Below are 72089 nucleotides of genomic sequence, written 5' to 3'. Positions count from 1 at the left end.
TAGAGCAACCATTATTCTCGGATTTAAATGAGTAGCCATCTCGTATTAAACGAGATCCATATACAATGTTCATGCTCAAACTTGGCACTAAATAACAATTATTGAGGTTTAAAACTAATCCCGTGGGTAAACGTAGAGGTAGCGTGCCGACGGCGATCACATCGACCTTGGAACCATTCCCGACGCGCATCGTCACCTCGTCCTTCCCCAGTCTCCGCTTATTCCACAGCTCCAGCTGTGAGTTACAAATATGAGCAACGGCACCGGTATCAAATACCCAGGAGTTACTACGAGTACTGGTAAGGTACACATCAATTACATGTATATCACATATACCTTTAGTGTTGCCGGCCTTCTTGTCCGCTAAGTATTTGGGGCAATTCCGCTTCTAGTGACCCTTCCCTTTGCAATAAAAGCACTTAGTCTCAGGCTTGGGTCCATTCTTTGACTTCTTCCCGGCAACTGGCTTACCGGGCACGGCAACATCCTTGCCATCCTTCTTGAAGTTCTTCTTACCCTTGCCCTTCTTGAATTTGGTGGTTTTATTGACCATCAACACTTGATGTTCTTTCTTGATTTCTACCTCTGCCGACTTCAGCATTGAAAATACTTCAGGAATAGTTTTCACCGTCCCCTGCATATTGTAGTTCATCACAAAGCTCTTGTAGCTCCACGGGAGCGACTGAAGGATTCTGTCAATGACCGCCTCGTCCGGGAGGTTAATGTCCAGCTGGGACAGGCGGTTGTGCAACCCAGACATTTTGAGTATGTGCTCACTGACAGAACTATTTTCCTCCATCTTACAACTATAGAACTTGTCGGAGACATCATATCTCTCGACCCGGGCATGAGCTTGGAAAACCATTTTCAGCTCCTCGAACATCTCATATGCTCCGTGTTGCTCAAAACACTTTTGGAGCCCCGGTTCTAAGCTGTAAAGCATGCCGCACTGAACGAGGGACTAATCATCAGCACGTGACTGCCAAGCGTTCATAACGTCTTGGTTATCTGGGATGGGTGCTTCACCTAGCGGTCCTTCTAGGACATATGCTTTCTTGGCAGCTATGAGGATGATCCTCAGGTTCCGGACCCAGTCCGTATAGTTGCTGCCATCATCTTTCAGCTTGGTTTTCTCTAGGAACACGTTGAAGTTCATGTTGACATGAGCGTTGGCCATTTGATCTACAAGACATATTTTGCAAAGATTTTAGACTAAGTTCATGATAATTAAGTTCATCTAATCAAATTATTTAATGAACTCCCACTCAGATTAGACATCCCTCTAGTCATCTAAGTGTTACACGATCCGAGTCGACTAGGCCGTGTCCGATCATCACGTGAGACAGACTAGTCATCATCAGTGAACATCTCCATGTTGATCGTATCTTCCATACAACTCATGTTCGACCTTTCGGTCTCTGTGTTCCGAGGCCATGTCTATACATGCTAGGCTCGTCAAGTTAACCCAAGTGTTTTTGCATGTGTAAAACTATCTTACCCGTTGTATGTGAACATAGGAATCTATCACATCCGATCATCACGTGGTGCTTCGAAACGACGAACTTTAGCAACGACGCACAATTAGGGGGAACACTTTCTTGAAATTATTATAAGGGATCATCTTATTTACTACCGTCGTTCTAAGTAAACAAGATGCATAAACATAATAAAGATCACATGCAATTATATAGTAGTGACATGATATGGCCAATATCATACAGCTCCTTTGATCTCCATCTTCGGGGTTCCATGATCATCTTCGTCACCGGCATGACACCATGATCTCCATCATCGTGTCTCCATGAAGTTGCTCGCCAACTATTACTTCTACTACTATGGCTAATGGTTTAGCAATAAAGTAAAGTAATTACATGGCGTTAAATCATTGACACGCAGGTCATACAATAATTAAGACAACTCCTATGGCTCCTGCCGGTTGTCATACTCATCGACATGCAAGTCGTGATTCCTATTACAAGAACATGATCTCATACATCACAATATATCATTCATCATTCATCACAACTTTTGGCCATATCACATCACAAAGCAATTGCTGCAAAAACAAGTTAGACGTCCTCTAATTGTTGTTGCATCTTTTACGTGACTGCAATAAGGGTTCTAGCAAGAACGTTTTCTTACCTACGAATAACCACAATGTGATTTGTCAACTTCTATTTACCCTTCATAAGGACCATTTTCATCGAATCCACTCCAACTAAAGTGGGAGAGACAGACACCCGCTAGCCACCTTATGCAACTAGTGCATGTCAGTCAGTGAAACCTGTCTCACGTAAGCGTACGTGTAAGGTCGGTCCAGGCCGCTTCAGCCCACAATACCGCTGACGCGAAATAAGACTAGTAGTGGCAAGAAAGTTGACAACATCTACGCCCACAACAGATTTGTGTTCTACTCGTGCAATAGAGAACTACGCATAGACCTAGCTCTGGTACCACTGTTGGGGAACATTGCATAAAATAAAAAAAATTCTACGTTCACCAAGATCAATCTATGAGTTCATCTAGCAACGAGAGAGGGGAGTGCATCTACATACCCTTGTAGATCGCGCGGAAGTGTTCAAGAGAACGGTGTTGAGGGAGTCGTACTCGTCGTGATCCAAATCACCGGAGATCCTAGCGCCGAACGGACGGCACCTCCGCGTTCAACACACGTACGGTCAGCGTGACGTCTCCTCCTTCTTTATACAGCAAGGGGGAAGGAGAGGTTGATGAAGATCCAGCAGCACGATGGCGTGGTGGTTGATGCTGCAGGGTTCTGGCAGGGCTTCGCCAAGCGACTACGGGAGGAGGAGGTGTAGAAAGGGGGGTATAGGGAGGCGCCAGATGTCAGGGTGCGGCTGCCCTCCCACCCCCCCTCTTTATATAGGGACCCCAGGGGGGGGCGCCGTCCCTGGAGATGGGATCTCCCAAGGGGGGCGGCGGCCAAGGGGGTGGAGTGCCCCCCAAGCCAAGTGGAGGTGCCCCCTCCCCTAGGGTTCCCAACCCTAGGCGCAGAGGAGGGCCCAAGGGGGGGGCGCACCAGCCCACTAGGGGCTGGTTCCCCTCCCACTTCAGCCCATGGGGCCCTCCAGGATGGGTGGCCCCACCCGATGGACCCCCGGGACCCTTCCGGTGGTCCTGGTACAATACCGGTGACCCCCGAAACTTTCCCGATGGCCGAAACTCGACTTCCCATATATAATTCTTTACCTCCGGACCATTCCGGAACTCCTTGTGACATCGGATCTCATTCGGGACTCCGAACAACTTTTGGTTTGCTGCATACTCATTGTCGGTGTCAAAACCGGCGGATCTCGGGTAGGGGGTCCCAAGCAGTGCGTCTTAGGATCAATGGTAACAGGAGGCAAGGGACACAATGTTTACCCAGGTTCGGGCCCTCTCGATGGAGGTAAAACCCTACTCCTGCTTGATTAATATTGATGATATGGGTAGTACAAGAGTTGATCTACAGCGAGATCAGAGAGGCTAAACCCTAGAAGCTAGCCTATGGTATGATTGTTGTATATGTCTATCGACTAGCCTGGCCCCGGTTTATATAATGCACCAGAGGCCTAGGATAATAAGAGTCCTAGCCGAATACGCCGGTGGGGGAGGAGTCCTTGTCTTGATCGCCAAGTCTTGTGGATTCTTCCTTGTATGCGGCAGCTGTCCGGACTGGCCCATGAGTATACGGCCATGGGGGTCCTCGGCCTAATCCAACTGATCGGGAGACGACACGTTGAGTACCCCCTAGTACAGGACACCGTCAGTAGCCCCCTGAACCGGTCTTCAAGTTTAGGGACGCTCCTCGATTCTTCCGTACCGTTCTTCATCTTCAGTCGCCGGTCTTGAAAACTGGTTCAACAAATCTTCTCATCTTCGATCTTGAGGATCGCCGAAATGCATTCGAAAAGTTTATACGTCGGGTATCCGAGGAGCCCCTTTAAGTTTCCGACCTTTATCAATGCCTTGTTATTTTTATGCCACACCTCGGGATTGAAGTTGTTCCCGGGCGGCAACGTCCTCTTGCGTCCGAGCTCCAACGCCGAACTGCATTCGAGGTATCTTTTGCAGCTGAGCACCAATGCCGGACTGCTTCCCAGCTCTAACGCCGGACTATGTATCCGAGCTCCAACGCCGGACTGTATCCGAGCTCCAACGCCGGACTGTATCCGAGCTCCAACGCCGGACTATGTATCCGAGCTCCAACACCGGACTGTATCCGAGGTGTCGTAAATCACCTTGGTTCAAAGGAGTTGAGCCGAGCTTAATGCCGGAAATGCCCTCTATGGAGCCAGCCACTAGCGCCCGAGCTTTATGCCGAACTGCTTCCGAGGTGGTGCACCTCCCCGAATGTGGGCCGATTTTTGTCAATATTCTTGATTGGTGCAATTTATTCTCTGCCGAGATACATAGCCAGTAGCCCTCAAGGTGGGTATCGGTCTAAAACCCGAGATGCACATGAAGGATGACATAAAACCACTGATCCCCGTAGCCGCTAAGACTCAGTTTGATTTGCAAAATCGGTCTGAGTATCAAGTCCTAGCTCAGCAGAATACTTCGGGACACAAAAAGCGACGTGCTCAGTCCTCGAGACTCAGGTTGGGTGCGACCGACCAACCTAAGGATCAAAATCTCCTCGTAAACTGTATTGCACTTAAAAATTTCTGCATAGAACAGGAAATGAAGTAGCCCCCGAGACACTGGTTGGGTGGCAACACCAGGTCAGGGGATCGATGTGCCCCTTTAATATTTGTAAATAATAAGCCCGAAGCCCAGTAGCCCTCGAGCCTTAATGCGGGCATGGGAGGCCGAATTAAGGATCGATATCCATAGTAAAATCACAAATTATGTGTAATGACTCTATGTATCCAAGTACTTTACGTCATTAATGCTCGGATCCGCATTGTACAAAACTTTGTTGACCGACCATCGGCTTCCACCTCCTCGGCCAATAGCCGAGGAGTGTTTGTCCTACTTTATAAAGCCTTTATGAGGGCAAAGATCTACAACAAACAAGGCAATCTGGCCATACGGTTTTATAAACAAAGGTACGCGGAGAGACATGTTATATTACTGTTTAACAGAAGAAATGTCTTCCAAAGAAAATATTCCCGCTATCGGTTCCTTTCTTTGCGTTGTCATGCTAAGCATGATCATGAAACCTCAGCTCCAATGTAAGAGCAAAATATCGAGGATTTAGTTTGGGAGACCAATTAATAGCCCCCGGTAGTGTTCAGCGACAGTCGAGGTTAACGCCGTCATTGGATCGCCGACCAGTTTACGCTTATATTGACAGTCAATTTCTGGCTTTCTCCACTGAGGTGCTTAACCATGTGAGCTGGAAGCACAATCGCAGTGGTTCTCCCTTTGCACACCAAGCCGAACAAAGCGGAACATAGGAGGCAAGCGCAGGAGCTGGGCAACCCAACTATTGACCGAAGACACAATTCGAAACCGATGCATATATAGCAATATCCAAGAATGTTTTTGCTGAATCTCTAAAGGTGTCCGGCGTTGCACTGCGAGACTTGTGCTGAAAACACACAAATAGTTTAAAAGTGCCATGGGCTCGAAAAGCCAAAAAACTTATTCAAAAGGTTAATGTCCGAACTAGATCAAGTGTTCGGGGCCAATCCGAAAATTGGACTTTAGAAAAAAAAGGTGCTTCTGCCGTGCTTTAACATGACACATCCTATCTCAAAACTTCAAGCGGGTCAGCCTACGGCTTCAACCTCCTATCCCGAAGGCGGAGTACTTCTTACTAGGCCAGTTTAGCAAACTAATCTCTAGCGGCTTTGAGAGAGAAATCAGGCTCCCCGTCTAGTGACCGCACACTTGTGTCGAAAAAAGGAGTGATAAATAATAATAAAAACTTTGCAACGACTAAGAAGAAAAACACTTATCATAAAACGGCTCATATAAATTTAAGAGCCCCCAAGTGACTTGGGTAAAAGAATGATTGCATGTACCGAAGTACTTATATCATATCTATGTTCAACCGAACTTTAAACGCGTCTTAACCGACCGTCGGCTTCTCCCTCTTCGGTCAAGGACCGAAAAGTGTTATGTACTCCATCTGTCGAGAATATCGACGGTGTTTCCAATAACCAGGCAATCAGGCCATAAGGCTGTAACAGACAAAGCGCGCTCAGGGAACTTATGCTATATTACTGCGAAGTGTAAGAAGCATCTTCGAAGAAAATAGTACCCCCACCGATACCTTTCTTCGGTGCTCATTGTTATTATGAGACTTGTGCAATAGATTTTTTGTACTCATGAGTTCCGTTGTGTGCCGACCATGATTGAAAACAATAAGAGCGCTAGCTTTCGGCTTCACCCAGTCTGAGGTCCGGCTCGGGTGACCCGATCGTGACAATCGCAGAGGTGCTCCCTTTACTCCCTAGCCGAACAATCGGGAACGTAGGGGTAAGCACAGGAGCCAGGCAACCCAGCTTGCAAATCGCTTAAGTCAATATGGTGCATATTGTGGCGTAATACACGAACAAGGAACGAAGCCGTACAAGTATAACCATATGGAAGAGGAAAAAGCTTCATGAGGGAAGCCCCCAAGTAAACGGGGTATTTGAATTTGCGCGTCACAAACAATGTTTGGACAAGGAAATTTTTACAAGCAACTTTTTTCCAAAAAAGTATAATGCTTGGCCGAGCCGAACACAAGTTAAAAATTTAAAACTTTGAGCATGAAGACAACTTAGCTGGTTAATGTGTTCGGTATTGATGACGCGGTCCGAGCTTGATGCAGGACAAGGTTCCATCCCCGAGCCGGTCCCGAGGTGGCGGAGCAAAGAGCTCAGCACTCCGAAGTGGTGACATAGCATGGTCAATGCAGGACGGCAGGATGATGCCGAAGTCCCCAGCATGGGGTAATGAAGTGTTGACGAAGCCCCCCGTCCAGCCGAGGTGACACCAAAGGATATAGTCTGGCTGGATCATTTTCCTGTGCACAAAAAATAGTGCAAACCGGAGATAATAGTAATAATAAAAAAATCATTGCATAAAAAATAATTTATGCAAAGTGAGTAATAAAAGAAATATGGCCTGGCGCCGAAGTCAATGTCGATGCAGGGCGGCGGCGTGATGCGGTAAAGGCATGGCAAGGCCTGAATTCACAGGTCGGTTCGAGTTCCGAATGCGGCGTTCGCCGGACTATGTACGGAAACTGACCGAACCACCATGCGACCGTCGTTAATGCGGCCACCATTTGATAGACCTGCATACATATGATGGACAAACCAGAGTAATAATTCATTGGAAAAAATGAACCCTAACAAGCAAAAAATAGTAGGATTAATAGCACCTGGCTTATTTGTTGTAGCAATCCGAAGAAAGGTGATTTCCAAAATTGGGACTCTATCCGCACACCTATCGCCTGATGGGCGATAAAGCAACGGCATAGTTGGCAAAGGTTTGCTCGCCGAGGCAAAGCCCTTGGTCCAACTAATGTGACGGAGCTGGTCGGCCAGCGACGCCAAAGTCTCCGGAGTAGGTTGATGAAGAGATGATGAAGCCCCCGGTCCAGCGATGCAGGTCGTGACGTGGTCAATGCCGGCTTGATGAAGTGACCGTGTGCCGATGCAGGTGTGCCCGCTCCGTGTAATCCGTGGGGCGGCGATGTTGGTGACGATTTATCCTTCACGATGCAGAACTATTGTTCGGCTTGCCGAGATGATGATCCGAAGAAATTGAGCTCGGCTCAACAAAGCGACGACGTGTCTAACGCAGGTCGGCCGCCCTGGAGTGATGTTGTCGGGCTGGTTTGACACCGGCGCGACAGTGAAGTTCGTATGGCAAGAATACTTTTAATACCACTAGGATGTGTTTGAGAATGAAACACAACACCCCATACGAAAACTTCCTTCAAAAGGATGTCCGAGATCCCGTTCATAAAGAAGATGAATTCGGGTCGGATTCGTTCTCGCGCAGAAAACAGATCCAAAAAGTGATGCACTAATCGGAAGTTTCCCGGAGTTTGGACGGTCGGATCGAGCTGAATTTTTGGCAGGTGGTAGATATGGGAATTCCGCAGCAAATCAACGGTTGGATCCTCCAAAGGACATCCGAGCTAGATGCTGGATACCACGCCCTAAACTCGTCCGGATTCTCGTCCAGATTCAACAGGGCTCCGGTATATCAGAGATTGCCGGAGATTCCTCCATCGGAACTCGACAAAATTTTTGCAGGGTTGTTGTAGACTTAATTCCGCATAATTCCACCGAAGTAATCGTTTAAGCGACACTCGAGGAGGCGGTGGCGGCGGATACAAGTTTGTTGTCCAGAAAAACAGCACGGTCGCCTGAGGGCAATGTTGACGTTGAGCCCCCGAGCTCCATGGATGACTCCTCCATGATCTTGATAGAGATCGGAGTTGGTGTTGATGAAGGCCTTCATCCGAACATGACGATCGGAGGTAGGGCGCAGTCCTCGGTCAAACCAAGGTGACCAGTCGAGCTGGTGACGAAGAAGCCGACGTCGCAGTTGACCTGCAGTCGAGCCATCGACCCTTTGCCGAACACACAGCGGAACTCTCAATGAAAGCACCAATGTCGGTGTCAAAACCGGCGGATCTCGGGTAGGGGGTCCCAAGCAGTGCGTCTTAGGATCAATGGTAACAGGAGGCAAGGGACACAATGTTTACCCAGGTTCGGGCCCTCTCGATGGAGGTAAAACCCTACTCCTGCTTGATTAATATTGATGATATGGGTAGTACAAGAGTTGATCTACCACGAGATCAGAGAGGCTAAACCTTAGAAGCTAGCCTATGGTATGATTGTTGTATATGTCTATCGACTAGCCTGGCCTCGGTTTATATAATGCACCAGAGGCCTAGGATAACAAGAGTCCTAGCCGAATACGCCGGTGGGGCAGGAGTCCTTGTCTTGATCGCCAAGTCTTGTGGATTCTTCCTTGTATGCGGCAGCTATCCGGCTGGCCCATGAGTATATGGCCATGGGGGTCCTCGGCCCAATCCAACTGATCGGGAGACGACGCGTTGAGTACCCCCTAGTCTAGGAAACCGTCACTCATATTCATACAACCCTAGCGTCACCTAACCTTAAGTGTGTAGACCCTACGGGTTCGGGAGACATGTAGACATGACCGAGACGGTTCTCCGGTCAATAACCAACAACGGGATCTGGATACCCATGTTGGCTCCCACATGCTCCTCGATGATCTCATCGGATGAACCACGATGTCGAGGATTTAAGCAACCCCGTATACAATTCCCTTTGTCAATCGGTACGTTACTTGCCCGATATTCGATCGTCAGTATACCAATACCTCTTTCAATCTCGTTACCGGCAAGTCACTTTACTCGCACCGTAATGCATGATCCCGTGACCAGACACTTGGTCACTTTGAGCTCATTATGATGATGCATTACCGAGTGGGCCCAGAGATACCTCTCCGTCATACGGAGTGACAAATCCCAGTCTCGATTCGTGTCAACCCAACAGATACTTTCGGAGATACCTGTAGTGAACCTTTATAGTCACCCAGTTACGTTGTGATGTTTGGTACACCCAAAGCACTTCTAGGGTATCCGGGAGTTACACGATCTCATGGTCTAAGGAAAAGATACTTGACATTGGAAAAGCTCTAGCAAACGAACTACACGATCTTTGTGCTATGCTTAGGATTGGGTCTTGTCCATCACATCATTCTCTAATGGTGTGATCCCGTTATCAATGACATCCAATGTCCATAGTCAGGAAACCATGACTATCTATTGATCAACGAGCTAGTCAACTAGAGGCTCACTAGGGACATATTGTGGTGTATGTATTCACACGTGTATTACAATTTCCGGATGATACAATTATAGCATGAATAAAAGACAATTATCGTGCACAAGGAAATATAATAATAATCTTTTTATTATTGCCTCTAGGGCATATTTCCAACATTTGTTTCAATAAAGTGCCAAGTAGAACCTTTGGGAAGACTTGGGTGAAGTATATGTGATCTTGCTATAAAAAACAGAAACTTTAGCGCTCACGAGAATAGCTGCCTTTTTTTACTGGAGAGTTATTTTAGGTTGATTCTTTTTGAAGATGATTAATAGACAAATTCTTCAGGTCCAGAAATTTATTTCAGAATTGTTTGAGTTACAGAAGTATACGTTTGATACAGATTACTACAGACTGTTCCGTTTTTGACAGATTCTGTTTTCTATGTGTTGTTTGCTTATTTTGACGAATCTATGGCTAGTATGTAAGGGTATGAACCATAGAGAACTTGGAATACAGTAGGTTTAACACAAATATGAATTTAGAATGAGTTCATTACAGTACCTAAGTGGTGGTTTTTTTTCTTGTACTAACGGAGCTTACGAGTTTTGTTTGAGTTTTGTGTGGTTGAAGTTTTCAAGTTTTGGGTAAAGATTCGATGGACTATGGAATAAGGAATGGAAAGAGCCTAAGATTGGGGATTCCCAAGGCACCCCAATGTAATATCCAAGACAACCAAGAGCCTAAGCTTGGGGATGCCCCAGAAGGCATCCCCTCTTTCATCTTCGTTCATCGGTAACTTTACTTGGAGCTATATTTTTATTCGCCACATGATATGTGTTTTGTTTGGAGCATCATTTTATTTTGTTATTGTTTGCTTGCTGTTAGTTAGATTATTTTTTTGCATCTTTAGTTTCAATAAAAATGTCAAGGATAGCCTTTTCGATGCTTATTTTGCTAGTATACATGTTGCTGTTTCAAAACAGAAAGTTTACCGCTGTTGCAAAAATTCCCTAGAAAAGTCAGAGAATGGTATAACATTGAATATTTTTTCTTATTAAGCTATGATAAATTTATTACAGTGGGAATTTTAGTTCATAATTTTTGGAGTCAGGGAAGTATTGATACCCTTGCATTCTTTACAGACTGTACTGTTTTGGCAGATTGCTGTTATGTTTGCATTGTTTGCATATGTTTGCTTGTTTAATGATTCTATTTGAGGATAGGAGTATTAAATATGAAGAGGAATTTAGTATGCAATGTTGAATAATAATTTAAGTTATTTGTTACAGTATAAAATGATAAGGTTTTGCATTGGTTTATACTAACCTATCTCACGAGTTCTTGTTGAGTTTGTTGTGGATGAAGCTTTTGATAAAAAGAGAAACCATGATATGAGATGAATTAAGGAGACACAAAAGCTCAAGCTTGGGGATGCCCAAGGCACCCCAAGATAATATTCCAAGAAGTCTCAAGCATCTAAGCTTGGGGATGCTTCGTTAGGCATCCCACCTTTCTTCTTCAACAACTATCTGTTAGTATCGGTTGAGCCTAAGTTTTTGCTTCTTCACATGAGTTGTGCTATCCTTGCAATGTCATTTTACTTTGTTTTGCTTGATACTTGAATACAATACCAAGATCTGAAATTCTTTAATGAGAGAGAGAGTCTTCACATAGTTGCATAATTATTTTGCTACTCATTGATCTTCACTTATATATTGTTGGAGTAGTTTGTCATTTACTCGTGTGCTTCACTTATATCCTATGAGTAAATGGTTGAATGAGTGCAATGTCATAAATCTGAAATTATATATGTTTCATTTGCTTATCCCATGGGGAGTAGTGACTTTACATGTAAGAAGTAGAGGTTGTAAATTTATTGACGGTTATCAAGCATTGTATTAGTCATTTGAACAATTCATGAAAGAATATTGAAGGAAGAGAGATTTCACATATAAATTTATTATCATAGACATCTTTTATAATTGTGAGCACTCATTATGTATGACATGCTAAAGAGTTGATGTTGGACAAGGAAGATAACGTAATGGGTTATGTTTTCTCGCATCTCAGTTAAAGTATATTGTCATGGATCATTCAAACATGTTGAGCTTGCATTTCCCCCTCATGCTAGCCAAAATTCCTAGCACCAAGTAGAGATACTACTTGTGCTTCCAAATATCCTTAAACCCAGTTTTTGCCATGAGAGTCCACCATACCTACCTATGGATTGAGTAAGATCCTTCAAGTAAGTTGTCATCGGTGCAAGCAATAAAAATTGCTCTCTAAATATGCATGACTTATTAGTGTCGAGAAAATAAGCTTTGTACGAACTTGTTATGGAAGCAATAAAAGTGACGGACTGCATAATAAAGGTCCATATACAAGGGGCAATATAAAGTGATGTTCTTTCGCATTAAGATTTTGTGTATCCAACCCTAAAAGCACATGACAACCTCAGCTTCCCTCTCCGAAGGGCCTATCTTTTACTTTATGTCTTTTACCTTATGCAAGAGTCAAGGTGATCTTCACCTTTCCCTTTTTATTTTATCCTTTGGCAAGCACTTTGTGTTAGGCTGATCCTGATATATATATATGCAATTGGATGTACGTTAGCTTGGACTATTATTGTTGACATCACCCAAAGGTGAATACGTTTCGAGGCAACATTATAAGCCTCTATCTTTCTCTGTGTCCGATTAAAACTTCATAACCACAAGTATTGCATGAGTGTTAGCAATTGTAGAACACTATATGATAGTTGAGTATGTGGAGTTTGCTATTCCTGAAAATAAGATGAATTGCAATTTTTTTGATGACTAAGAATGAAGTTTGCTAGTTTTCAAGAAAGTTTATGGTCTATGCTTTAACATGTGAATTGCTTGTTACTAGTTCGTGAAGAGTTTTATGAGATGAACTACTCTTATGACATATATTGATGCTAGTAAAGGTGATTGAAATTATCATTGATCAAACTTGTGCACCTCTAGCCTTCACACTTCATAAATTATTTCTTTTATCATTTACCTACTCGAGGACAAGTAGGAATTAATCTTGGGGATGCCGATACGTCTCCAATGTATCTATAATTTATGAAGCATTCATGCTATATTACTATGTGTTTTGAATGATTATGGGCTTTATTATACACTTTTATATTACTTTTGGGACTAACCTATTAACCGGAGGCCCAACCCATATTGTTGTTTTATTGCCTGTTTCAGTATTTCGAAGAAAAGGAATATCAAACGGAGTCCAAACGGAATGAAACCTTCGGCATCGTCATTTTTTGGAAGAATATCATCATGGAGGCTTGGAGATCAAGTCAGAAGACCCTCGAGGAGCCCAGGAGATAGAGGGGTGCGTCCCCACTACAAGGCGCGGCCCCCTGTCTCGTGGACCCCTCGAGCACCCCCCGACCGACTTCTTTCGCCTATATATTCCCTCGTACCCTAAAACCATCAAATATCAAGATAGATTGGGAGTTCCGCCGCCGCAAGCCTATGTAGCCACCAAAAACCTCTCGGGAGCCCGTTCCGGCACCCTGCCGGAGGGGGGATCCTTCACCGGTGGCCATCTTCATCATCCCGGCGCTATCCATGACGAGGAGGGAGTAGTTCACCCTCGAGGCTGAGGGTATGTACCAGTAGTATGTGTTTGATCTCTCTCTCTCGTGTTCTCTCTCGTGTTCCCTCTATGGCACGATCTTGATGTATTCCGAGCTCTGCTATTGTAGTTGGATCTTATGATGTTTCTCCCCCTCTACTCTCTTGTGATGAATTGAGTTTTCCCCTTTGAAGTTATCTTATCGGATTGAGTCTTTTATGAGAACACTTGATGTATGTCTTGCCGTGCTTATCTATGGTGACAATGGGATATCATGTGCCTCTTGATGTATGTTTTGGTGACCAACTTGTGGGTTCCGCCCATGAACCTATGCATAGGGGTTGGGACACGTTCTTGACTCTCCGGTAGAAACTTTGGGGCACTCTTTGAAGTACTTTGTGTTGGTTGAATAGATGAATCTGACATTGTGTGATGCATATCGTATAATCATGCCCACGGATACTTGAGGTGACAATGGAGTATCTAGGTGACATTAGGGTTTTGGTTGATTTGTGTCTTAAGGTGTTATTCTAGTACGAACTCTTGAATAGATTGATCCGAAAGAATAACTTTGAGGTGGTTTCGTACCCTACCATAATCTCTTCGTTTGTTCTCCACTATTAGTGGCTTTGGAGTGACTCTTTGTTGCATGTTGAGTGGTTTTTAACGATCTATCTATGTTATTATTGTTGAGAGAACTTGCACTAGTGAAAGTATGAACCCTAGGCCTTGTTTCCTATCATTGCAATACCATTTACACTCACTTTTACCATTTGTTACCTTGCTGTTCTTATAATTTAGGATTATAAATACCTTTATCTACCATCCATATTGCACTTGTATCACCATCTCTTCGCCAAACTAGTGCACCTATACAATTTACCATTGTATTGGGTGTGTTGGGGACACAAGAGACTCTTTGTTATTTGGTTGTAGGGTTGTTTGAGAGAGACCATCTTAATCCTACAGCTCCAATGGATTGATAAACCTTAGGTCATACACTGGAGGGAAATTTGCTACTGTCCTATAAACCTGTGCTCTTGCAGGCCCAACAACGTCTACAAGAAGAAGGTTGTGTAGTAGACATCAGCTCCCTCAGTAGTAACAATCTCAGTGCACTTTATACAGACAAGAAGAGGTGATCCATTGGAATTAGTTGCCGGGCGCCACTGAGTATATAAGTCATGCTCGTCCTCATGCTCGTGATCATCACCATCGTCATCTCCCCCTTGGTTATAAATTTTTTCAAGTATAGGTGGTGGAATGTTCACAGGACCTTGGAAACACAAGAAGAAGGTTAATTAGTAAAGGGAAACTTGCTAACCCGCGGGCATGTGGATGAAACAATTATAATTATGGTGGAAAACAAATGTATCGAAACTACGAGGATCCCATGCAAAAACAGTGCCATGGTTGGTGGAAGCAAACACAAGATCCACATATTCAATTGCATCATAGTACTCATCATCCGTGTACAGAAACTGATTTTTGACTAATATCCATGGACGAACCGTGGAATCAGTAATGACAGCTACAAGCTTGTCAAAGATAGCAACAACTTCATAGTTCTTGTAATTCCAAGAGCGGTTGGTAACTCGACAAATTGCTATCTTCCATAGACAACAACCACCATGATCGTATTTGAACGTACGTAGATCATCTGGGTGCTCAGCGTCAGGGCACTCTGAGATTTTTGGAAGTGGAATCCGCTGACGAGTGTACACATTCACAAGTTCCCACTCGCAATTGTACCCAATATAAACAACCAAATCTACATTTGCGCCAGCCCATGCCTTACCCTTAAGCGATGGCATCTTGACATCACACATATCATTATCAAGCGGCATCAACTTGCACAAGGCGAGGCCTCCGTCGTCCGCGCCCATGCGAACATGCTTATAGTGAAGAAGATAGGGGAGATGAAACCGCTCCTGGACCCTTGGGTTCCTTGTAATGATGTTATTAGTTGAGTCGAGAATGGTCTTGAACGAACCTGCCATGCTAGCCGAGGTGATGACGTTGCACTGATCAATGAGTTCCTCCACCACGTCATCTTTCAGATCGGGGCAAGAATAACGGGGTCGTTTTCGGCCTGTTCCCTCCATGGATAAGACGATCGAACAATGGCAGAAGGAAGGGTGAAGGAAAATGGAGGAGGGAGGAAGAGCATGCGACAATAGTTCCAAATTGAGAGGGAAAGGCGAAGAGTCAGTGGGCGGTTGCCAGTTTGCCATGGTACATGAAGAGGCGCCCCGGCCTACACGTCCATTCAGAAATACTAGTAGAAAAGGACTCGTCGTTGTCTCACTGACATGTTGGAATGGGACCACATGTCAACGAAATATGGTGTGTAATTTCTCGTGCAAAATGCGATCTTGCCTTGTCGGCCCGAGGTGCCGCATTAGTTATCGACCTTTATTTTTTTAATGGCGTGCCGTTCAGTTTTGAAGAACGACTAACTGGTACTGTATGCAGAGAAAATATAAACTACTCTACCACTACTCCACCTCTAGTACTAGTAGTATAAAAAGATATATAGGCTGGAGCTTCAACGCTTTCTTGCTAAAGGCTGCCCACTTGCTTCTCACACTATTACTCTCTCTCCATATCTAAAAAGACGACCTCTCTCTCCCTCCTCACCTGTGGTCACAGATCCGCTGGGGAAGAAAAGGATGTGCAGCATTGACTCATTCATCATCGGCGAGCGAGGTCACGCACTGACAACAACCAAGATCACTGCCGTAGTGTGTGCAAAGGACGACGACCACGAGCGAAGCCACTTCCCACCGACCCTCAGGTATGCTACCTCTTTTCGAACCATACCCCTGTTCTATTGCCCCATATGCCACGTCGCTGCATGTGGATAATTTTCCACTCCACCATCTTCCCAATTTGCTATCCTCTGCTCTGCTGGTCATGCAGACGAAAACCTTAATTTTCACTATTAAAGGAAACCCTACTTCATGCAGACTAATCCATGCCTAGGTTGAATAAGGAAAGGAAGGGAGACTGTACTGTCCAAGAGAGTAGGCATTGAACCCGCATCTAGGTTGAAAAGGGGAAATCAGTAGCTAGGGAACGAGTCTTGTGTCTCTTGGTTGAAGAAGGTTAGAAAGGCATGACAACGCAATAGAGAATGACCAGGTCGATCGGTCTGTTGTCCTCACATAGGAAAAAGGTGGCTAAAGAGAACAAAAATGGGACGTAATCCACATACGCTGCCTGGATATTTGTTGCTCTGGGCAACCATACCTTCCTCACCACTCAATGCATCCGTGGAGGTACATCATACTGGTGCGCCCACTGTCCGAATGGGCCTCCATGCTCTTATTGCCACTTTTTTGCTGTTAGTATAACGCCAGTAGTCAAGTCAAGCAATGTTGCTGCTAAAGTGATGCCACATTTAACTAATGCCACACTGAGTCTAATGCCACCGATAAATTTAAGCAATGCCATTTAATGTCACTCGATTATTTCAGGGTTAGCTGTTGATTGTGGATGTATTAAATATTTTCACCTAAGGCATTCTAATGCTATTGCACAACCAGTATACCAACGATGAAACTTGTACTACCTTCAGATTTTTGCACTGTTAATGCTTATCGATTGCATACCTCACTTTCATGAGATAAGTTAATTTTTTTGTACAATGTCACCAAAATGCCATGGCGCTGATGTCATTTTATTTTGGTTAAACTGCACAAAAAATTATGAAGACAAAAAATGCCAGATACACTTCGTGCTTCAAATTTGTTACACAACTTTAACCATACGTGCATGCTACGGGACTTGCTAACTTCAACACAAGCATTCTTTAAATTCATAATCACCCAACTAGCATGACTTTAATATCACTACCTCCCTATCTCAAAACAATTATCAAGTATAAAGTTGATCATAGCATCCAATTCACTTCCTATGATAGTTTTTATTATACCCAACTTGGATGCTCATCATTCTAGGACAAATTTATAACCATAGAAAATACCATGCTGTTCTAAGAGTCTCAAAATAATATAATTGAAGAATGAGAGACTAGCAATTTCTTCAAAATTAAACCACCGCCGTGCTCTTAAAGATATAAGTGAAGCACTAGAGCAAAAACTATCAAGCTCAAAAGATATAAGTGAAGCACATAGAGTATTCTATCAAATCCTAAGCAAATAGGCTTCTCCCAAAAGGTGTGTTATAGCAAGGATGATTGTGGTAAACTAAAAATCAAAGACTAATATAATACACGACGCTCCAAGCAAAATACATATCATGTGATGAATAAAAATATAGCTCCAAGTAAAGTTACCAATGAACGAAGACGAAAGAGGGGATGCCTTCCCGGGGCATCCCCAAGCTTAGGCTTTTGGACATCCTTGAATATCTTGGGGTACCATGGGCATCCCCAAGCTTAGGCTTTTTCCACCCTTTATTCATAGTCCATAAAAGCTTTACCAAAAACTTGAAAACTTCACAACACAAAACTCAACAAGAAATCTTATAAGCTCCGTTAGTGAAAGAAAACAAAACCACCACATAAGGTACTGTAATGAACTCATTATGTATTTATTTTGGTGTTGAACCTACTGTATTCCAAGTTCTCTATGGCTCATGCTCTTACATACTAGCCATAGATGCATCAAAATAGGCAAACAACACACGAAAGGCAGAATCTGTCAAAAACAGAACAATTTGTAGCAATCTATAACTAACGCAAAATTCTGGAACCTCGAAAAATCCTAACAAAATAGTAAGTCCTAAACAATTTTTTTATTGATCATCAGCAAAAAGAATCAATGCAAAAGCACGTTCCTGTGATTTATCGAATTTTTTGTCGTGAGCGCAAAGTTTTTGTTTTTCAGCAGAATCAAATCAACTCATATCATAGGTTATCCTATAGGTTCTACTTGGCACAAACACTAATTAAAAGAAGAAAACACATCTAAACAGAAAGTAGAAACAAAATTTATTACTAAACAGGAACAAAAACAAAGAACATAAAGAAAATTGGGTTGCCTCCCAACTAGCGCTATCGTTTAACGCCTTTTTAGCTAGGCATTGAGATTTCAATGATGCTCACAAAAAAGAAAAGAATTGAAGCATAAACAGAGCATCATAAAACATGTGACAAGCACATCTAAGTCTAACATATTTCCTATGCATAGGCATATTATAAGCAAACAAATTTGCAAGGCAAGAAAAAACTAGCACATGCAAGGAAGAAGAAAGAGACGATAGCAATCTCAACATGACGAGAGGTAATTTAGTAAGATAAAATTTTCTACAACCATATTTTCCTCTGCCATAATAATTACAAGTGGATCATGAGCAAAATCAACAAAATAGCTATCACATAAATTTTTAACATGATCCACATGCATGCAAAGATGACACTCTTCCAAAATAGTGGGATTAACATTAACTAAAGTCATGACCTCTCCAAACCCACTTTTATAAAAAATACCATAAGATTGAACATTCTCCAAATATGTGGGATCTAAAGTTGACACTCTTCCAAACCCACTTTTAATAATATTGCAAACACTATTATCAATCTCTTATTCATCATGGGGCTTAACTAAATTTTCAAGATCATAAAAAGAATCACCCCAATCATGATCATTGCAATGAGTAGTAGACATAGCAAAACTAGCATCCCCAAGATTAGGGTTTTGCATATTATTAGCACAATTGACATCAAGAGAATTTATAGTAAAATCATTGAAATCATTCTTTTTATTCAAGGAGCTACCAAGTATGGGTGCAATAGCAACGATCTCATGTTTAACATAAGGAACTATAGCAAATTGATCTTCATAAATATTGGCATCATGGCCACAAGAATAGCAAGCATCATGTTCATCAAGGTATATTTCAATCAAATCATCGGAATAATCATTATCTATAGATTCATGCATATCATTATTTTCTACCAAAGCAACGGTCATTCTCTCATTAAATTCTTTGACATAGACATTATGAGCATATCTTTCATAGAAATATTTAAGTATGTCAAAATTTTCAGATTCGTAGAGAGTAATATCATACTTTTCAATCAAAGAAGCAACTTCATAAGCACCCTTAAAAGCAACAAATTCTTCAATTTGTTCGATGTCATAGTAACTATAAACACCCTTTGCATAAGGAGATAAGATTTCATTTTCATTAAACTCACATAGGTAGGGAAGGTGTTTTTTAGGGTTCTTAGAGCAACAAGTAAAATCACAAATTTCACAAAGATTCCAAGCATAACACATCAATCTGTTTATTTGATCCCATAAGAGTCTCCCTTTTTCAGAGAAACGGTGACGCACAAAATGAGCATGCTCATCTAAAGATTTTCCATCATCTAGGATAGTTGGGGTTTCAGCACGAGAGCATAAGGATCGAAGATGATCCAAGCACATAGAAGGCATATGGACACACAAGCAAACAAAAACGCAAGTGAAAGAGAGAGGAGAAGAAGATTGGGAAAGAGAGGGTGAATAAAACGACAAGGGTGAAGTGGGGGAGAGGAAAACGAGAGGCAAATGGAAAATAATGTAAATGCGAGGGAGATGAGTTTGGGATGGGTACTTGGTATGTCTTGACTTGAGCGAAGACCTCCCCGGCAACAGCGCCAGAAATCCTTCTTGCTACGTCTTGAGCTTGCGTTGGTTTTCCTTGAAGAGGAAAGGGTGATGCAGCAATAGTAGCGTAAGTATTTCCCTCAGTTTTTGAGAACCAAGGTATCAATCCAGTAGGAGGCTCCTCAACAAGTCCCACGAACCTACACAAATAAACAAAGAACTCGCAACCAACGCAATAAAGGGGTTGTCAATCCCTTCACGGCCACTTGCGAAAGTGAGATCTGATAGAGATAATATGAAAAGATAAATATATTTTTGGTATTTTATAATATAGATGTAGAAAATAAAGATGCAAATAAAAGTAGATTGGAAGAAAATATGATAAGAGATAGACCCGGGGGCCATAGGTTTCACTAGAGGCTTCCCTCAAGAGCATAAGTATTACGGTGGGTGAACAAATTACTATCGAGCAATTGATAGAAAAGCGAATAATTATGAAGTTATTTAGGCATGATCATGTATATAGGCATCACGTCCGCAACAAGTAGACCGACTCCTGCCTGCATCTACTACTATTACTCCACACATCGACCGCTATCCAGCATGCATCTAGAGTATTAAGTTCATAAGAACAGAGTAATGCATTAAGCAAGATGACATGATGTAGAGGGATAAACTCAAGCAATATGATATAAACCCCATCTTTTTATCCTCAATGGCAACAATACAATACATGTCTTGCAACCCTTTCTGTCACTGGGTAAGAACACCACAAGATTGAACCCAAAGCTAAGCACTTCTCCCATGGCAAGAAAGATCAATCTAGTAGGCCAAACCAAACCGATAATTCGAAGAGACTTGCAAAGATAACTCAATCATATAAAAGGATTCAGAGAAGATTCAATTATTATCCAAAGATAAACTTGATCATAAACCCACAATTCATCGGATCTCGACAAACACACCGCAAAAAGAGATTACATCGAATAGATCTCCACAAGAGAGGGGGAGAACATTGTATTGAGATCCAAAAAGAGAGAAGAAGCCATCTAGCTAATAACTATGGACCCGAAGGTCTGTGGTAAACTACTCACAACTCATCGTAAGTGCTATGGTGTTGATGTAGAAGCCCTCCATGGTGGAATCCCGACAGATGGCACGCCCTATAGGGGGGGGCGCCCTACCCTCTCGTGGCCGCCTCGGCTGCTTCTTGACTTTCACTCCAAGTCCTCTGGATCACGTTCATTCCAAAAATCACGCTTCCGAAGGTTTCATTCCATTTGGACTCCGTTTGATATTCCTTTCCTTCAAAATACTGAAATAGACAAAAAACAACAATACGAGCTGGGCCTCCTGTTAGTAGGGTAGTCCCAAAAATGATAATAATGTGTAAAATAAAGCCCATAATCATCCAAAACAGGTAATATAATAGCATGGAACAATCAAAAATTATAGATACGTTGGAGACGTATCACTCTCCACGTACAGTCCTCTTCCGATGACTCTGGTATGTTGACCATGCCGCGCCGAGCGCACCGAGGCGGTGGACGGCAGCGAGGCCCCAGACTGGAATGACCCAGAGATGGGGAAGACGCGGCAGTGGAGTCGCAGACAGAGAGGAGTGGGAAACTTGAATGGTTCAGGTGCGTGGTGGGCCTACACTCGGCATAGAATAACAGGAGGTGCAGAGTGGAGGGATGGCCTGGCTGTCGACGGGGGAGTGTTTCGCTGAGGAGCGCAAAACAACGCCACTGGATGCCGAAGGCTGGAGCAGGCGGTCCCGGCAGCGCTGGGGAAAGAAGACAAGAGATTGAAGAGGAATGCCGGCCGTTGGATGTAAATCCAATGCCTTCTTAGGCTACGACCTAATGGCCCACATGTCAGCCAGTCCATTTTTTTTAGTCCATTTGGTGGGCTGGCTGAAACAATGATGTAGCATCTATGCAACCCATTTATATATGGTAGAATTTAAATCCCGTTTGCATTTTTCTGGAAATCCGCGGACTTGCTGGGCTGGGTGAAAATATCATGTTGGGCTAGATGGAGAAATTTTATAAAAACATAAACACATGATTGCACGTCTATTACTACATTGGTCAGTAAAATATTTTCAAGCTTATGTACGCAATCACTAGGAGTTAACTTGCCAAGTTATATATAAACAATTATTATTATTATTTTGTAAGAAATTTCAACTTACGAAATAAAATATCATTTAAATTTGATGAGTTAATAGTACATGGGGTATTTTTTTAGGATAGACGTGGGACAGTTGAGTTGGTTCTAGGGAAAAGTACTGGGAAAAAACTCAGTTTACATCGAAAAAGAAAGTGGGGGAAACTTTAGGGACCGGCTAGGTCCACCTGAGGAGGGGAATATGTTGGGAGGAAGGAGATTCAAAGCACGATAGCCGAGTGAACTAGTTTTTTTAATGGACAAGTGAACTAGTTACATACATAAGCAAATAGCCACTAAAAAAGCAGTCCGGTTAATGGGTTCTTAAAGAAATATTTTGGACAAAACAGATAATTACGACACATAGGCTAATGCATGAAACACTCAGATGATAAAGGTGCTTATAAACAGATAAAGTATAACATCTAGACCTTCCTGGCACGCTTGATCATGACGCTGCGGTTGTCCATGTACTCATTGGTTATGGGAAGCAGACACGCCCTCATGTCCAAGATCTGCCTGTACATGTCGTAGCATGCGTATGCGTCCTTGGCCGCATAGGTTATGTAGGCTAGATTCAGAGGTACCTCCCACATGTTCAGGTCCTTGGTATTGTTGTCTTCTTTCATGTTGGTGTATCAAGGGTCGATGATGGTCTCGGCGAGGTCAACCACGGAGTCCTTCTCCTGCCCGTTGCTGATGATCTTGTATTGCTTCTGGATGTCGACAAGCTTGTTGCACCAGATGGACGAATCGTTGCATTCTTCCTTCTCTCCACCGTAGCGAAGGTGCAGTCGGTGCTTCCGATGAAACGGGCGAATGCTCCATAACCTCTGATGGCCCTACAGAAGTGGTAGATGAGAACCTCGTCCCGCACACATACCTAGGCGAAGGCGATCCGCTGGTCCCTGTCAGGAGACGAATGGATGGGCACAAGTTCTAGTCCTACAACCTTGTGCTTTCTCGTCCTGTAGGTACTTCTTGAACTCGGCGAGGCAGAGCTTCACCGAGTCCGGATCGTTGGTGTACATCACATTCAACTTGGTGCACCCATAGGACTGAACGAAGAACTCAAAGGGGAACTCCTTGTTGAAGTCCATATCCAGCAGGCTCACCCCTCGGATCACCATTGGAGTCTCTTCAAGTGAACGAGTGTGTAGGCTACGACAGCAGTTCGTTTTTCAGCTCTTGGGGAACTAGATTCAACAGTAAACTGAGTGTGTACAGGCGACAACAGTTACTACCCCTCCCTCGTCCGCCGCATGCCTGGCAAAAGATGCATCCTTGGCGCATTCAAACGCCTCCATTAAGAAACCTACTCCGTCCACAGGTCAGTTCACAAGCGGGTCTGTATTGGTATTGTAATAACATGAGTTAGTGGTCACTTTACTTAAATTTAATTAGCTTTAATAGAAATTTATACTTAAAACAACCAATGCATTGGCTCGTTCTATCAGTGCCACAGGATCAACATGCATGACAATTAGAATTATTATTCTCTGGACGCACACGATCAACACATTTGTCGCACTTTCACAAACATAATATACCAAGTTTGAACTGTTTGTTATGGTTGTTGTCCTCTGCATCATCATGCCGTGTTTCCTAGCTTGCAAGATTCAGAACCAACAAATAAGATCCAAATAATAAGTACAACAAATATGCCTACACATCTCATTGATTCCCAGCTTGCAAGATTCAGAACCAACAAATAAGATCCAAATAATAAGTACAACAAAGATGCCTACACATCTCATTGATTCCCAGCTTGCAAGATTCAGAACCAACAAATAAGATTCAAATAATAAGTACAACAAAGATGCCTACACATCTTACTGATTCCTAGCTTGCAAGATTCAGAACCAACCCATTAGAGCCTTTTGATAAAGTGAATATTGGGATTAAATCCATCTTGGCTAGCCATGTCATACAATCGAAGAACTTGGCGAATGCTCTTGACTGTCACAACATCTGTAGTTGAGTATTCTTGTTTGCACAGCACAAACAAGAAGAGCATAATTTCACTTTAATAGTGGCCTCCTTGAACTCAACCTATAGCTCTACTTGGATGAGGCCTGCCTTGAGTTCCATGATTCAATTCATGCGCCTTTTTCTGCAGTTCACTTGAAATGAAGCAAAGAGTGCATCATTTAGCTAGCAAGAAGTACTTGCTCTCGTGAGCTGGCAGGTTCTTCTTTAGTAGTTCCACTAAAATTAGGGAACATTAAGGTTGGCTTTCCGGCTCATGTAAGGTGCAACTATAATGTTCTTATCATTTTGTGTAGTTCCACTAAAATAAAGTGCCATTGTGGTGACAGTGACGACTCATCTTGCAAAGGCTAATAAAATGTTGCACGAGATTACCAGCAGAACTTGACGGAGATTTTGGAAACTCCAATCACCATTTTGTGCAGTTTAACCAAAATTGAGATATGTTGCCCACGTGACATTTTAGGTGAACTGCACATGACATTCATTCCAAAAAAAGTGTTTTGTGCAGTTCACCAAAAGGTCACAATAGCAACAAGGTGAAATGGATATCCCTATCTGCACAAAAAGGTAGAAAGTAAACAGCTGCTGGTCAATAAGAATATATGAAACATATACAAAATGAAAAGAAGCATCTTAATCATGTTCATGGCAATCACGCAAGGACAGTAGAAATTTTAAAATGTCAGCAATGCTTCATGTTACCAGATGCATTACGATCAACAATGAGATTCCTCAAATATGGGATTACTTTAATGGTGGCATTGCTTGTTTACCAGACACAGTAAATCAACAGCAGCTATAGAGTTGGTTTAAGGGCATGGGACCATGGGGACACCAGGACACTCAGCAGCGTAAAGGAATCTTCGAAGTTGCGGTGTGAGCTAAATATCCTAGAATCTTCGAATGTTCTTTGAGAAAGGACACACATCCTGACACTTATGCAAAATTGATGACTTAGATGTGCAACACAAGAAGAAACGTTTTTCTTCAATCAATGAAGAATAACACTCTAAGTGTGAAGAAATTAATGAAGAATTTGATTCTCAGAACCCTACGACAATTGTACGCGGTGTCTGAAATCATCATTCTTATACGGTGGGTCACGCCACCACCAAAGTTGAAAATCTTCATTTTTGAAATTCCTCAGTTTTTGAAATTCTTCAGTTTTTCAAATTCTTCAACTTTGCAAAATGTTCAATGTTTCCGTCGTTTTTCTTCATTGGCTATATATATATGAGTTTATGTCCTCTACAGCATTCACTTATGGCTGTTTCTTCTAGTTGCATTCTTCTGCTAAGTGAATGTGATCGGACCCTCCCCCCTCTATGCTATACTCAACCCAATCTATTCACAAATTCTTCATGTGCGTTCTATTTGAAACTCGTTCAAAATCTTCACTGTGTCCTTGTCAGCTGAAGAATTTGCGAACGAACTTTAAAATTAATCTTATCAAAATTTTCGTTTTACCGCTCAATCTGTTCCGGATCCCATGATAGACTTATCCATTCACCCATGATCTAACACGATCTCCACTCCTCAATACGTGGGTGACACATGTCAAGCGAAGGAGAAGGGTCAGGGGCAGGTTCGTCCAAAATCTTCGGGCGAACAGTTTTTCACTGCGACTATAAATACCCCCTCATCCCTTCCTCACTTCCTTTACTCCGCTCGACCGCTCTCTCTCTCTCGCTCGAGCTCCTCAAACCTTAGCACCGCCGATACTCCATCGTCGCCGGTGAGGAAGAGCTTCACTGCCTCGACCTCGTCACCGTCGTACTCGCGCTGACCGCGGAAATCTTCACTCCGCTGCCGCCGTAGCTGTCTTCCTCCGCCAAGTTAGGGTGTGGAAGATCTACACCGATGAACTTCACTGTTCTGCTTCTCAGTTCATCGTGTTCTTCACCCAGGGTAATTAAAACTTACATTTACTACCCCTTTGGATTCGAAATTTCACAACAAAATCTTCAAAGGTGTTTTATTCTTCAAATCCTCACACACAAAACACCTCACCAGTCATCTGTTCTTGATTCGTTTCTATAAGCATCATTTTTTTTCAAGATTCCTCAATTGTGTGGATCCTCGATCTATACAACTCTGGAACCTAAGACAAAGAATGCTTAGTGAATTTCTTCAAGGCTTATCTGGTTAAATTCCTCAAACTTTTTCTTTTTTGAAAAACCCTCTGAGAACGCATATGACCTCTCCAAATTCCTCGCAACTATACTCTGTTCATAGGTACTCATGTCCACTGCTGAATCACTAGGTTCTCATCAACTTAACTCATTTGTAGCGTTCCTCGAAGAAAAACTGCATACTTCTTCAGAAAATTCGATTGTTCAAATTCCTCATCTGAAGAATATGGCTGATGGAAAGAGGCCGCAGAAAGGAGGAAAGAAGCCTGAAGTCATGACTGCTTTTGAAATACCTAAGGACATCTATGCTGATTATTGCACACCTGATGAGGCCAAGTATGGAAAAGAAACCAAAACTCAGCGCAAGGTGCGCATACAGAAGATTGAACGGAGATGGGAAAGAGAATGGAGGGAGTACATATATGTGACTCCAAAGTATATGAAGAAATTCGGACTTAATCCTCCATGCCCAAGATATCCATTGGCACCTGGCCAAAGAGCTGACACCTCCAGCATCAAGCATGGTGAGGATTTTCCTGAAGAATGGGCCAAGCGCCAAGCTAAGTTGGCGAGACAAGCTAAAGAAGCAGTGAGGAAATTCAATGAAGACTCTGCTGCTGCTACTGCCACTGAGGCCTCTGTCAAGCCAAGAAAATCAATGACAAAGAAGCCTGCTCACAAGCCAAGTGCTTCACCAACTATGCCCTCACGGCCAAGTTCCTCAGCAATGCCCTCACGACTAGAATCTTCAAAGCCCTCACGGCCAGATTCGTCAAAGCCCTCACGGCCAGTTCCAACTACTGCTCCTCCTCCAAAGTCCTCAGCTGCTCCGGCAAAGTTCTCAACACATGTACATTTGGCTACATGCCAAAGGACAACAGGCATCTCTATTGCCTCTGGTGCCTCAACAAGTTCCTCAGCTGCACCAAAATCTTCATCAGGCCCCACTCTGTTGAAGACTAAGGCAACAACTGGTCGAGGTACTCGGCCTAGTACGAAGAAGAAATAGGTTGCTTTCCACGTGCCATCTGACGATGAAGCTGCTGATGATGAATTGCAGAAATCATCAGAGACCAACAAGAAAGGGCCGCTAGAGCCAATGGCACAAATGTGCCACTGCTTTTGGATCCAAGGGCGATCCTTGATTACATTGATCTCTGGCACAAGGATCCAAATACTCCTATGCCTGATTTCAAGTTGACTCCTGGTCAAAGTCACATGCTGACCCATTTCATCACTAAAGAGAAATGGAAATTTGAGAAGGCAAGGCAGATCAAGAAGACTTAGTTCAGAAAGGAGATGTTCCATAAGAATAACGTTGTCAATATGACACCTGATGAACTCCTGAAGATCCAAGCTGAAATCAAAACCCTCAGCAATGACTTCAATCCTTAATATGCTGATTGGCAAGGAGCCAAAGTCAGGTTTGTGAAACTGACTGAGAAATTCACAAATGTTGCATCCCCATCGCAACAAGAAATTCCTCATGCTGAAGCATCTGCTCAGCCAACTGAAGAACATGCTAGCACCGCTGATGACATTTAGGCTGCTGAAGAAAATGCTAGTTCCAGGGCTGATGACTCCATTCCAGCCGCTGAAGAAATTGTCAGGGCATCCACTAGTGGTGCGCCTGAAGAAACTGAAAATGTTAGGGCAACTGCATCAGTTGCGCCTAAGGAAATTCAACCAGAAACCTTAGTTCCATCTGCGCCTACACCAACTCCAATTCTTCCATGTGCATTTGATGTGAAGAAGACCAAGGCGGCAAAGCGAGCTGCAGTGAAGAAAAGGAAAGCATCCAGTGCTTCAGAATCTTCTGCCCCAAAGATGATGAAGCCTCTGACAAGCTCTATTGAGAATCCCATTGATGTTGTTCCAATTTCCACCATGTCATCAAAGGACCTTGTTCCTTTTGGTGAGGAATATGTGATCCCAAGCGGATCTAATGAAGAACATCAATTTGATACTTCGTCAGAGCAGGTTGGTGAAGAAATTGAAATGGATGCCATCCCTTCAACACATGTTGCTTCCTCGCCAATGCCTCAGTTCACAGCTGAAGAGGCTGGCATTGAAGAAATTGAAGATGAAGACGTGGATATTGGCTGCACAACGCCCGTGATGAATGATGACTTATGGGAAAGTCAGCACCCCAATACTCCACTCTTCACCCCACTTCAACAAATACCTCAGTCCCCTGCACCAACTATTCAAATGGGCTTTGAAGAAACTCATCCCACCTCGTCTATGTAAGAAGACATTCCAGCCGCTAGTGCTGAAGAAGCTGCTGTTATTGAACCCTTAAACACGCAGCCTGCTACTGAAGAGGAACTAGAAATTCCTTAGCCTGAAGAACCTGAGATTTCGATTCCAGAGGTTGTGATGCAACTCACTGACACTCATGTGCCCAAGACAACGGATCCATTCTCAAAGAAGCAAAAGTTCAAGGCTGAAGATTTCTTCAGCGAGCATGTGTTCTTCACTGACTATAACCCCTATGACTCTGCTCGCATAAGGAAGAGGTGTTTCTAGACTGCAAGTCAAGCAAATTTCTATTCCTCAGTACTGTTCAACAAAGACAAAGTCTTTGATCATGAACACATTCCTCATGTAGACATGGAGTCTCTGCCGTGCTTCGAGCCAGTCCTCAGTGTCCTTCATGAGGCTGGATTGCTAAATTTTTGCACTGACATATGTGATTGGAATGAAGAACTCATTCTTCAATTCTATGCAACGCTGCACATCACAGGGAACTCTGAAGATATGAATTCATGGGTGTTGGACTAGATGTCTGAAAATACTCACTACAAGGCACCAGCAACTGAATTGCTTCGTGCCCTCCCACTCAGTCCTCCCCTTGACGGTGCTCGTCGTGTCTAAAGCGAACCTGAACTTTCAAATCATTTCATGCAAGTGCTGATGAAGCCATTGAAGCCAGGGCAGGCTCCTCGAACCAAATTCCTCGTCAAGGAATTACTATATGTGCCCCGGACTGTCTATCACATTCTGTCGAAGACAATGAGTCCTATCAAAGGCCACGATTCAAATGATGAAGAGGTCGTTGGCATCATGAAGAACATGCTTTTCAATATCATTCATGGCTTTCCCGTCAACTTCCATGATTTCTTCATCAGGACTCTGGCGAATATTGCTATGTCACCATTTGAGCTGAAGCCTTATGCACCATGGATTATGAGATTCATCAGGGCAAGGGCTTCACTAAATTACAAAGCTAACACTTTGAACCATGGCGGCTACTTGCCCCCGATTGAAGTCCTCAAACGGACATATTTCTCAGCTGATGACAAAGGCAAGGCAACTGCTGTGATAGATGAAGGCATTCGTCCATTGATGGTCAATTTCGCAAGGCTGCATCCTACTCCACCAATGATGACTCTGCCACACATGACTCTGCTGCCAAGCAAAATCCTCAAGCCACAGCTCCCAGGGTGATGACTGATCGTGAGTTACTCCTCAGTCTTCATCAGAAGGTTGATCGCAATCATAAATGGGTCAAGCATCAGTTTGGTTCAATTCTTCACAACATGACATCAACACACAATGCAGTGAAGAAAAACCAATACTACCTCCATGAAACCTTCAACCATACCTAGGCTGTTCTATCTCATGTCTACAGCACTGAAGATCTGAAGAATATGGGTCTCAAGGAAGAATTTGACTGGTCTGCACCTCCACCGAAGAAATTCAAGAAGGTCAAAGTTCCTTCCTTGGTGGCTAGCTCCTATTCTTCATCACGCGAGACTTATGAAAATGAAGGCTTGGACGGCACGGCGGCAGGCCCTACTACAACAATCGACCCCAACAACGCTGGGGCTCCTCCATCAACTTGATATTCTTCAGGGGCGTTAGTCCTCAATTTTGTTTGGTCATTCGATGACAAAGGGGGAGAAATTTGAGTTAGTCTTCAAGCGGGTCTATTATATGGGCGTTTATTTTGGCTAAGTTACAACTCTCGTTCTTCTGAAACTTTATTGGATCGAGTTGTAATCTTAAACCCGATGGTGCCCTGATACTTTTGATGCACCGTGCTTTATTGTGCTTTGATACTCTCGATATGTTATTTTGCATGCTTGTTCCTTATTAATACTATTGCACGCATGCTAAATTTCATCAGGCACCATATTCCATCATGCGTTTCAAATTCTTCATATCATATGTCAAATGCGTGTATGAATTACAAGATATAGGGGGAGATCTCCATGATTTAACTCTTCAAGTGTGCATTGCTTCAAAAGCAAATTCCTCAATATGCACATCTTCAGGGGGAGTTCTTCTATATCTTGCAATCAAACTCCTCGATATCAGTACTTACACTTCACATGTTTATCCCCGTTGAAAACTTAACCTATATTGTCATCAATCACCAAAAAGGGGGAGATTGTAAGTGCATCTAGTGCCCCTTAGTGATTTTGGTGTATTGGAGACTTATAGGTTAAGGGACTAATGCGTTTGTGAGTGTACACAGGTCTATAAGTCTATGAGGATTTTGATATTTACAGGGAAAGTCGACCCCTAAAAATGAATATCTTCGACTGAAGATTTTGGTATTTCTGAAGACTTTCATGAAGACTTTGAAAGTGAAGAAATTGGTGTATCCGTAAAGACTTGATATTCATGCAAGGAATATGAAGCTTGAAGACTTTCGTTTTCATAGTTTTGTTTTTCCCTTTCTTGAGTCATAGGAAACATTGTAATGTTAAAAGGGGTCGAAGAAATACTAAGGAAAAATTTCCAAGTGATGCTCAACTCAAAATCCTAAACCTACCAAACCCTTCGACTGAAGCCTTTGGAAATCTCATACAGTTTAGTCAATTTCTTCATTGACAGAGATGAAGTTCTTCTGGTCACTGAGGAATTTGTTTTGACTGAGGAGTTAGGAATTCGCCAGTGCGGATTGCCTACACAGTGAGGAACATGATAGCCCTGAGGAATTTGAGAGTCAAATTTCCGACCATTGCCGTGTTGCGCGCCAGCTGTCCCAAAATATCTTATCCACCTAACGGTCATATCAGACAAGGGCATTTATGTCTTATCATGTCAGGCTGCTCCCTAGGCTATAAATAGCCGCCCCCTACAACCACTAGCTGGTTGGCTGCTCCGAGAGAAACTGACGCTTGTCATTTGAGAGCAACCCATCCTCCGAGGACTTTGAGCGAAAATCAGCGAGTGAGGAAAAAACCAAACCCAAACACCTACAGACCCCAAAGTGATTGAGCATCACTGAAAAGATTGATCCTACGTGGATCCGATGCTTGTTACCTTTGAAGACTGTGCTTCTTCCAGACGGTTAGGTGTCATGGTCTAGAGCATCCAAGAGGAATTGTGGATCGCTGAGTGACCAAGTCTGTGAAGGTTTGGAAGTCGCCTGAAGACTTACCACGAGTGACTGGACGAGGTTTGTGTGACCTTAGTTCAAGGAGAATACGGTGAGGACTTGGTGTCCTAAGCTGCGTGCTCACCGACTGGGTGTCCGGGACTGCGTGTCCTCGAGTTTAAATACTCAGCCGCTCCAACCAGACGTACAACTGAGACAGCAGTTGGAACTGGTGTACCAAATCATTATCTTCACCAACCTTACTGGTTCTATTTCCTCAACTGTTTCATTTCCTCATTACTGTGTTGAGTGATTGTTCATATCTGTGTTTGAAGACTTTAACTGAAGACTTTCTCAATTTCCTTAGTTCAATTTCTTCAGTCTGTTTGGCTTCATCTTGTGTTATCCTGTGTTTACGCTTTCTGTACTCTGTGCTTGTCTTCATTTCATCGTGATAACTATGTCTGGATCCTGTTATGCTTACTTCTGAGTACTTATTCCGCTGCTAGTAGTTCTTCGCTAAGGAATTTCCTCACCGGCAAATTCCTCAGTGAAGAATTTATAAAAATCGCCTATTCACCCCCCTCTAGTCGATATAACGCACTTTCACTTCTGAACAGTGGCGTCCAAAGATTCCAGCCGCTGGAAGAAGGCCAATGTCTTTCTGTCCTCGCTTGCCTTGTAGTGGCCTATGTAGACTATTTCCTCGTATACGTGGATGTGCAGGTCGAAGGTTTCTTGCACGGCAAGGCGCTGCGCGGCAAGTGCGGCCTCGAGGTGCACATTCTTCGTCGCGACCTCTGGCACCTGCAGGGCCTCCAGGGCTTGAAAGAGTTTGTCACCATGGAGGCCGATGAGGGTGGCAGGCAATGAGGAGCCTGGGCATGCGGGCTAGAGTAGTATGGCAAGGTCGTCCGCGTGCTTCTTGATGGCGGTGAACTTGTGGATGGAGTTGACCATCATGTCGTCCATGCGAGAGGCGAAGCCGGCGTCAACGAGGGCTACAATGCTGGCGGTCGCCAGCATCATCTGGAAACGCTGCGCGGTGTGGGGCCGTAGGCCGGCGCCTTGGATGATTTGGCACAACCGACTGCCGCTCGCGTCCATCGCCTCCATAGGTGCTTGTGGCTTCTGGTCACTTCGTCTTGGATTGGAGTGCACAGTGTTGCACAGAGACTTGGGAGTAGATGGATTGGAGTGGTGGGGCGCCTTTATATGAGGGTCCAAACTCTGTTGCATTCACATCGTGCTGGCTCTATTCTGCTTCTCCAATTAATTCCCTCTGCATGTAATTGAAGATGCATCATTGACCGTTCAATGTCTCGGGAACAGCTACGCTCTCCCTCCTTGGCATTCAAGCACCTATGGAGGCGACTGCCACTCGCGTCTATCGCGTGTTAGGAGACGTTCCCGTCGACGACGAGGTGCCTATGGTGACTTCGTAAATTTCAAGATGATAGTGCCGTGCGTGTGTGCGTTCACAGGGGTGAGTGTATGCGCGTGTATATGAGCGCTTGCGTCTGTACTGTGTCAAAAAAATGTAAATGCGTGTCAAAAAGAGACTAGTCAATATACTCAATATTGTGCACCTCGGAGAGGAAAATGATAGAACTACGTATTTGTTTACGGTGCAGATTCACTCATTTTGCTCCATATGTACATCGTCTCGGTGTAGTCTGGTCACTTGTTGAAATCTCAAGAAGGGAAACTACTCCTTTCTGGTTTACAAGGCTATACTAGCAAGTAGTTGTACGTACTAGTGCAATAGTGGGCTCACATAGCAATTTTGTCTCATGCAAGAGCCTGGCTATATGCGTGCTCCAATGTTCGCAACTGCCACGTTCGGGTTGCGCTTGGTTCTTCGCCTCTTCGAGAAGACGAACAATGATGTTACTACTACTGCTTCTACAATGTCGAATCCACTGCTGCATGTCCGTCCACCACGAGTGGGAGGGATAGCTTGTTGTATAATTACTATAAGCAAAAGCATGTCCTCGTTTGCAAGCAACCGCACACATGGGCGAGGGAGAAGGCGTGTAGTAGTAAAATCAAGCTTCTCCTTGTTGTACGAGTTGACGCGACACATCATAGCACTGGCCCCACATGCTTGCCTCTAAACTTCACTGAAAGACCCGTAGTGTACAATATATTTGCTGCAACCTCTAACATTTACCTACCTCACAGTGAAAACGTTAAGACTGGAATAAAAATGCCATATACTCCCTGCGTTCCTAAATATAAGCCTTTTTAGATACTATTTCAAATGGAATACAACATACAGATGTATGTAGACATAGTTTAGAGTGTAGATTCACTCATTTTGCTCCATATGTAGTAATACCTCCGTCCGGGTTTATTGGTCCCCATTGTATTTCGTGCCAAATTTTGACCATGGATTAAACTAATAATATATTCACGCATGTCACCAAACATTATGTTTTTGAAAACTATGTTCCAATACGAATCCAATGAAATAATTTTTCTTGACATGCATTAACATTTTGTTCATTAAATCTTTAGTTAAAATTTGACACAAACTACAAAAGGGACCTACAAACCTGGACGGAGGTAGTAGACACTTGCTGGAATCTTTAGAAAGACTTATATTTGGGAACGGAGGGAGTGCTATACTAATAAAACATTAAGGCCACGAGGCGATGCAGTGCTGGTTACAGGAGGCAAGAAGAAGAGATGCATCCATCGATGATGTCCACCTCCTCGACTCAGGGCGCATGGGTGAGGGAGAAGGCGTGTAGTAGTAAAATCAGGCTTCTCCTCGTTGTATGAGTTGACGCGACACATCATAGCACTGGCCCCACATGCTTGCCTCTAAACTTGGTTGAAAGACCCGCAGTGTACAATATATTTGCTGCAACCTCTAACATTTACCCACCATAATCACCAGGGTGACAGTTAGGGCCAGAAGACTATTGTAATTTTTTTTATAAACTTCGAGACGGCCACATAGCATGCAGCCCAACGATTTTAAGCTTATAGGTACGGTACACGCTATCCTAGACTACTCTACACATGAAACTGCCACACGAGCGTGCGAGCTGTGCTTGGATCTTCGCCTCTTCGGGAAGTCGAACAATGATGGAGTACTTGTGCACTGGAGGAGTACTACAGTATGCTTCTGGCCATCTGACACTGATTGAACTGCTGCATGTCCACCGCGTGCGGGAGGGAGAGCGTGCAGTGAAAGCTTCTCCTAGTCTTGCCAGCCACCACGCTCATGGGCGAGGGAGGGACGCTCCTGCCTTTGCGTGTATGACATGTGGGCTCGACAGGTGGGTGGCCAACCTGTCATACAGCCAAAGGTAGGTCCAGTTAAGTCTGCGAGGGAGAGGATAATCAAACTTCTCGTTGATGTACGAGTTGACATGACACATCAAAGCACTGCACTCGATATATTTCAATAATTTGCGGTTACCGATGCATTGATTGCAATGCATACATGCATGCCGTGACTCTCCTTTTGATACTTGCATGTGTTGATTTAATGCACCTTGAAGTAGTACTCCCTCTAATTCCTTTTACTTTGCGTATAACTTTTTCTTGTTTTTCTCAGATTAGTCTACGCGTCCGCGTTGGTTTCCATCTATGCCCCCGCTCGATTAGTTCTGCCCCCATTAATCGCGCCAGTTTCCAAAGCAGAAAATGGCTACAGGAAAATGCATGTAGCGCCGGATGCGGCTTGACCACCTGGGGAAGCCAACTCAAGCGAAAAGGAAGGAGGACCAGCCAACCATTGCATGCGCATTTACTGTCGATATTTATGCAGCTTACTCAGGCGCAGGGGCAAATTTTTCCAGAAAACTCAAACTACTGCCTTCCTTGGTATGCGAGAGGAGAGTTATGCGTAGAGTATAAAATATGTGATGGTAAAGCTTTGTAATGCCCCGTCCCAAGCGAGAGATGGTTGTGCACGAGGACGGCGAGATCATGCAGACGGAACGGGAACCGATGATGGAGCTCACTAAGGTCTCGATGGACCTCACCGTGCTCCACTGCCCCTTGTGCCTCCGCCCCTTGACGCCTCCAGTGTATGAGGTTCGAATACACCTCGTCCGTTTGGCTGATTGAGCAAGGTGCAGGTTTCTTGATTGATGTGCTGTTCGATTGATTTCAGAAGTGCAAGGGAGGGCAGCTGGCCTGCGCGGACTGCTGCGTTGAGTGCCCCGGGAACGAGCGGTGGTGCCAGAAGTGCGAGCGTGGTGGTGGCTTCGATGTGTGGAACACGGCGGTGGACGCTGTCGTTTCGTCGCTGAGGGTGGAGTGCCCGCATGAAGGTTGTGGGCTCTACGTCACTTACCACAAGCTCGCTGATCACCAGAGCGTGTGTCCGCTCGCGCCCTACAAATGCCCCTTGCCCATCTGCGGCTACAAAGGCCCGCCGCCGGTGCTCTACCACCACATCAGCACCGCGCATCCCATGCCCATGCACAGGATCTAGTACGGCAAGGTGCTCCAGCTACAAGTGCCATTGTCGGAGCCATGGCTCTTGCTGTTCGCGGAGGATGACGGTCGCGCATTTTTCTTGTTCGGCAGCGTGCTCGACATCGGCGCGCCTATCACCGTGTTGGTCGTCTGCATCAGAGATGGGGCATCCCTACTACCGCACTACGTGGCCAAGCCGTGGGCGAACGGCCCGCCGGGGGAGCCCAAAGGCACGATCGACGCTGTAAAGGTGGAAATGGAGGTGACAAGCAGCAAGGATCCCGGTGATGTTGACGTGCAGGAGCTGACCTTCTTCACAGTTCCGCCCAAGCTGCTGGCCGGGGCTAAGCTGGTGTCCCTCCACATTCAGATTGACAAGCTCATGTCCTAAATGTTTCTATAGTGCCTTCTGTTTATCTTAGTAATATTCTAATATAGGGATTACCTCAGTCTACTTTAGCTTAAGAAATGGTGGGTTTTGGTGGCGATGCAACAATTACTTCGACATCAGATCAGTAATTTCCAACAGTCGAACAGATATTTTGTGTCTGTTGGATATAAAAGTTCCTTTGGGTAAGAAGTACTAGATAAAAGGAGATGTATGTAGACTTATTTCAGTTCTAGATATGTCCCTTTTTATACATTTTGATGACAAGCACTCCCTCCGTTCCACAATACATGCCTTCTATTTTTCAAAATATAGATATATCTAGACATGTTTTAGTATATAGGTACATCCATGATAGAGCCAGTCGGATGGTTGAGAACACTACAATTCGTAGCTACAGACGCATGTGTGACTCCCAGATGCAGAGGCCGGGTGTCATCATCCTCCTTTTCGAGAAAAAACAGACGCGTGTGTGAGAGGACGAGTGCGTGCGTGCACCTCTTCTCTTCCTGTATAACGTACTAAACTTAGAGTACAAGTTTTTGTGGGTGGCACGATGGTGCGTGCGAGAAGTCCCGAGAGATAGGTTTAATGCGTCTAAAAAAGACTAGCCTATACCTCGCCACGCGGCTATTCCTGTCGAACGCCCCATTAACCGTAAGATATGTATATGACGGTGCCAGTTATTGCACATACACAACAGTAGAAAAAGAACTACTACACCACGGCCGAGAACATGTGCCCACGTAACGCCATCCGGGAATAGTGCCGCACTTCGAAACTAGAACCGTCAATAAATTTTGAGCTTGCGTCTCGTCACATTCCAAATTACTCCACGCTATATTGAATTGCAAACCTGTTCACACTGATCACAACCTAAATGGTTTCCTACTTAGGAGCGTACTAGTACTCGGTTATAAATACTAGTATGCCAAGATGATTGCACATTCCTCCTCAACTCCTCATACAGAAAAACAAACAAGTCATTCAACATCCTCCCCTTGTGTCTGCCATGGCCAGTGTGAGTTCTGGGTCAAGAGATTGCCACCAGGGAGAGGCGAGTATGGATTTGGAAGCACGAGAGATGTCCCGCCTCGCTGCGAAAGCAGCCGACATGTCCCGCCGCATGAAAATAGTAGCACGGAGGTCCCGCCGCACCGTCGATGCAGCAGACTGGTCCGGCCACACCGCGGAAGCAGCAGAGATGTCCCGCCGTGCCGCGAATGCAACAGAGATGTCCCGCCGCGCCGCGGCGGCCTGGGAAAATTTCTCGTGGGCAGGCGACGACTGTTACAAGCGCATGCATGCGATCATCCATAGCCAGATGGATCAGATCTCTGGTTGGGCGAGGTTGCAGGACAACATGAAAGCCTCGTTTGAATAGGCTACCGGCATCATCCAGCAACTAAGGGAGGGCAAAGAGAGGCTCCGGGCCGAGCGCGACCTGCTGAGGGCGAAGATCGTCCGAAGTGCACACCAGCAGGAGGAGACCAGTGCCTTGTTGAAGAGGACCAGCGTCATCATCAAGAAACTTACGGACGAGAATGACATGCTCCGCAACGAGCGCCAAAGGCTGGGGGAGGAATCCATGGATGTTCTCAAGCAACGTCTTGAGGACACGAAAGAGCTCATCATCGCTCACCGCGGAGACTAGTTCCCGCGGCCTGCAACAACGCATCAAGAAAGTAGAGATCAGCGAGCCAAATCCTTGTCTTCCTACTTCTTTTGCCCTTGTGTATTTCGGGCATAGCCGCATGTGTCTTTTCTAATTATCTTTCTAATTATGTAAGCCAATTAATCGTCCTTATATATTCATCAGTCTTGCTATAAGTCGCAGTAGATCCTATATAGGTCCGTCAAATCTTACATCAAGATCCGTGCTTTCAGATTTTCTTTTTTCTCTCTTAAATCTCAGTCGAGTGAGACATAGCCACGCCATTAAACAGAGGCTCTGGCGCCATTAATGGACACCTTGGGATATAGGTAGATGGTATATGGAGGTCAAAGGGATCTCCTCCTGATAAGCACGCGTAGGGGTCTGATCGCATGCCTCTCGTACTCAAATAGCTACCCTGCATGGCACCTCCAAGCTAATAAAAAATGGGGACGCATGGCGGCACGTAAATGGTAGTAAATAGAACGCCCACGGTTTCAATAATACTTGTGTTTCCGATAGTAACGTAACAGCACTTGTTCCAAAATGACTTTGTTGATTGTTAATGTGTGCGCCTTCGCAAATCGGACATGGCACCAAGCCAAGTTTCATTATTTTCATCCGTGTTTTGGATTTACAGGAATTAAAAAACTAAGTTTCTCAATGTTTCCAGCCCAGCCACGACGCCCAGAATTTTGAATTTCATTCCCATTTCTTGCATGGAACCTAGAAATTTACCCGAGGACACACATGTGATTTTTCAACCAACTTTGGTGCACTGGAACATGTGCTTGTATTTCAAATTTGAATATGCACACAAAGGTGAGACGTTCCCTCTCAAAACCACGAGCCTTCTTGAGAGAAGCTCCGATTTGCAAGAAGCTTATACCCAAATTTGTTCCTATTCGGCCAATTTTTTTTAGCACGGCATGGTGCTACCATGACATGACACCATGCCAAGTATCATGATTTTAAAACCAAGTTTCTCAATGTTCTCGACCGAGCCACGATGCCCAGATGTTTGAATTTTATTCTCATTTTTTGCATGGGACCTAGAAATTCACCCGAGGACACAAATGTGATTTTCAACCAACTTTGGTGCACGGGAGCATGTGCTTGTAATTCAAATTTGAATTATGCACATTAAATGACCAAAAACTCAATTAATGTGTAAAAAAGGGCGAACGAAGCCGGAATAATTCCAAAATTTAACAGGGCACTCATGTAGTTGTATGTTGCCTTTGTAAATAAACTCAAAGGTGGCACGTTCCCTCTCAGAACCACAAGCCGTCTTGAGAGAATCTTCGGTTTGCAAGAAGCTTATACCAAAATTTGTTCCTATTCAGCCAATTTTTTTACCATAGCATGGTAGTACCATGACATGACACCCATGCCAAGTTTCATGATTTTCAGACGTGTTTTGGATTTACAAGAATTTTATAACCAAGTTTCTCAATGTTCTCGGCCGAGCCACGATGCCCAGATGTTTGAATTTTATTCTCATTTCTTGCATGGGACCTGGAAATTCACCCGAGGACAGAAATGTGATTTTTGAACCAACTTTGGTGCACGAGAGCATGTGCTTGTAGTTCAAATTTGACTTATGCACATGAAATGACCAGAAACTCAATTAATGTATAAAAACGACAAATAAACCCAGAATAATTCCAAAATTTAACAGTGCACTCATGTAGTTCTATGTTACTTTTGTTAAGAAACTCAAGGGTGGGGTGGGGTGGGCGGGGGGCAGCGTATATCGTTTCACACTCAAAGGTGGCACGTTCCCTCTTCGAACCACAAGCTTCCAAATCGGCCCAATTTTTACCACAACATGTTAGTACCACGACATGACACCATGCCAAGTTTCATGATTTCCAGACGAGTTTTGGATTTACATGAATTTAAAATCTAAGTTTCTCGATGTTCTCAGCCGAGTCACGACGCCTAGATGTTTGAATTTCATTCTCATTTCTTCCATGGGGCCTAGAAATTCAACCAAGGACACACATGTGATTTTTCAACCAACTTTGGTGCACCGGAGCATGTGAATGCAGTTCATATTTAGAGTATGCACTTTAAAAGTCCAGAAACTCAATTAATGTATAAAAAGGCCAAACAAACCCAAAATAATTCCAAAATTTAACAGGGCTCTCATATAGTTCTATGTTGCCTCTATAAAGAAAATCAGCGGGGAGGCAGCGTATATTGTTTCGCACACAAAGGTGACATGTTCCCTCCCGGAACCACGAGGCTTGTTGAGAGAATCTCCGGTTTTGCAAGAAGCTTATACCAAAACTTGTCCCAATTCAGCCAAAACTTATACGTATGAAAACAGGGTTTAGATTATCCCGAACATCTTGCTACCTAGACCAATAATATACTATGATTTGAATTCAACATAAAATGGATACAAATATTTGAATTGGAGAGCGTATGGTACATGTAGTTCATAGTGAAATATGATTACTGCTATATGCATGCTTTTTTTTATCAAGATAATATTTAAATTATTGTATAACTTGACAACAATCGTATTCAAATAAGGAAAATTGATTCAAATTTAGTCCATATGGTAGACGACAATATATATATGTTCACATGGTGGAGTAAAATGTTCATATATGATGGAAGATCAAAATGTATGACTACATCAATTATAAACCGCAAGGTCACCTAATGATATATTCGAATTCAACATAACATGGATTAAAAAATTGAAATTCAAGATCCTGGCATTTGTAATCATATAAAAAGGGACATTACTCTTTCTTTTGGTGGGAATTGATTTGCTTTTTGTTGTTGTTGAGGGAAGTGCGAATCGATTTGGTACTGTGCAGGGTAATCTTGTTCTCCCGATTTTTTTTACATTTTTCTTGTACTTTTTTCAATGGCATCTATAGCAATATAGTAAAAGGGGACATGACTCTCTTGTGTCTTGTATTAATTGTTTTTTTACACATTAAGTTTGTTCTGCCGAACAAGGAATCCGCACCTTGTTATCCCAAAATTTTGAAGCTCGAGTATCTTTTGTCTCACCTGCTTTGAAACTCCCGCCTCTTCAACCCGCACCGCGCATTGTTATCTCGAAATTTTGATGCGCACGAAAACTCCCTCCTCATCCAAAATCGGTCTCGCAGCCCAGACACGCGAAATCCCCCTTCTACCCCTCAGCCGGAAATGAAGCTCCACGTCGCAGTGTCAAAACCAGTGGGGGTACGGTGGAAACTTACCCTACATTTCAGACAAGCGCGTCCCTAAGCTTGGCTCCCCCCTCCTCCTTCGCCCCCCCATTTGTACACCGAGGCCGCCAAAACCCACGCTCCTCCGTCGGCCTCCAGATCGCCGCCCAGCCGGAGACTCTTCCCCAACTATGTCGTCCACTGCAACAACTCGCCTTCCCTCATCCACCACACCGGATGAGGATCCGTCGTTGGTCTCGTCGTCCCGCCGGATCAGCCGCCCTGTCCTCCACCTCCAAGGAGCTGCCCTGACGTTTGCCTCGTCTATCGCACCACCTCAATCCCCACAACACCGTCTTGACCTGCACCACCGAAAGCACATCACCCTCACCAATTCCTCCGATGAACTCGAGGCCAACTCGGCGCCACCAAGGAAGTTCTGCACTCACTGCTGCATTTTATCTTTTATTCGATCTCACCGGGTTGCCGGTGCTTGATACTGAGCAGACATGGCGAGTCTCCATCGACGGCGCTGTCGCCGGCCACATCATCCACGGCATCTCTCCCCCATGTCGTTGCTTCCTCGGCGGCGACTTCCACAACGGCACTAGCTGCAGCTGCTCTGGCTCTCGCTCGCACTGCGGCTCTGTTCTTGCTGTTGGTCACGCTGCTGCACTGGTCTTGCTTTCGTTCGTGCTGCTGCTCTGCTCTTGCTCTCGCTTGCACTGCTGCTGCTGCTGCACGACCTCCGGCAGCTACATGAGTTGCTGCTTTAGCACTTGCTTGTGGTGCTACTGGACGACTTGCTCTCTGCTAGTGTGTTCCCTGCTCGAGCATCCGCTGATTTAGATCACTGCTTCTCTGCTACTAGTGCTCGAACGCCCTAAACATCTATTGCAATGCTCTGCTACTAGTTCAATCAGTTTCGACAGTAAAATTTAGTTTTGACTGTAAAGTCCATTTTCTTCAGTTAAGTTCAGAGTGAATAGTACTTACATCATCTATTGCAGATGATATTAGGGTCCCACTTCGGATTAACGTTGTCTGTCTTGTCCAACTTCAGCCTCGTCGTCGTACACCTCATCGGAGCTGCTCCAATGTCGGAACCGTCCATCAAAGAGGAGCAGTACCCTCGGAGCCGTTTCCAGTGGCCTCGGATCTTCTTCCCCGCCTCCCACAGTCACACCAGCATCACCATCCTCCACGTCCGACCCAATGATGCTGAGGTCTACAAGGCTATGCCAAAGAGGTTGTACACTCGTCGCATCACTTTGTTACTCTGCATTCATGTTGATCCCTCAGGGATACTTTGCTATGGAACTACTATTCGTGCAAATCTATTAGAAGGAGTGGAGCAAAGCAAAACTGGAGGATTTTTTTCCTTTAGTGTCTCTTTCAAAGAAAAAATGTAGAAATTTTATTCACTTGGATGTCCTTTTCAAATTAATATGCATGAAGAGCAGAACTAATTGCATTACTGGCATAATAAGATTCTTATTTTTTTTCATTTTCACGTGGTTTGACTTTAATTTGACGACGTTTCTCCATTCCTGTGTTCTTCCAACTCATGTGAACTAAACACCCAGGTTGACTGAAATCTTATGTTTCCAAATGCTCTGTTTTGCACGTGCATTCCTATCCTATTCCTATGTTTTTCCTGTCCCTATGATTATAGAATCCTCCAATTCTAAGGAGCCCTTACAGATTTACTTCATTTTCAGATAGGCGTCAAAGAAAACTCTGTGTGTTATGTCCTGCTCCTGCCGTGCCATCATCCACCCCACCTGAGGTGCACCATCGACAGAATCATTCACAGCAGCAGAGATCCCCCCTGCAGACTTTCTTTCGCCGCCTCAGATCATCTTCCCCGTTGTCGGCAGCCACGTCAACTGCATTACCATCATCGACTGAGCAGATGAACCTGAGGACTACACAGTTCCGGAAGAGAGGCCGCAGTCTTTCGTGTTTGCTTACGTTATAAATTGGTTATCATTACCTGCTACTTTATCGTTCAAACTTGAGTTTTGAAATGCCCATGGGTCTCATATCGAGCAGCAACGAATAGTATCTGTCTACTATCTGGTTCATCTGGGGTCTTCTATGTGGTTCTTGGTGGGTGGGCAACAAACAATAGATGATCCATTGTCTATCTTTTTAAACTGAAGCTATAATCTACCTGCTATCATTAGTTTTGGATCCATCCACTCGTTTGCTACCATCAGTCTTGATTTTTTCATGCACCCCTTAGGACTTACAAAATCTAACTATTTTTTTATTATGCATCTCAGATATTGTACACAATCGTACTCAACATTTAGAGAAAAAGAGAAGACCGTTGCGTGGGTATGTAATGTCATGCAGACGCCGCTCCATGGTGGGTGAAGTGGGCCCCCCTCCTACATTTCCAGATTGTATTCCAGAGGAAGATAACTGTTCAGATGGGGATTCAGAAGGAGCCAACCATGCCTGTTTACCACCTGAGGTGTTTGCTCTAACCTGGCATGCTGATGTTGGTCATATCATGCATATGGCGCCTTGCATTGCTTATATTATTCATCTTATATGTCATCAGCTTAGTTTAGATTTCCTTTGTGTGAATGCCACATGTTTGGTTTCTATATCATACTCCCACAATTCCTAAATATTTGTCTTTTTAGAGATTTCAACAAGTGACTACATACGGAACAAAATGAGTGAATCTACACTCTAAAATATGTCTATATACATCCATATGTGGTATTCCATTTGAAATCTCTAAAAAGACAAATATTTAGGAACGGAGGGAGTATATGGGAATTATGCAATGCCATCTTCTTTAGCCAGGCATCATATACGTGAATCATGCAATGCCATCCTGTTTAGCCAGTGATCGTATATGTGTATTGTATCGTGTCATATTTTTTCCATAATGTATTCCATTTGTCAACAATGTTTATACATTCATCTACTCTTCATGTGCATCAGCCATTTGAGTCGGTCATGGGAAAATCTGGAGTGAAAACAAGGTCTTATGAGCAATCAGTGCTACCTGTCGATGTAGATTTCTTGCTGGTTACAGATAGCTCCTCAGAGGAGGATTCAGAGACAGATGACCAGTCGTATTCCCCCCCCCCCCGGAGGTGCATGCTCTAACTTGGCTGGGTTATATTGCTCATATCATGCATATGGTGTCTTGTATTGCCATGCCATCTGCTTAGATTACACATGCTTTGTGTGAATGCCTCCTGTTTGCTTTCTATATCAGATATGTGAATTATGCAATGCCATAGTTTTCGGCCAGTTATCATATATGTGAATTATGCACTGCCATGTAGCCAAGCATCATATATGTGAATTATCTCATGCCATCTTTTTTTCTTTAGGTATTCCATTTGTCGACAATCTGTGTATATTGAACTGCTCTTCATGTGTATCAGCCATTTGAGCCGGTTATGGAAAAATCCGAAGTGAAAACAAGGTCTTCAGAGCAGGAAATGGTACCTATTGAAGCATATATCTCGATGGTTATAGGGAGCTCCTCAGAGGAGGATTCAGAGACAGATGACCAGTCCTATATCCCACCTAAGGTGTATGCTCTAAGTTGCAATGTTTTATATTTCTCATATGATGCATATGATGTCTTGCATTGCTTAGTTTAGACATCAGATGCACAATATTGAATTCCATCTGCTTAGTTTAGAGATCATACATGCGAGTGCGAGCTGCTTAGTATATGAATCAATTATGTCAATTATATCATGCCATCATGTATACTTAGACAACATGTATGTGAATTATTTCATCCCAACCTATTTTAGAAAGACATCATATAGTTTTGTCATGTCATCCTATTTAGGTGACTTATGCCATTATATCCTGTTAAGTTATCCATCATATATCTGAAACTGTGTCATGCTATCATGTTTAGTTAGGCATCATATATGTGAAATTGTGTCATGCTGTCCTGTTTGGTTAGATAACATATATGTAAGTTACCACATTTGTCTATCATACAATGTCTGTACGTTCAATTTCTTTTCTTGTTTATCAGCCATTTGAATTGGAGGGGGTGATGGCAGTATCTAAGGCAGCAAAAACCCGTTCTTCACGAAAGATAGTGCTACCCGTCGATGTAGATAGAACCATGGTTGTACTGGCCCATAAACTAGCCCTACCACACACAATCGAGACTCTTCGAGATTGCACACTTACATCCTTGGGAAGAGAACTAGCTACAACCCATCTAACCACAACCCTAGTGGATAGTAACCCACTTCTAGTTGACAAAGCACCATGTCCACCACAGAGTACCCCAACACGAGCAGTTTGTAAAGCTACAGCAGTGCCCGAAGCACGAAGACCACCACAGCTAACCCAAACTCCACGTTTAAAGCAGAAGAGCAACTATTCTCAGGTCAGATTCCATAGCTATGGTCCATACTCCTTTGCTATTGCATCACTGTATTTACTCATACCAACTACTTTCAAATTTGAAGGATCCAACTGAAATTCCAATGGCGCAACAGGTATGTTTTAAACCTATTTCTTTAACTGGATTGTTGTTCTAACTTCTTGCTCTATGTTGATTTCAGTTTAAGTTGTATAAACAGTTATGTTCTCATGTGATGCACATTTCAGTTTAAGTTGTATAAACAGTTATGTTCAAGATAGTGAGACAATCCTGTTGGTCTCCAAGAAAGGTGATAAAAACGATCTTGTAGATAGTGAGAAAACCCCACAGTCCTACGTTGATGTAGTGTTCGAGTTACTGGACAGTATTGCAGGCACAAGCTCTTCAAACTCGCTGCCTGAATCACTTCGGCTTCTTCAGTCCCAGCTACAAGTTGAAAGGCATCAGGCAGCTGTGCTGCGGCAAGAAGCCCAAGGACTGAGGAAGTCCCTGCAGAATTCAGATGCGTACTTTCTTGTGCAACAGCAAGCGCTGGAGGATTTAAGCGCCAAACAAGAGAAAGTTAATAAGCTTGCTAAGCATCTTGCTAGCATTATGGGTACCCAGGATATTGTTTCTTGAGCTCTTCTGAAGTGGTTTCAGTTTTGGACTTCTTTTGCTGCGGCGTTTATATGCTGCTTTGTTCCCTATATTTGCACTGGTGGCGAACTTTGATGCCCAGTGGATGTAATATGTGTAATAGCCGTGATAGCCTAGCATAAGTTGTTTTCTTATTTATTTCCTTGTTGTCTTGTTTATTTCTTTGCTTGTAGTCAGTGCAGTTCTTTTTCCGCGGTTTGCTAGTGGCCGCTGTCGGTGTCAAAACCGGCGGATCTCGGGTAGGGGGTCCCGAACTGTGCGTCTAAGGCTAATGGTAACAGGAGACTGAGGACACGATGTTTACCCAGCTTCGGGCCCTCTCGACTCAGGTAATACCGTACTTCCTGCTTGATTGATCTTGATGATATGAACATTACAAGAGTTGATCTACCACGAGATCGTAGAGGCTAAACCCTAGAAGCTAGCCTATGATTATGATTGTTCTTGTCCTACGGACTAAACCCTTCGGTTTATCTAGACACTGGAGGGGGCTAGGGTTACACAGAGTCGGTTACAGAGAAGGAGATCTAACATCCAAATCGCTAAGCTTTCATTCCACGCAAAGGAGAGTCCCATTCGGACATGGGACGAAGTCTTCAATCTTGTATCTTCATAGTCCAACAGTCCGGCCAAAGTATATAGTCCGGCTATCCGGATACCCCATTATCCAGGACCCCCTCAGTAGCCCCTGAACTAGGCTTCAATGACGATGAGTCCGGCGCGCAGATTGTCTTCGGCATTGCAAGGCGGGTTCCATCTCTGAATACTCCATAGGGAATTCCGAACACAAGGATCGTGTCCAGCTCTGCAAAACAAATTTCACACACCACCGTAGAGAGAACAATTCTCCACAAATCTAATCTGCTGACAACTTCTGCAGAGCGATATCATGCCGTGGTCCGGTCATTATTCGAACCGTTTTTTCTTAACCAGCTACTGCGCATATCGCGGGGTGGTTTCCTTGGCACGTCTTGTCAAAGCAGAGATCGTGTCCCCTTATTGCGGGATTCTCATCAATACGGGTGTGGGTAACCTAACCGAACCACCAATCGTGGTGAGTGGGGAGCAATCAGGTCCTACTAGGAAAGCAGGGGGGCGCAAAGTTTCATCGCCTCTATGAAGAGGAAAGGCCTCTTCCTTTCCACCCACGTCTTCTTCTCCTTCCGCTCATCCATTCCATTTCGCTCGAGCCCTAGCGCCCAAGCGTTCTTCTTCCCCACCAACAAAGGTTCTCCGAAAATGTCCGGATCCGGAGCAGGAGGCAAGTGGATGGCCTCTAACATCCAAGAGAAGGATATTAGAAAACATCAGGAGGCCGGGTACTTGGACAAGAAAATCAGCCACCGTCTTCCGCCGGCGGGACAAATTGTCCCTACTCCGGAGCCCCATGAGAGGGTCGTGTTCCTCCCTCATTTTGTCTGTGGGCTCGGATTTCCCCTTCACCCATTTGTTTGCGGCACCATGTATTATTACGGGATCGATTTTCATGATCTATCCCACAATTCCTTCCTCAACATCTCGACGTTTATCGTCGTGTGCGAGGCCTTTCTCTGCATCTCGCCACACTTTGGCCTATGGCTGAAGATTTTCAATGTGAAGCCCAAGGTGGTGAGCGGCGAGCACGCCGAGTGCAGAGGCGCCATGGTGAGTAGGATGCCCAAGGTCACATGGCCAATGGGTACTTTCAATGATTCCGTCAAGGAGTGGTAGCAGCAGTCGTTCTACATCACTGAGCTACGCGGCAAAAAATGGGCCGCCGTACCCGAGTTCTGATCCGGAGCCCCCCTGCGGTTTATGTCCTGGCCCAAGAAGGTCCTGAACTGGTCTTCGTCCGACGAACTGTCGGTTCTCTAGACGCTCGTCAAGGGTATGGAAGACAAGGACATCAAGCTTGTCGATGTAGTCCAGGTGATGTTGGTTCGCCTGGTTCTTCCTTGTCAGCATCGAGCCTGCATTTCGTGGGAGTACGACCCGGCTGAGCACCAGAACCTGCGGGAGCTTTATGGCTCCTCACACGAGGATATCTAGAAGGTGCTTTGTAAGTCCGGAAAATAATCAGGGCCGGCCTCCACCGAGGACCACGGGTACCAACTGTCCCGCCCTGCAAGTCCGGTTATTCATGATTATGTTTTGTCCATCCATATGTCTTGAAGAAGATACTTTAACATGCTTTCCACAATTATCTTAGGGATGGACAAAGAAGGCGGAGCGGATACACTGTCCGGCCCCGCTGCCGGAAGAACCGGTGGGACCACTTCTGATGAAGACGCTGGTCCCAGTGCCTTACAAGGCGCCAAAGAAAGAGGCCTACAAAGAGGCCAAGGAGACCAGGACCGGCCTCCTTTGTCGCAGTGCTTCGGACACAATGTCCGTAGACTCCAGTGCCCATCCTTCCTCCGAAGAAGAAGAGGAGGAGGAAGAGGACGAGTCCCCCATGGGGGGAGGGAAGAAAAGGATAGCTTCCTCATCCTTAGAGGCTGATTTGCCTAAGAGGGGAAGAACCCCCTTCCAGAGGTGTCCACCACGGCTACCGATAGCAGCCCGGAGTGGGATCCCAGGGACCAGCCCCTGGTAAACTCGTGAGTATATGAAGTCCGAACATGCCTATGCATCCAGGATTACGAAAGTGTAATATTTTAATTTATACCATACTTTTTGCAGTCCGGCAAGGTCTCGCGCTGAACAGTCCTCATTGGATGATTCGTTGAGCTCAGATGCCCTAGAGAGAGAGAGACACCTCCAAGGGCCCCTTCCCCGAAGCCTGGTTGTGACACAGAGGTGTCGTCCCAAAAGGACCCAGGCCAGGGAGGGCGTATCTTATGGGCCGGATACATGGGAGCGGCGGTTCCCATGAGTGTCGACGGCGGGGGCGGTCTCGGGTTCGGCCCATAGCCGGACACAGTCCCAGAGACGCTTGAGGATCCGGGATCAGGCAAGGGGCCCCCTTGACTAGAGGGGGCAATCCTACCCCTCCTGTGACCTCTGTCCAGCCAGAGGTGCAGGGCAGCTTATCGACAGTGCTAAAGAGCGCTTCCATCGTCGATGAACATCGTGCCCTTATGGGTGTGGTGATTGAAAAGATTCAAGCCGCTGAAAGTGGACTGAATGACTCATGCATCAGCCTTATAAAAGGCTTGGAGGTATGCTTTAGGATTTTTTAGAAGACTATCATACTATGGATAGTAGCCCCTGATACACTGTCCGATGAAAGAGAGAACCGAATAGGGGATCAAATTTCCGTCCGCAGGAGACTTAGCTAATGACATATATCTCTTTGTTTATTAACAGGCGTCTGCGGCGATTATCGCCTCTCATACTGCGGAAATATCCGGACTTAAGCAGAGTCTGGAGCGGGCCGAAGAAGAACTTGGCCGAGTGAAGAAGCAGATGGAGGATAATCAAGGTATGTTGAAACCTTATTAAGTTTAGCACAAATAAATAGTTGTGCCTAATGAAAGCATTTATATTGCGCGATCTAGGGGCGAATGCCGAAATTGAGGCGCTTAAGAAGGCTGTTGCCATGGTCGAAAAGAAGGCAGCCGCGGAGCAGGCTCTCTGCGAGAAGCACGAGGCTAGGGTCATTGAAGCTGAACGAGAGCTTCAGGAGGCTGTGAAGAAATGTGAGACTTTGGAGCAGAGTCTATCATTGAAAGAGTCCGAAGTCGCCCAAGCTCTCCAAGCCGCAAATGATGCTCGGGAGGAAGCTCTAGCTGCTCTGAAGGACATTCAGGAGGAGAGGAAGATTGCGGCTGGTAAGGCTTTTTCTTATTCAGAGCAATTTTTATGCGGTAGCGGGGGAAGTTCAGGGTGACCAATTGAATCCGGATTTCTTTAGGGGCGTTTGCGGATCTGTCGCACAGCATATCTGATGTTGCTCAATTCTATCGAGCTGAGGAGAAGAAGACTGCAGAAAAGCTCTTCTGGTCGCAGTATTTGGCGCCGAATTATCCGGTGCCATTCGTCAATCAGCTGAAGCAGCTGATCGAACTGCACAAGGCGGCCGAGCTATCTGAGGGAGTCCTGGATAAGGGGGTATCCGAACAGACAGACTATATGTTTGGCCGGACTGTTGGACTATGAAGATACAAGATTGAAGACTTCGTCCCGTTTTCGTATGGGACTCTTCTTTGCGTGGAAGGCAAGCTTGGCGATCCGGATAATAGATCTCCTTCTCTGTAACCGACTCTGTGTAACCCTAGCCCCCTCCGGTGTCTATATAAACTGGAGGGTTTAGTCCGTAGGACAACACAATCATAATCATAGGCTAGCTCCTAGGGTTTAGCCTCTACGATCTCGTGGTAGATCTACTCTTGTAATACTCATATCATCAAGATCAATCAAGCAGTAAGTAGGGTATTATCTCCCTCTAGAGGGCCCGAACCTGGGTAAACATCGTGTCCCCAGTCTCCTATTACCATTAGCCTTAGATGCACAGTTCGGGACCCCGTACCCGAGATCCGCCGGTTTTGACACCGACATTGGTGCTTTCATTGAGAGTTCCTCTCTGTCGTCGCTATAAGGCTTGATGGCTCCTTCAATCTTCAACAACGTAGTCCAGGGTGAGACTTTTTGTTTGGACATATCTTTGTATTCGGCGGCTTCGCACTGCGGGCCAACTCACTTGGCCACCTAGAGCAGATCTGCAGCTACGCCCCTGGCCATCAGGTCAGGTTCGGGAATCTAAACTACACTGCTGACATCCGCGGAGACTTGATCTTCGACGGATTCGAGCCCACGTCAGGAGTGCCGAATGATCACCACGCGCATGACTTAGATCTGCCGTTGGATAGTATTCAGGATATCGCGCCTGCCACAGCTCCGGACCTTGATCTAGAGAAGATCATACCATCCAAGGACGGGTGGATGGACCCCATCACGGAGGCCGCACACCTATCGGCATTGGAGCCGAACACAGACTCCGCTCCTAAGGAAACCTGTGTCTTCGGACCCCCGGACTTGTCTTTGGTCATAGGTTCCAGACCGCGGGCATCCATGCCCACCGAACCCGATTGGGCTCCGATCATGGAGTTCACTGCCGCGGATATCTTTCAGCACTCTCCCTTCGAAGACGTGCTAAATTCAGTAAGGTCTCTCTCTCTATCAGGAGATTCCTGGCCAAACTATGTCCGGCTCGAGTGGGAAACAGATGACGAAGAAAATCGCGCCCCACCCACCACCCACTTTATAGCCACTGTTGATGACCTAACAGACATGCCTGGCATCGACCCCGACAACATCGATGGTATGGACGTCGATGCAGGGGACGATCTGGAACCACCGCCCACAGGGCGCTGGACTCCCACTTCATCACATGACGTCTACATGGTGGATATGCCCAAAGAAGACATTGGTGACCAAAAGGACACAACGGAGGATAACCCCCCTGGACAAAAGTGAAAACGACAATGCAGGCACCGCTTTAAGTCCAGTCACAGTAAAAACAGCGATAACAACGCAAAAAAGGACGACACTACGGTCGACTCCAAAGGCCACAACGACCACAGTGACCCAGCGACGGAGCAGAATAAGCTAGTTCACACCGAACACAGCCCGGAGCAGACGCCCGACCAAGCGATCCCGAGGGCCGAACTCCGCAAACTGCCTGCGGAGAGGAGGATAGTCCGGTTGACGATGCATTCATCATCCCGGAAAGACGCTTGGAACAAGATAACCTCCGCAGAAGGCTTATGGCCATGGCGAGGAGCCTCAAGAAGCAGAAGCAAAGGCTTAAATCCGCAGAGGATACGCTCAACCGAAGATGGAGTAAGGTGCTAGACACTGAAGGAAAATATGGCGACAATCACCACACAAAGAGCTACCCAAAATGCAAGCTGCTACCCGAATTTGACGATGGGGCTGCGGAGCCCATTCCGCCAAAAAACAATACGGCCAATAGACCGGACAAACCACTTCATGGCCGCGATAGAGCAGCCACTGATGCCGCACACGATTTATGCGAGCTCCTGGACAAAAAGGATGGTGTGACCAGGTCCGTCTATGGATCTAGAGGGCGCGCTTCGGCACAGGATTATGGTCACCAAAATGATCATACTAATCAAATACCAGTCCAGAATCAAACCCGGATACAACAACCGTCGACAGCACGCCATGAGATATCCAGGTACAGAGGGGCTGCACACCCCCTGTGTTTCATCGATGAGGTGCTGGATCACGAATTTCCACGAGGATTCAAACCCGTAAACATAGAGGCATACGACGGAACGACAGACCCTGGAGTCTGGATCAAGGATTTTATCCTTCACATACACATGGCTCGAGGGTACGATCTCCACGCCATCAAATACCTTCCCCTCAAGTTGAAAGGGCCAGCTCGGCACTGGTTGAAAAGCCTCCCCGAAAATTCAATTGGAAGTTGGGAGGAACTTGAGGACGCTTTCAGGGCCAATTTCCATGGGACCTATGTCCGACCTCGGGATGCAGATGATTTAAGTCACATAATACTGCAGCTCGGAGAGTCAGCCCGTAAGCTTTGGAACAGATTTCTCACTAAGAAAATTCAAATCGACGACTGTCCGGATGCCGAAGCCTTAGCGGCCTTCAAGCATAGTATCCGGGACGAGTGGCTTTCCAGACACCTCATCCAAGAAAAGTCAAGGACAATGGCGGCCTTAACAAGCCTTATGACCCGCTTTTGTGTGGGCAAGGACAGCTAGTTGGCCCGTAGAGGCACCAGCGACCCAGGCACATCCGAAATTCGAGATGATAATGGGAAGCCATGACGCAACAAGAATAAGCATCGGAGCAATGAAGATAGTCCGGATAACACGGCGGCCAATGCCAGATTCAGGGGCCCGCGACCTGGTTAGAGTAAGAGGCCATTTAAAGGCAGCAAAGAAGGACCGTCCGGCCTAATAAAGTCCTGGACAGACTGTGCCAAATCCATGGCACCTCGGAAAAACCTGCAAATCATACTCACAGAGAATGTTGGGTCTTCAAGCAGGCCTGCAAGTTAAATGCCGAACACAAGGGAAGGGAAACACCAAGTGAAGATGGGGATGAGCCTCGCCAGCTAAACACTGGGGGACAGAAAAAAATCCCACCAGAAGTTAAAACAGTAAACATGGTCTACGCAACCCACATGGAGTTCGTTGCCCCCAAGACCAACCCCTGGGAGGCCTGCCCGATCACTTTTGATCACATGGACCACCCGACCAGTATCTGGCATGGAGAATCGGCTGCCTTGGTGCTCGACCCAGTAATTGATAGATACCATCTCACTCGAGTCCTAATGGATGGCGGCAGTAGTATTAATCTGATATATGAGGACACTTTCCGCAAGATGGGGATAGACCAATCCAGAATAATCCAGAGTAACATCACCTTTAACGGAGTGATACCAGGCGTTGAGTCCCGCTGCCAGGGCTCCCTCATACTAGAAGTGACATCCGGTTCTCCCAACAACTTCAGAAGCAACGAATTACTCTTCGATATTGCTCCATTCAGCAGCGGTTATCATGCATTACTCGGAAGAAAGACCTTCGCTTGCTTTAACGCAATACCGAACTACGCCTGCCTTAAACTAAAGATGCCCGGTCCACTTGGCATCATAATGGTTAGTGGAAACACAGAGCACTATGCAGCAGCTCCTGTATCCAGACATTAAGCGGCCTCTCCCACCAGAATGCATGATCGGTCGTTAAGACCACGGACACGGCTAGACGAGTCTGGTGCACCACCATCAACAACAGCCCGGATAAACCCTAGCTGGGTGCTATACATATATCCCCATAAATGGTACTAGGGGCTGTCAACACATAATATAGCCCACAATTCAGCTTGCCTTATCAATAGGCCAATATCTCATATTTCTAATATCCATTGAGAATAACCAACTCCCCGCACGCTTACTCCTCTATATGAGTTTTCATTTTTATAGACACTGCTCGTGCGACACCCTTCCAGAATACGGCTCAACAAAGACAAATGCGCAGACGTGCAGCAGGGCCCCGCTCAAAGGTTTCTCTTTAGATTAAGCCCCTGTGTAAACCTTCTTTACTGTCTTTTGTTGCTTGCCATCCCATGGGTATTCCATACACCCACAAGGGACATTGGCGTTATAGGCTTTTCGCCATGACAGATCAATGCACGTACCTGGAAATACAAGGTTAAGGGCGTTACTCAGCCCAGTATATGTTATAAAGTCCAAATACCTTCGAGAGTGTTCGGCATTGTGAGTTTGGCCTTATAGGCATCAGCTCCGAATCATGTCTTTGGTCAAATGTTGGGTTAGCCCGGCTCGTGGGTTTGCTGCCTTACGTTCCGTTCTATCGGCTAAGGTGGCCAAAGGAGAAGTACTGCGATTGTGCCCTGGTTATTCTAGATGAGCACCTCAGTAGAGAATGCCGAAAACTGACTGTCATGATACAGCGAGAGACTGGTCAACCACTCGAGGACTCATCGGAATCTATGGGATTCCTCCGCATCAATGAAGGACCAGTTTCCTGGTCAAGTACGTACGTGCACCGTATCCGGATGCACGCGGAAGTACCAGGGGCTACATAGTAGCCCCACCTTTCAACTCCTATGGCCAACTGAAAGTGTTACAGCTATATAGTCCGGTTGCCTGGTTCGACGTGCGATCACCTCCTTAATGGACCAAGACGTTGGATCAAGTGTGTTTACGCATATATTTTTTCGAACACCCCTGCATTATATGCGTGGGGGCTAAAGCCAACGACTGCTAACTTTCATGTTATATGTATACATAAACGGCCACACAGGACACTACTAGGAAAAGGCCTGCTAGTGGCGCACCAGTTTTGCCTACTAATGGCGCACTACTGGTGCGCCACTAGCACCACGCCATTAGAATTAAATACTAATGGCCCACCCCTGGTGCGCCATTAGTATAGCCCATCGTGTGCCATTAGTATGCCTCCCAGGGGGCCATATGTACCCATGTGCTTTGGCATACTAATGGCACACTAGGGTGTGATGCGCCATTAGTGTCCTTTCTACAGTGCGCCATTAGTGTGCTGAGTGGTGCGCCATTAGTATGAATATTAGGGATTATTTTTTTTCTTTTCTGATATTTGCATAGGTTACAAAACATGTTACTGCACATAATATAGAGAGCACAAAATATAAACAATAGATTTATTGAATACAATAGAGGATTAGTCTCCGAATACAATTCATCATATTAGTCTCCGAATTTCAAATACCGAACAAAGTTATAACATTACAAGTCTGGAAACCGCGAGTAGTGAGTTTGTCTTCACATTACAAGACGATATCGATCATCTAAACTACCATCACATAGAAGAGAGTTGCGGTCATCACGATGAGCATAATCGCGATGAAACTGGTCTTCATCCGGTTCCTCCAACGCTCCCTCCTCTCTCCCGCTAGATAGCGCGCGTATCTAACTTCTGCCTCCGCCCTAGTGGTGTACCCTTTGTAACTGTTACCGCTGAAACGGTGAACCTGTCTCCGACACTCCTCCCAGTCGTCATAGAGTCCGGGAACCTTACCCTTGTACATGACATATGACGACATCTCTATGCACTAGCCAAACAAAATGTTAGTAACAATTCACACACAATACATAAGCAATATATAAGTTTGCAACAAAACGACCGGAAGAGAAAAGCAACACATTAATAGCACGATTCATGGTCCTACTAATAAATAGCATCGATTACATATAAGTTGAACCACTGTCCAAACCAAAGAGACATACAAGTTCATTAAATTTTAATATTACAACATGAGTCAATCGACATTTCAGATAGCGTCACTACTTTCGACTCGACTCAGCGGACCGGAGCGTGGATGAAGCCGCCTTCTTTCATGATGGTCATGAAATCGCGGGCATGGTCAGCCTGCATTTGTAGCGTTGTTTCAATCTCACTGTTGGACGGTTGAGATCTGCGGTAGAATTGCCCCGAGGTACGAAGGACATCTTGATGGATGATTTCCACAAACTCCGACTGGATGCGAAAGAATTCTTGTCTGATGTCCGTGTCTTGGATTGCCGACAAGCGTGTGGCCCAATCTTTGAGATTATCTAGTTGCAGAAGGTGATTATGGTCCCGTACAATCGCCCGCATGTGATGGAGGGCGTAGTAGGCATCCTTATGACCGTCAGGCGGCTGCTTGACGCAGGGGAACATCGTATTGTGGGTGAACACGTGCTTGATGTACCTACGAACTGGCCTCTTGAAGGTGCCTCCAGATTTGGCGTAGCCGGGGAGAGCATCATCAAGAACTTTCTTCATATTTGTGTAGTCTATCGTCGACTCACGATCCGGATCGAAATACGTGGCCAAGGAATATTTCGGTCTTAAGAGGATGAGTGTGCAATGTGTATCACTGCACAAAACACAGAATGTTAGAAGAAAAAAAGAACGATCAAAATCTAAGAAATCGTATGTTACGGGGCGGTGAGGGGATGACTTACTCGGGAAAGTAAGGCGCGAGGAAGTTATCCTTATCTGGGTTTGCCAGAATGATGCCTTCCAGGTGTGAACTCGTGACTTGTCGGTCGCCAGCGCTGCCCAAGATCTTGGCACGCATGTAGAAGGGGTCGACTATCACGATGTCCGGGGTCTTGTCTCTAATGATCCGCATCTCCATACTCAGTGAAAACAGCCGAACGAAGGTGTAGTGCAGCGGATGAAGGTTAAACATAGCAAAGATGTCATCAAACCGCAGGACGATCGTACCCCCGATGGCGCTATCCACAAAGCCCTTGCCCTGTGGCACCTTGGCCATGAAAACTGGGTATGCCACATCATTCTCGGGGAGACGCCGCTTCTCCAAAGAAAGAACACTGTCATGCATACTCCGCATAGCACCGGTTGCAGCATTGAGCATATTTGTTGGTAGCATCGCCCTACCCTCCACGTGCACCCTCCTCGAGATATCCTTAGGTGAAGGTGGCCCGTCCTGAGCACGGATCATACTCGGTGCCGCCTAGCTCGCACCGGCGCCCTTGTTAGTCTTTCATTTCCGTCCCTTCTTCTTGACCTGCTGTAATGGGATCGAGTTCTGCTCACAGACCGCCTTCTTGAGCGTGTTGGGGTTGATAATATTTCGCACCTCGGTTATCTGAGGCTCGGTGAAGGCGGCAGCTGGAGGCGTCTCCTGAGAACTAAACGCCAGACGTCCCCTGTTGCAATTGGGTTTCTCCGCGGTACTAGCTAGATCGCGGTCGTCTCTTTCAGGGTTGGGTTCTTGAGAAGGAGGCCCGCAGAATTCGTCACCGTGCCCATGTTCGGCAAAGTAGTTATGGACGTTGGTAAATGTACCGTCGTCATTGTCGTCGTCGTCCGGATCCTGTGCCATATGCATGTCCGGATACTTGCCGTAGAGATGTCCGACATGTCCGGTAGCGTTGCGGCGGTCTTGCCATGGCTTGGAGCCGGCATGACTGGCGGTCTTGTCTATGGGATGGTGTCCCCCACCCCCAAACGAATCTGACTCTTCAGCCAAAGCAGGGGCGAGCTTACGCAGGCGCTGAGGGTCATCACATCATCTTCGTCGGCCCTAGCGGGTCGAATCGGAGGTAACAACTCGTCGCAGCCTGGTAGCACCCGAACTAGTTCAACCCTATACATGATGGGTGGCATCGGATTATCGTGGAACACGGGGTTGCCCGGTTGAACGATTCTGCCCTTGGCGACATCGATTAACTCACCACACACAAAGTGCAGGAGAGTGCATGGAACATCAGCGGCGCCCTGCGAAAACTTGTAGGGTGTCAGGGATGCCTAGTCAAAGGCAAGGAGATGAAGTCATTGGCCGAGAGGCTTAGTTACCATGGTGCCGTCGAGCTCGGCTAATGTCAAGGCACCGCCAACGGCGGGCGTGCAACTAATAGAGGGGCCGCTTGCTGGCGAGGTGCCAGTCGGCGTACAGCCGGGTGCATTAAGCTCCAATGCATGTGCCGGCGCCGGAGACATGAATACCGCCTACGCTAGAGACACCAATGGCGCCACATGTGCATTGTGCGAGTTGTTGGCCGTGAAGCTGGGAACCGGGGGTGGCCCCTTTTGGCCGCCCGCAATCCACGTCGTCAGCCCCTGAATCAGGGTAGGCACCATGGCGGTGAGCGTCGTTCCCAGTTGTTGTTGCACTTGCTCTTGGACAATCCCCTGAATTCGCGCCACTTGTGCCTTGAGTTCTTGAACCTCGCGTGACTGGATTTCCAAGCTGGTCTTTCTCTCCTTTCTCCCACCAGTGGTATAGTATGACGACCATTTTGTGGACAAACCTTTGCCAGCCACACGACCAGCTGACAATGGCTTACTGAGATTATCCTTGTTTTTCATTACGTTCAACGCCCTATTTAGAGTGCTGTCCCAGGCAGGGGAGCTCTGAGATGACCCTGCACTACTGCTTTCAGTCTCCTGCGGAAGGAATGTGAACCATTTAGAAATTTGTCTTCATTAATTAGAATGCAACCATATGGAGCTAATTACGCGGGGGTGTATTCCTTACCAGAACACGCTCAAGCACCTTGGTCTTCAGATCCATGGTAAGCTCCTTTGTTACCGGGTCCTCCTTGTACCGGGCCCTCACATAGTTCCTGGTCTTCTTGTCACTGTATTTCTCGAAGCGGGGCAGTAGGCCTTGCTCGGCACGCTCCACGTTCTCCTTGTCCCATATAGGCTCCGCCACTCTGTAACCGCCGGGACCGAGTTTGTGGACCCCTAAGTTCAACTACCGCATTTCTTTCCCCCAATGGCTTGATTCCACAGTTGTGCTGCTCTCGCACTTGATCTTGAACTCCTTGTAGTCATCTTCGCTGATCGAAGGATTTTTGGCATTGATCTTCTCATAACAATCACCTTTGTCAATCATTTTCTTCACCGCGCTTCTCCAAGTAGACAGGGCCGTGCTCATCCTTGTGAGGGCGGCACTGTTCGCTTTATTCCCTGAGATGCGTGTGTTTGCAAAGTCAGCGGGGAACTTGTATCGTTTGTGCAGCTTCGTGAAGTGGAGGCTGCGCAAATTCCTTCGGTCCTTATGCCTTAGGTTCTCGGTGTTGATCGAGATGGTGCTCCGGAGAATGCACCCGAGCTGAACCGAGTACCCTTGACTAATTCTTTGGGCACCGTTGGATGCCCGTCAGAGTTCACATCAGTAAATTCCTCCTTGACGATGCCGAGCATGTTTGGGCGCTGGTCCTTCTGTTGCCTCTTCTGTTGGCTGCCATCTGTGCATGCACTGCCATCATCAGTGGTGGCATCCTCGGCGGCACCATTAGTGGTGTCGTCCCCGACGCCACTAGGGGTTGTGTAGTCAGGATCGGTGTCTTCCACGGCGTCCTCATAGCGGTGAGGTTCTTCCTCCATCTCCTGGGACAGCTCCCAAAATTGCTTGCCCGAACCACCGGCCTCATCGTTGTGGGCCATGTTTCGCTCTAAATAAGAAAAAGGTTTGGTCAAAAAGTTGGTTATTGTCAAGGAACAAGATCATGGTCTCATCATTTAGGGTTTGTCGACACAAAGGCATCCTAAAAGCTAAGCTTTTATCATTTAGGGTTTGTCGACGCCGAGGCACCCTAAAAGCCTAAGATTTCATCATTTAGGTTTTTATCGACACCGAGGCACCCTAAAAGCCAAGGTTTTATAATTTAGGGTTTGACGATGCTGAGGCACCCTAAATGCTAAGTTAAGTTTTCATGATTTAGGGTTTGTCAGCGAGGGCAATTGATCCTAATTAATTAGGAACTAAGATACCCCGGCCCATGCATTAGTCGCAAGTACCCCATATGTCCTATTTTTAGAAAAGTCATGCTTAAATTCACGGAAAATTTCAGCATGACCTTTGCTGAAAATAGGACATATGGAGTACCCGAATTTGCCAGAACGAAAGTTAATCGACATTCCAGCAAACTCAAGGGCCTCTCGGGGTACCTGCAAAATCATCAAGACACGACGGTCGGAGACATGACCTTTGCAAAATGGTCGAAGACACAACGGTCTTTCTCAATGTGATCAACTGATGGATCAACACGTAAAACATGTCCAATAAGTATGATTTATAGAGTCAACATCAGTATGAATATATATAAAGTTTTTCTTCATCAGCCAGGCCCATGCAAGTAACTGCATCCAACAACTATTTGTGCTACTCTGTAACTAACTACACTCTGTATTTATAGAGTCATTTCAGATGAGATCAGATTGAGCTCCAGCTGCAGCTGTAGCTGAGGGATCCATGAGCCATCATGCCAGCCAGCCAGGAAATAAACTTTACTTTCCAAAGGAAATAAAAATACAATGCATACATACATACTTAAGTAGGTAGATAGATAGATAGATGAGCATGTTCAGTTTACAAGAATGAATATAAACAAGCAAAGAATGCATGCATGCATATCAAAAGAATACATTGTCAGATAATTGCAGTAATATATGGAGGTGCAAACAAACTGAACTGTTAAAGTAGTTGGAAGTGTAGTTGGAAGTTGGAACTATTAAAGTAGCTGTTAGGAAGTCTTGATCTGGTTCCCATGGTTGCCAAATGATACCAAACAAACTGAACATAGTAGACTACCAAGAAATGGTATAGCAAAATGGCCTACCTGACTCACAAGCTACCAGAACAACCACCAAATGGCACATTCTTGCTGGTAGAAACTGAACCAAATGGCCCCGATTCTTAGATGTAGCAACTCTCAAGGTTGTACTCCATCTATCCATCTATCATGATTGCCTCCTCTCCTAGCTAACTTCCCTAACAGTAGTCACTAGTTCTAATTGTACATTTTCCCTAATAGTAGCCAGTAGTACCTAATTAATATATATGCCTATCTGAACTGGAGAATTCTCTATGAAACCTCGGATCTCTTTGTAGCCAGTCATTATCGTAGCAACTACTCCCTCTGTCCCATAATGTAAGACCTTTTTTGACAGCACACTGACACTAAACTAGTGTCAAATAACACCTTACATTAATACTTGACTACTCTTCAAAAATTGCAGAATCTCTGTAGTTTATCATATGTCTGAATTTTGATCCTCTCTACTACCTATGCTTAGTGGGATTTATTACCAGTATTCTCTATAGTTTATAAGCAGAAAATGCCACTGGGGAATGCTACATGTTGTAAGAAATTTGTGAACTCTGAACCTGTGTCTCTTCTGAACTTCAAAACAAACACATGCCACTGAACTATGAAACTGTTATTAGCACTAGTTAAGTTGTTCTAGGCCATAGTTTACATGTATGACCTGAACTTGTATGTGTATGCTGCAGCAAGATTTCAGCTGTTTGAACATGCTGTTACAAGTAATCCAAAATTCAAGATTTCATTACTGAATAAAGGCTTGACAGTTAACAAAATTTGTACATGTATGGCCTGAACTTGTGTACGTATATGACCACAAGCTTACACAGTTAACTATTGATTCTGGAAACTTTAAGGCTGCAATTTCTACTTGTATGTTTGTGTGACAAACCAAATGATTCTTTGCTGGAAAAAATTCATATCATATCCCTTTTTCCTTAGAGTTTTGTGCTAATGATTCGTGCATGTAAAAAACATAGCAGCAGCAGCATCATCATTGTGGGCATCGAGGACACGGGCCAACCGCTAATCATGCGATTAGTGACTGTGGAAGTTGCACAATCTAGCGAACGCACTGCTGGCGTATCCACTACCAATCTGAACCCTAACTGCTAACTAAATTTTATTTCAAGGTGCTGCAATGTGCAGTTGCTCCATGTCTCCACCGCCAGCGCAGGGTGTGAGGAGGGAAGGAATGAAGGAAGGGATGAGGGCAGGGGAAGAGTTACCTCTGTTCTACGACCAAGTGCAGCCGGGATCTCCAATACCTCGCGGAGGCGGCTACCCCTCCAGAACCTCACGCGGCGGCGGCGGGGACATATGTGCGGGAGCGGCCACTACAACAAAGACCATCTGGGGCTTCGCCTCCTAGACCTCGCATCGGCGGGCGTCGAAGGGATGGCTCGAGGGCGTCCGAGCTCGTCCGGGTCCTCGTAGTCAAAGAGGAAGACGGCGGCGGTCCTCCTGGGCAGGCCGCGTAGTGTTGGACGGCGAGAACGAGGTTGACACAGGCGGGGCCGCAGGAGGAGGGTGCGCTGGGGCGGGAGGACGTCGAGGGCGCGGACGCGTGCGGAGGGGGGACGGCGAGGGAGGTGGCGCTCAGCGAGGGTTTTGTGACCTTGATTTCGTGGGAGGTGGGGCGACGGGCAGCGAGCCGCCGGGGCATTGGGGGCGGTGGTGGTCGGGTGCGGCAGGGGCAGCAAGCACAGCCGGGGATGGCGAGCACGGGGGCGGTGGTGGTCGGTGGAGGTCTGGCGCGGGTGAGATGAGGCAGGGGAGGGATTAGAGAGAAATGTAAGATTGGGGATTTTAGTGGGGGAGGCTTAGCAATGGCGCACCCCATAGCGGTGCGCCATTAGTATGTTTTTTATTGCAATGGCGCACCCCCGAGCGGTGCGCCATTAGTAATCTTTTTTTAGATAGCAATGGCGCACCACCCAGCGGTGCGCCATAAGTAACTTTTTTTGTATAGCAATGGTGCACCAGCCAGTGGTGCGCCATAAGTAATTTTTTTGTTGCATCTAATAATTTTTTAGAAAATGAATATGACTATAAAACAGTAATATTTTTTTATAAAAACAGTAATATTTTTTTAAGAAATATCATCAAAATGTTATTTGAAAATATTTATGAATATGAAAAAATATCATCAAATTTATTATTTGAAAATATCATCAAATTTGTTCTTTGAAAATATAATCAAATTTGTTTGTTTAGGGCGGGGGAGGGTGTGGGGGTCGGCGGCGGTGGCGGAGCAGCGGAGGGTGCGGGGGATCGGCGGCGGCGGTGGAGCAGGGGAGGGTGCGGGGGGTCGTCGGCGGCGGTGGAGCGGGGGAGGGTGCGAGGGGTTGTCGGCGGCGGTGGAGCGGGGGAGGGTGCGGGGGGTCGGCGGCGGCGGTGGAGTGGGGGAGGGTGCGGGGGGTCGGCGGCGGCGGTGGAGCGGGGGAGAGGGAGCAGGGGGTGCTCGGCGGCGAGGGGGGTCTGGCGAGGTGGGATAGCGATTGAGATGGAGGGGGGTCGTGATCGAGTGTCCTCATGAATATTCAATATTTTTTCATATTGAATATGAAAAAATATCATCAAATTTGGGAAAATATTCATGAATTCAAAAAGTTCCCATGAAATTTAAAAATATTCATGAGTTCAAAAAGTGCCCATGAAATACAATAGAGAAATGAAGGCCACAATTTAAATACAATCGATTTTAGCTATAGCTATCTGTTCACAATCTTCTTGCCCTTATTTTTCGTAAATGGAGTTCTTCTCTTGAATGGACGTCCTTTAGGTAGGGTGGTCCTGCTTCTTCTTGTGGTCTATGATGTGTCACGCCCAATATGCGACCCTATCCAAAAGGAACTCAAAGGTCCACCAAGGATAGACCCGCATATTAAAACGCTTTTGCAAGGTGAATATCATTACATCAACATTACATAATAGATGGGGATACATACAAAAGGCATACAATGCCACACCAATACAACATCATCATACATAAGAGCACCATCCGACTATGGATGAAACACAAACAGAAACTCAAATGACATCCACCCTGCTAGCCATCGAAGAAGAAGCAGAAGAAGAACTCCAAGACAAGCAAACATTGCTCTCGCGTAATGATCATCGCATAACTTGTACCTGCAACTGTTGTTGTAGTAATCTTTGAGCCACGAGGACTCAGCAATCCCATTACCATGGGTATCAAGACTAGCAAAGCTTTAAGGGTAATGAAGGGGTAAAGTGGTGAGGTTGCAGCAGCGACTAAGAAAATATGGTGGCTACCATACGCAAATAAGAGCGAGAAGAGAGCAAATGGAACAGTCATGAAACTAGCAATGATCAAGAAGTGATCCTGAACTCCTACTTACGTCAAACATAACCCAAAAACCGTGTTCACTTCCCGGACTCCACCGAAAAGAGAACATCACGGCTACACACACGGTCGATGCATTTTAATTCGGATATGGTGTCAAGTTATCTACAACTGGACATTAACAAATTCCCATCTACCACATAACCGTGGGCATGGCTTTCGAAAGGTTATACCCTGCAGGGGTGTCCCAACTTAGACCATGATAAGCTCTCGCGATCAATGAAGGATATTCCTTCTCCCGGGAAGACCCGATCAGTCTCGGAATCCCGGTTTACAAGACATTTCGACAATGGTAAAACAAGAACAGCAAAGCCGCCCGATGCACCGACAATCCCGATAGGAGCTGCACATATCTCGTTCTCAGGGCAACACCGGATAAGTCAAGCTACAAGTAAAACCAGACCTCGAGTTTCCCCGAGGGGGCCCCGCAGGCTGCTCGGTTCGGACCAACACTTAGAGAAGCACTGGCCCGGCGGGGCTAAAATAAAGATGACCCTTGGGTTAATTACTCCCAAGGGAAAAGTAGGTGGTGGTGAGGCAAATGGTAAAACCAAGGTTGGGCCTTGCTGGAGGAGTTTTATTCAAAGAGAACTGTCGAGTGGGTCCCATAAATCACCCAACCGCGTTAGGGACACAAAATCCGGTAACATAATACCGATATGAAGGAAACTAGGGCGACAAGAGTGGAACAAAATACCAGGCATAAGGCCGAGTCTTCCACCATTCACCAAGTATATAGATGCATTAATTAAATAAGAGATATTGTGATATCCCAACATAATCCTATCCATCATGGAGCAATCTTCAACTTCACCTGCAACTAACAACGCTATAGGAGGGGCTGAGCAAAGTGGTAACATAGCCAAACAATGGTTTGCTAGGAAGGGTGTAAAGGTTAGAGGCGGACATGGCAAATTGGGAGGCTTGAAGAGCAAATGATAGGTAGAGCAGCATAGCGATAGAACGAAGCAACTAGCATAGGAATGATAGTAGTGAGATCCAGGGTAGCGGTCATCTTGCCTGAAATCCCGCTAGGAAGAAGAACGAGTCCATGAAGAAGATGAACCCATGAAGACGAACCAAGCGTAGACGAACGAATCCTCACGATCGCAACGAAACGGGAACTATCGAGAGAAGCACACAACATGGTAAACACACCACACATATACATGACATGATGCTCAACCAAGTATGATGCAAGGCAAGACTACATGAAGCTACTCATGACAAGAGATGATGCATACAAGAACAACACATCAAAGCAAGTTTAAAATGAGGCCGGAAATAACATATAACCATTCCGGTAAGTCCTCATATGCAAATTTCGAAATTGGTCCAGATCTGAATATACCTTATGTTCAAGTTGTTAAACAGCAAGTTAAGATGCACCACGATGATCTACACGAGATTCTAGTCAAGTTACATATAAAGTTCATTTAATTCGGAGCTACGGCCTAGAAGATATGAGCAAAACAAGTCAAACATGGCATTGATGAAAAATGCATGAAAACATCAAGCAAACACCTCAAAACAAGGATTCAATATGATAATATGAAACTACATGCAAAATCAATCAAGTTTCATATAGAGCACACTCAAAACGGAGCAACGGTTCAACACATACACATGAAACAAGTTTAAAGGACAAGCTGTCCAAAACAGCAACTAGGCATCTTGCAAGCATCAAAATAATATGCTACAACACCCTAACATGATAAGAAAAGGCATGTACATGATTTACAAGTAATGCATGACAAAACATGAACACTGAGCTATCTCCAGAAATCACTAGAACATGCTCCAAAGGACATGGAAAGATTGCAAATAATAACAGTTTCAGAGTTTTCAGAAATAACATCAGGTTGCAATGTTTAGAGCTATCAAACAACATGCTACAAGAACTTATCTTAGAAACTTAAGGCATGGCATGATACTACTAAATGCATAGAACAAAATTCCTTTACTGACCATGAGCCAAAAAGGATCAGAAGATATGATGGCACCCATGTAAACATGGCAAATGATATGACAGATTCATACATGGCAGGAACAACAATAAGTAGGCATGTTGGTGAGCTTGTACCACTCACCATAGAGAGATACCTGGCATGGCAAGGTGACCACCAGTAATAAGACATGTTTATGAATCTAATCAAGGCAAGAACAAGTCCATTGGGAGCATGGATCACTAGTAACACACATGACAAAACTGAACTTAATGTTAACAGGCTGACAGCAACATTATTTAGCAACTTGAGAGCACGATTACAACAAGCTACAGCAGGCTATAAATGCAACCAGGGGCATGGGTGGATAGAGCATGGCACGTATAAAAAATCCTTAGTGAACATCTCCAGATTATGCATAGAATGACTTGTAGCAGCAGGTTTACATAGCATCATAATATAGTAGATTCAGCCTAGCAAAACAACAACATCAAGTACCCTACTTAACAAGCTCGATGCAATAAGTAAAAACTCACAAAAATACATGGATTGCACCTCTGTAAAGATGTCATGATGTAGTTCAAAACACATGTAGAGCTCATGCTCATAGGATGCACACACAAAATGCAACGAAAAAGACAAATCATCAAGTTCTATTAACAGACAGCAGTTAACATCATATAGCACTCTTGCAATGATGATTGAGGCATCAAGATGACCTCAAACAAGCATAGCACAATGGAATGAAATGAAGAGCATCTCATGATGAACATTTTGATATATCATGCGCATGAACCGGAGCAATATGCATGGAGTTATGGCATTTCAAAGTTAGCACCAGAAAGTTAAAAACTACAGGACTTGGAGAAAAATGGGGGTCAACCTTCGGATCTGGATCTCGGGATCATGAACTGAGGACGGCCAGAACTGGGTCGTCGGAGGCCGGGGCGGCGCCGGAGGACGACGGGGAGGGTCGCCGGCGGGTCAGGGCGGCGGATCCGGGCATGGGGCCCCCGGATCTGGCGTCAGAGGAGGCCGGAGGGGAGGGGCGCGGCGCCGGTCACCGGATGCGGGCGGCGGCGGCGGCGCTCTGCGGTGACGCGGGAGGATGGGAGGTGGGGCGGCGGAGGGCAGCGCCGGCGGTGGTTGGGCAGAGAGCCGGGCGGCGCGGGCGAGGAGGCGCGGGCGTGGGCGCAGGCGTCGGGCCGCGGGGGCCGGCTGCGGGCTCGGCGGGCCGGCGGCGCGCGTGGTGGATGGGTGCCACGTGGCGCTTGCCGATTGGCTGCGGGCGGCGGCATGGACATGTCCGGTCTAGATCGGACATGTTCGGCGGGCGAGAGGAGCGGGACTAGGGTTTCGGGGGGAAATTGATCCGAAAATGGAGAGGGGAAGACGTTTTTATAGGTAGAGGGAGCTAGGGGAGTCCAAATGGAGAGCGGTTTTCTGCCACGCGATGGTAATCGAACGACCGAGAGCATGGAGGGGGTTTGGATGGGTCATGGGCCACTTTGGAGGGTTGTTGGGCTGCAAAACAAAAGAGGCTTTTACGGTTACCCGGTTAACCGTTGGAGTATCAAACGGACTCGAAATGGCACGAAACTTGACAGGCGGTCTAACGGTGCTATACAAAGGCCACTTGGCAAACCTCGGGACATTCCAAGAAAGTCTAACACCCGCACATGAAAAGAGACAAGAACGGGACGCCGGATGACATAGGAGTGCCGAATTGCAAAAACGGACAACAGGGAAAATGCTCGGATGCATGAAACAAACACGTATGCAAAATGAGATGCACATGATGACATGGAAAAATGCAACATGCAAGAAAATGACATGGCAATGACGGAGAATAACTAGCAGACACCTGGCGCATCGGATCCGGGGCATTACAACACTCCTCCACTAACAAGAGATCTTGTCCGGAGATCTTAGGAACGAGACAGAAGAGAAAAAGGCATGAGGTGAAACAAGAACTCAAGAGAAGAAGCGAAGAATCGAGAGCCCTCGAGAATAAGAGAGGAATGACGAGAATGATGAGAATCGAAAGCTCACAGAATCAGATAGACTGTGAAACCACTCCGGTTAGAACGAGAGAAAAAAAACGAATAAGACTGAAAGGATTTAGGCAGCACTCCGGCTGACACATGGAGGAATAGAACACGAGCTTGAGAGGATGGAATGATACTTGCTGAAGACATGACACAAAACCTCTGGAAAGAATTGAAAGAGTTGAATGAAAAGAACGGAGAAGAAAATGACAACTTGTGCCACGAATGAAATAGAAAACATCTTTAGAAGGAAGGTTTAATCGGAGTTGTTGAGAAAATCAACAATGAAAAGAATAAGCTTGTTGTGGTCTTATAGGTAACATCTCAAGATCATAAGGTGATAACCGGCCACAAACGGAAATGATTGGATAGCTGAGAAGAACGAAGAAATGCAAAACTCCACTTCAAAAGAATACGGAGAATTAATTACACTTCAAGACGCGAGAAGAAAGATATTTGAACTCCTCCAACAAAATCTTGATGAACACTTGAAGAATGAATTAAATCATGAAGAACCAACATGAAGAACTCCGGTGACAAAAGGATGATCAGATAGAATGAAGGAAGAAAGAATACGATGAGCCTTGCAGTGATTTAGATGGAGGTTCCGACGAAATGGCCGAGGAAATTTGAACTTCGGAAAAGAAAAGATGAAAACACTTGGAACTAGAATTTATTCTACAAGAACGAACTCTAAAGGAAGGGATTAATCACTTGGATGAAATAAGAATAAGATTTATTGTATGCTTATCCTTCATCAAATTAACTTGATGACATGGATTTTGCATATTACTTATTCTTCTTGAAAAGGATTGAGAAGTGACATATCGCAACCTTGAGAAGGTCTTCATGAACCGCCTGTAGGATTGGAAAGAACGAATGAATTAATATGATAATCAAATAAAAAGAATCTTGAACGAACCACCGTAAGAATTCGAAAATTGAATGACGAAAGAGAATGAATCATCGGGAAGAATTAGAAGAACCAATATGCTAGAGGGGATTTAAATGCAAAAGAATAAAGAGATCATGAGCTGATTAAAGAACACTTGAACGAAACACCGGGATAATTGGATAACGGTAGCTGAAATGTGAGGACGAAGAATTATTCTGGAACGATGGCCTCTAGTGAAAAGAAATTGAAAAACAACTCCGATATACTCCGGATAGGTAAGAAAAGGAATATCTGACAAATGGAATAATTCGAGAGGATAATATGAAGCTAGAACCACGAATCTTCGAGAGAATGGAAAAGGTTTAAGAGGAACTCTTCTTCGGTCTTCAAATGACGACGGAAAGCACCACCAAAATTACTGAGGTACTCTGGGAGAATGAAAAACCGAAAGGTTGAGCCAACAATGAAAAGAATTTGAATGCGATCTTGGAGAAGGCATGTGACTGATGGAATCCTTCTTATGTCACTCTTGAAAAGAATTTGAGAATAACCCCGGGAGAATTAAGAGAGTCAGGTAAGATCCTGAGAAAAGACTTGTGGGTTAGGGCCCACTAAAAGAAAAACAACGTTGGAAATGATTGTTGAACAGATAGATGATGCACCGGAACAATTGAAATATTTGAATGAGGTGACAACCACGAATTAATTGGAACACAGACGAATCTTCTGAGATGTCTAGAACACTCCGGAAGGATAAACTGGCGAGAGGCGAACGAGCAGGGAAAACACTTGAGATGAGGGAAAGAATATAATCACTACCAAAAATGGAATTGAATCCACCGGAGAAGAAAAAGAGATGAAGAATGACAAACGAGACGAGAAATCACCGGTTGAAATAATTGAGGGAAGACTGAAGGGGCTCCACATGAATGAAATTGAAGCTCAAAAGAGACTCAGGCTCCGGGGAGAAGAGGGTAGGAGGGCGGGAAAAACAAAGGCACCTGGAAGGGGAAAATCAACAAATAACTTGTAGAGAAAACACCGGTTGGAATAATTGAGGAAAGAAAACAAAGGCTTCGCACGAGTAGGATGGATACTCAATTACGGACTCCGGCTTCGAGAAGACAACAGAGGGCAGACAAACAACTTTGTTGAGAGTGAACTGAGGATTGAACTTGGCAAAGAATAAGAGGTTCGAGTCAACTTGACGAGAAATGCACCGGATGAAAAGAGCTGAGAACCAACGATCGGAAAACCAACTGCGTGATCCTAAAGAAAATTTGAAGGGGAAGAGGAGTAATTCCAAAACACCTACATCAAGATTCCTGACCAGAGCGACGAAGGGGCTGAGGAGTAAAAGAATTCCTACTCTCTGATATAACTAGACTCCGAAAAAGATTATTTTTCTAGACTCAACTACGGCCAAACTACATGATCAATCAAGGGGGCTCCTATGGTCGGTCGAGGCTCTGATACCAACTTGTCACGCCCAATATGCGACCCTATCCAAAAGGAACTCGAAGGTCCCACCAAGGATAGACCCGCATATTGAAACGCTTTTGCAAGGTGGATATCATTACTTCAACATTACATAATAGATCGGGATACATACAAAAGGCATACAATGCCACACCAATACAACATCATCATACATAAGAGCACCATCCGACTACGGATGGAACACAAACAAAAACTCAAACGACATCCACCTTGCTAGCCGAGGCTGCCGACCAGGAACCCATCCCCTGATCAAAGAAGAAGCTGAAGAAGAACTCCAAGACAAGCAAACATCGCTCTCGCGTCATGATCATCGCATAACCTGTACCTGCAACTATTGTTGTAGTAATCTGTGAGCCACGAGGACATAGCAATCCCATTACCATGGGTATCAAGACTAGCAAAGCTTAAAGGGTAAGGAAGGGGTAAAGTGGTGAGGTTGCAGCAGTGACTAAGAAAATATGGTGGCTACCATACGCAAATAAGAGCGAGAAGAGAGCAAATGGAACGGTCGTGAAACTAGCAATGATCAAGAAGTGATCCTGAACGACTACTTACGTCGAACATAACCCAAAAAACCGTGTTCACTTCCCGGACTCCGCCGAAAAGAGACCATCACGGCTACACACGCGGTCGATGCGTTTTAATTCGGATCTCGTGTTAAGTTATCTACAACCGGACATTAACAAATTCCCATCTGCCACATAACCACGGGCACGGCTTTCGAATGTTTATACCCTGCAGGGGTGTTCCATCTTAGCCCATGATAAGCTCTCGCGATCAACGAAGGATATTCCTTATTCCGGGAAGACCCGATCAGTCTCGGAATCCCGGTTTACAAGACATTTCGACAATGGTAAAACAAGAACAGCAAAGCCGCCCAATGCGCCGACAATCCCGATAGGAGCTGCACATATCTCGTTCTCAGGGCAACACCGGTGTAGTCAAGCTACGAGTAAAACCAGACCTCGAGTTTCCCCGAGGGGGCCCCGCAAGCTGCTCGGTTCGGACCAGCACTTAGAGAAGCACTGGCCCGGCGTGGCTAAAATAAAGATGACCCTTGGGTTAATTACTCCCAAGGGAAAAGTAGGTGGTGGTGAGGCAAATGGTAAAACCAAGGTTGGGCCTTGCTGGAGGAGTTTTATTCAAAGAGAACTGTCGAGTGGGTCCCATAAATCACCCAACCGCGTTAGGGACACAAAATCCAGTAACATAATACCGATATGAAGGAAACTAGGGCGACAAGAGTGGAACAAAACACCAGGCATAAGGCCGAGTCTTCCACCATTCACCAAGTATATAGATGCATTAATTAAATAAGAGATATTGTGATATCCCAACATAATCCTATCCATCATGGAGCAATCTTCAACTTCACCTGCAACTAACAACGCTATAGGAGGGGCTGAACAAAGTGGTAACATAGCCAAACAATGGTTTGCTAGGTAGGGTGTAAAGGTTAGAGGCTGACATGGCAAATTGGGAGGCTTGAAGAGCAAATGATAGGTAGAGCAGCATAGTGATAGAACGAAGCAACTAGCATAGGAATGAT

This window comes from Triticum aestivum, chromosome 2B (assembly GCF_018294505.1).
Source record: "Triticum aestivum cultivar Chinese Spring chromosome 2B, IWGSC CS RefSeq v2.1, whole genome shotgun sequence".
In the NCBI taxonomy this organism is placed as follows: Eukaryota; Viridiplantae; Streptophyta; class Magnoliopsida; order Poales; family Poaceae; genus Triticum; species Triticum aestivum.
Note: the sequence above shows the minus strand (reverse complement) of the source record.